This window comes from Mustela erminea, chromosome 1, assembly GCF_009829155.1.
Source record: "Mustela erminea isolate mMusErm1 chromosome 1, mMusErm1.Pri, whole genome shotgun sequence".
NCBI classification, from domain to species: domain Eukaryota; kingdom Metazoa; phylum Chordata; class Mammalia; order Carnivora; family Mustelidae; genus Mustela; species Mustela erminea.
Window position 1 is genome coordinate 74,499,931 of NC_045614.1, and position 72,089 is coordinate 74,572,019.

General features: G+C 39.7%; 2 long non-coding RNA genes across 2 annotated transcripts; one reads left to right on the forward strand and one right to left on the reverse strand.

The window, feature by feature from the left end:
- Positions 1-8,599: 8,599 nt before the first annotated feature.
- LOC116578261 lies at positions 8,600-35,633 on the forward strand. The gene is made up of 3 exons (XR_004280800.1): positions 8,600-9,549; positions 35,120-35,308; positions 35,405-35,633. It is a non-coding gene; the product is annotated as an uncharacterized LOC116578261 (long non-coding RNA).
- LOC116578333 lies at positions 32,052-50,869 on the reverse strand. The gene is made up of 4 exons (XR_004280834.1): positions 50,778-50,869; positions 42,008-42,063; positions 34,315-34,383; positions 32,052-32,125 (listed from the first exon to the last, which is right to left on the reverse strand). It is a non-coding gene; the product is annotated as an uncharacterized LOC116578333 (long non-coding RNA).
- Between the last annotated feature and the right edge of the window lie 21,220 nt (positions 50,870-72,089).

Sequence of the window (72,089 nt, forward strand, 5' to 3'; positions counted from 1 at the left end):
AATCTTTCTTACTGGCCACCAACTTATTCTATATTCTTATGACTGCTACTAGTCTATTTTAATTGGACTTCTTTGCTTGCTTGCTTTTTCCTCTTGAGCTATAAGAAAGGGAAGATTCAGAGCTTTGGCTGTACTGTGCTATTTTAATCTTAAATAACGGCTTCTATTTATTTTTTGTTATGCATTAATGTTCTCAGTACTTTTTCATATAATGGAGTCATATTTATGCAATACCTTTTGATGGAGTTTTGATCATCCTTTTGTTTCCTTCTTCTGCACCCCTTCACAAGTGTACAGCTCAGTCATGAATACTCTCTTGCCAAGAAAAGAAAAGGGGGTTAACCTTAGAATAAAGCACCAAGGATGGTACTATGCAGGGAGAGTTCTCAGAGAGGAAAAGCAAATAGCACCTGTCCAGATGGGAGGCGGAAAGAGATTTGGAAGGATGATATGAAGGAAAGATAAAGACTGAGACTCAGTAATAGGGTGCTCCCTCTCATGGGCTCCTGATACATTGAGAAGTAAACTGAGGACCAGATGGGCAGTGGCAGCGAGGATGGTCATGATGAGGAGTGAAGTGACTGCTGAATCCCTGTCAGTCTGTGTCATAAGAAAGAGCTGAAGTCGTACCAAGGCAGTGATGTATGGAAACCAAGTCTTTATGGTGCCAAGAGGCCAGCCCATGAGTTGTAGCATTTGGGAACGCTTCTGAGGTAGATACAAGGAAGGCAGGACCTAATGCGTAGAGAACAGGCACAAGTAGCCGCACTTCACCTGTGGGTCAATAGAAGCCATTGGGAAACACAGAACGGAGAAAGAAGGCTCCCTATGTGAACTTTCTCCCTGTCTAGGTGCCATCTTTGGAAGAAGATGGGAGATGAAGAGCTCTTTCGGAAAGACACACGCTAACGTTATTTTACCCCCGAACGAAACTGCTTACAATAGAAGAAACTTTATTACTTGTAATTGTAATGGAGTCATATTTATGCAATACCTTTTGATGGATTTGTTGTTACTTCTGCCATCAGTGGATATAAGAATGGCAAAAAAATTGTACTTGTTATAGAAATAGAGAATCTGAATTCCATGTACCTTCCAGGTTGTATTGTACTAAACTGTGACCCTTCTCTTCATGCATTATCTCATTTAAACATTCCAGAAACTATTAGTATTCTCATTTCAGAGCAGACTATACTGAAATTAAAGGAATCTCCATAATTTTGGCAATATAAAAAAGCTAGTAAGTTACAGATGTGAGATTCTGTTTGTCTTAATCATCTTGATTTGTAATATAGGGTACATACTGTTTCAGTGACGATTTGAGTGACATCAACATGGGCTTCTGTTCTGGAGTCGGTATATGAATTTGTCATTCGCACTCCCAAATATTCACAAAATAAATTAATTTTGAAAGTTTAAAGGGGCATATTGAACTGCCAGATCGTTTCCTTTGAAGTATGTCCACTTCAGGACTTAGTTACTAGTCCTGCCCGCAGACAAACAAGTCAGGTTAAAGATACTTTCTTCAGAATCCTTCTAACCCTTCAAAATGGCACAACACACCTCTTTTTCTATTTCTATAGTGTTTAGCTCCAGATAGTACCCTTACCTATCACTGCCCAAGAACTCAAGCCCAAGGAGGCAGAATTGGGGTCAAATCTGGTCTACTTCCATTTGCCAAACTTTGTCACAGACAATCCATCTTAAGATCCTGTGTGACCCCAGACCACAAATGTCTGATTGCCCAAACTCTAAACTCTAGATCCTGAGGACTGGGACAGCCTTGGCCTTGCTTAACTGTTTCATCTTGCCCTTAAGTCCTCATTTCTGGGTGTTTTTCATGCTCCATTTTATGCCATTCCTTTTGTTCTTTCTTGAATGTCAGTCATTTTACCCATAGGCAAAGGGTGTGATTTACTAGACCAAACCATGGTTGGTATTTGCTAACTGCTGCCTTTTAAATTTGGCGGAACTGAGTGGAGAAAGAATCTAATGTTTTCTGAACTGCACCCAAATATAAAAGAGAAATCCAAAATGTTTTGGGAAAATATACATTCCTATGTCTTAAAATATATCCATCTATCAATGGAAACTATGTAGGGATGCATCAGTATTGAGCTCTGACCTGGGTATTTAGCCAAAATGTGCTCATCAGCTTCAGCCTTACCATTGGCCTTTGAAAGATTCAGCCCAAAAATTCATGTGAAATTTCATATCTTTTCTGGTATCCTTAAACATGTTGTAGACCCATGTGATGAGAAGGTTACCATCATTTCTAAAGAGCATATAATCAGAGCAGAAAAAGAGGGAGAAATTGCATTCCGATTCACTGTTCTTATACGGATACTCACTTCCAAATATAAGTACATTTTTCAGATGTACGTTGAAGTGAAAAAGCTTCTCATGTTCTTTTTATGATAAACATAGCAGTCGTTTGCATATAAATGTACATTTATTCGTTCAGTCATAAAATGCTACAATAATTAGTAATGATTTTGGAAATTGTTAATGTCACATGCCAAATATTATTAAGAGCTTTTAAATAATTAATTGAATGGAAAATGATTGACAAAAATACTACCATCATGAGAGAGTGTATTAGCTAAATACCTTAGAAAGAATGTTATATTCGTTTTGAATCAAAACATATTTTTAAAGTTAAGTAGTAATGTGAGGCAGAAAAAGAAGGTCTAAATTACATCATGCTTCTAATCCTTACAGGATTATCTGGCAGATTAGTATTCTCAACATTAAACAAGATAGCTTTTGGTAATTGTGGTTTTTTTAAAAAATGAATTGTATTTAATTTTCACTTATTTAATTATATATAGGCCTTAAGTCTGTCAAGAAGTCCTATTGAGGAACCATTCCCATTTTGTGAGAATGAGTCAAAAGAAGAATGCCAAAAAAAAAGAAGAGGAAGAAGAAGAATGTCAACTTATTCAACTTTTTATAGAATGGAAAATCAGAAAAATGTCATGCAATTGTCATTGCCAACAGAACAAACACGAAGGGTCTGAATGATTCTGAATCACAAGCATTCAACTTTTTCGCACTCTCAGCTGTGTGTTTGGAAAGTAATTATAGCAATGTGTAAGAGAACAGATTTACTGGCTGTGAGCAGAAAGATAGTAGCTGTTTTCCTCGTTCTCGTTAAGCCATAGAAAAGCTCCATGACACACTAGAAATGTTGAAACTTCTTGTCTGCACTTCTACAAAATGTTCAAACAAGATGGAAGAGCAACTATGGAGTGTTTAAAACAAAAACTGCTTGAAATAAAGGAAGTCTTCATCCTGAATTTGCAAATAAGAAAAGCAAATTAACAGCAGAGGAGTGCTTAAGAGAACAGGTTGTGTATTGAAATCTAAAGAATAAAAACCAATTCATGTTTCTAGAGAGTGAAAGCATTTCTTATGTGTATCATACAAGAATAGAGAATAATCATTTCATTATTCTATCCTACAAAAGGTGTATGGATTGAAGGCAACTTTGTAGAGAACCAGAGGAGTTAGTCCAAAGAAATATGCCAAGATTTATGCCACTACCTACATGAAATTTAAGTAATTTCCAGCAAGGATTTCTTCCTTCTCACAAAGCTGTCCCTGATAATCATGTATGTATTGACCTGTTTAATTAGTTATTCAGGACAGGAACAAACATATTTCTGACTGAGTGATTGGATCCACCAATTATGTTAACTTATGAGGAAAGGGCATTGGGCAATTTTAGAGTATACAATGGTGTTATTTGCATAAACAAGTTATTACCATAAGAAAAATGTTTCTGTACTTGTTCAGAAATGCCCTATGTCTTTTTCTTTACCAGCACCGGTTTCAGAGGAACTTCACAAGACAACAGAGACTCCAAGAAAAGTCAGTTACCTGAAGCTTTCATTTTGAGTCTAAGGAAAAGGAATTCATCCTGAAAGGAAAATCCTGAGTTTTAGCAAACTTCGGTTGGTTAGAATGAAGCCCTTCCCTTCCAAAATGAGTAAGAGTGAAACAAACACAGAGAGGGGTGTCCACAGGGATATATGGTAAAACATGTCAGATTTTGAATTATTAGACATTTGGGTTTGCAAGCCTGATTCTGCTACTTCATGACTGTGTGACCTTAAAACTTTCAGGGTCTCAGTTTCCTCTCCTGTAAAATGGGAATAGTAATTGACTCTACTGTATAAGATCATTATTAGGATTAAATAAAGTAATCTTTGTAAAATGCTTGCCAGTTAGCTATTGCTGCATGACAAACATCCAGACACACATGGAAAAAGAAAAAGAAAAAACTAGTTCTTATTTCTCCTGAGACTATGGGTGAGCTTGACATTGCTGCTGCCTGTACCAAGCTTGGTTGATATTATGTGGTTCACCCACATACCTGTAGTCAGCTGGCAGCTGGCCGGTCTAGATGGCCTTGTTCACAAGCCAGGAGATTAACCAGATGTTGGCTAGCCAATGAAGTGATTCAGGCAACTGGGGCATGTATCTCTCATTTTCCAGGTACTTGGTTCAGTCTTTTCTCATAGCAGAGACAGAGGTTTCAGAGATAAAGTGAATATATTCAGGCCTTCTTGAGACTGAAGCATGGAAGTGGTACATTACTTATACCATATTCTACCATCAGAGCAAGTTGTATGACCAAACCCAATATCAACAGAGGAGGGACATCCTACATCCAAGAGAGGAATTGCAAAGTCATGTGGCAAAGGTCATGGAAACCATGGAAGCATAGACATGTGAATAATTGTGACTCTTTATACAATATCGTACAGTGGTTGGCACACCATAAGCATTCAGTAAGAGAGGACTCATATTTTCATTGTGGAGTAGATTAGAGCAGGTAAGGGAGAGAGGGAGGTAGTCCTAGTCCGCAGGTTAGAGGGTGGGGGTCAGGGGTGTGATGCTGGCTTAAGAAAAAGGTGCATTTGAGAAGCTACAGTGGTGTTCTGATCTTTGGAAACAATGTTGAGCTCTGAGGGTGTGCTGGACACCAGCTTCCCCCATATCTCTACCTGAGCAAGGTAATCAAATAGGATGTTTGTATCATTATTTTCAATTATAGGGCACTGGTCAAATATAAAGAAATGCTTAAATTCTGACTCTGTAGCTGTACAGAAAATGAATAATCCTATATTCCCCAAGGAGCCTTCTTTGTCACGATAGCAAAGTGATTCATCCACCCAAGGTCACTGGCAAATTGAAATCTGAGCCGGGACTTTGAGGGAGTTACTATCTCCAAGCTAAGTGTTTTGACAAGGTGGGATGAGCCAGGTTAATAGAAAAAGCCACTTATAAAGAGGATATTCTTTATCCACACACTTTGCTGGAAACCTTTACATGAAGATTGATAGCAAGTTGGAAAAATTGCAGGGGAAAAGAGAAAGGCATTGCTGAACGTAACAAGTATTGTCTGGTTTTAAAACACTGAACCGGCCAGAGGGCGCGGTAGTGGAATGGAGCACATAGGATAGTTATTTTAGGAAAAGGAAAACAAGGAGCCAAATTTGGGCTAGGAAAATTCATTACAAACATGACAGTCATTACAAATAAAGAGAAATATTGCATGCCTCTACCAGCCAAGCCCAAAGCTGGCATAGATCTAACATCTATTCACACGCACCTAAGGCGCATGCTCAGATTTTTTTTTTTTAATTCCAAACTGACCACCCCCACTCCTCTCTTTAGTATATCCCATGAAGACTTTCTTTATGGACCCTTATTCTCTTGGCCATAATTATATTTTATTTAAGGAGGCATAGAAGAGTCCAAGTTTTGAATATTGTCCTACACCTGTCTCTCCCACAACCTCCTCACCTCCATCTGGAAGGGGCCTCAAAAAACTAGATGTCCCTGCAAGACCACAACTCCTCACCTCACTTCTCTACCACATAGGGCCTCAGGATGTGTATGGGACTGCAGACTGCCAGAAATAATACAGATCGGACTCTTACACTAGTTCCCATCAAGCAGCAGATTTCTAGACTCCCTAGGGCATGTGGCATGCTCAGGCATAAATGCTAAAGGGCTGTGTAGGGTGGGGGAGCATCTCAGCTCCTAGCCTCCAGCATTGTTTACCTCCTTCCAGGTCCTACTTTCTCAGTAACCATCATACATGTTTTACTGTTTTATTTACTAAGTCATCTGTTTAATGTGTTAATTTTCTCTCCCTGGTAGAATGCAAGAGGATGGTTATGTCCACTTTGTGTTATCCTGCATTCCTAGTAGCTAAGATAATGTATGGCTCCTAGGAGACATTGATAAATATTTCTTAAATGAGTAAATGTCAGCATACGCCTGTGTAAATTTAGGGATTGGGTGAAAAAGATCCAGGAGACACAGTATTATATTAATATGGACATATTGTATAACTATGAACACTGGTAGAACAATAATGGGTTCTGGAGTCAGATAGAAGTGGGTTTCAATCCTGATAATGAAATGTGAGGAAAAATGATTTGTGTCATTTCTGGACAAGGCATATTGTAGATAGTAGGAGATGCTGTAATGCTCTTTTGCCCCGGCAAGGTGGTCAAAATGGACCCTCTACCACTTTGGTTCCTTGAATTACTACAGAAGGCAGTGACCCCTGCTGACCTATGGTAAACATGTAACGTAAAAAGGAAATAAATAAATGTCATGCTAAGCCATTGAGGTGTGGGAACTGTTTGTTACTGAAGCATAATCTGGCCTACTCTGACTCATACACTGTGTGGCTTAGGAGGTTCCTATGAAGATATTGATGTTATACAACAGAAATAATAAGGTTCCCACACAAACTGTAATTAAATTCGGTAACATATAAAGCACTTAGCATGGCCCTTTGATTCATAGTCGGTCTTCAGTAAAATTTAAAAAGATTATCACTAGGGCATCTGGGTGGCTCAGTGGGTTAGGGCCTCTGCCTTCGGCTCAGGTAGTGATCCCAGGACCCTGGGATCGAGCCCCGCGTTGGGCTTTCTGCTCGGCGGGGAGCCTGCTTCCTCCAATCTCTCTCTCTGCCTACTTGTGATTTCTGTCTGTCAAATAAATAAATAAATAAAAATCTTTAAAAAAAAAAAAAAGATTATAACTACATTCGGTAGAGATCAAAAATCTGCAACCTGTCACCAGGTTTTTCACCCTTCTGAAATCATTTTTCATTCAATATCCAAGGAAAATTTTTCCAGTTTTCATTCTATGGAACTTTATACAGAAAATGCAGAATGCAATGCTTCCCCCCTATTCTTCCAGGAAAACAGGGATGGGAAAGATTGGAGGATGGTTGTGTTCTTTTGGTTGCTGTTGTCAATGCTGCCTTCAAAGTAATTTCTACTTGTGCACTTGCTTTGTCCCCTCTGCCCACCCCCTCTTTGATTTACCAGCTGTCCCATCTCAACGACTTCCATTTCACTCCAACTCATGGATGATTCCTTCTCTTCTTTACTGGTTCAGTTGCTAAAATCAATGCCCTCAAATGGTTAAAGTATCTGTTACTCACAAAAGTAAGATACATCTCACTGCATCTATTGCAAATCCTGCAATAATATTAAGCACATGACAAGCATTCAGTAATTACTTGTTACTTACTTACTTGTGTGCTGCATTTATTTTTCCACTTCAATCAGGGCTTAGCCACTTTTTTCCTAAATCAAGGGCCAGATGTTAAATATCTTTGGCTTTGTGGCCCATACAGTCCCTGCCACAACCACTCAAACCCTGTTGTGATATGAAAGTGGCCATAGACATTTTGTAAACAAATGAACGTGGCTGTGTGTCAATAAAACTTTATTAAAAATAAAGACAGCTGCTGGATTCAATTCTCAGATTGTAGCTGACTGACTCCTGATTTAAGGCATCTCAATTGCCTTTGTCTTTCCAGAGAATGTGTATGTATAAGACATTCCCAGAGATATTTTCTAAAATTCCCCTCTATTTTTATGTAGTAACTTTAGTGCCCATCTGCAGTAACCTAGGTTCTGTGTAATTTTCTGATCTATGAGTCAAGTAACCAACAGTCCTGCTCTCTGAGGTGTTTTCATCCACTGGGAGGACCGAGATGGAAATACAGATAACAATTAAACTTGGTATGGGGCACCTGTGTGGCTCCTCGGTTAAGCAGCTGCCTTCAGCTCCGGTAGTGATCCCAGGGTCCTGAGAGCGAGCCCTGCTTTGCAGTTCCTGCTCCACGGAATCTGCTTCTCCCTCTGCCTCCCCCTCTCTTTATCTGACTCTCATGAATAAATAAATAAAAATCTTTTAAGAAATTCAAATATAATAAATTTTTTTTTTCTCAAAATGCCAGAACCTGGATATTGTCCTAGAGAGTGTATTCCACTCTTCAAACCTCCCGGGAAAAACTGGCATGCATCAGACTGCCGATCTCACAGAACATTCTCTGAGGCAGGAATTTGAGGAAGCCATCATTTCCATCTTAAGTAGAAACTGAAACTTTTTTTTTTCCTTTTAATTACTGGTTGTTTCTGACTTTAGAAAAACAGGAAGTGAAAGGAATCAAGAACTCTTTCCAAACAGAATTCCTTGCAATACTCAGGGGCTATGTTTAAATGACAAAACCCAGGGGTGAGAGTATTTATCCCAAATCACAACTGTGCCTGTGAGACTGAAGCAGCGAGGTGGCCAAGCCAGGAGAACCACGCTGCCATCCCATTATTACATGAGGAAAGGCTTTCACCTAAGACATCTAGGAACACAGAACACTCTCCAAAGTACTTGCTCCTCTATTTGCCATTTGTAGAAAGCACAGTAAGCACTTCAGAAGGGTGAAGAAAGTGCAGACCGTTCTTCACTCGTAGGGATATTCTGATTACCCCCAGAAAGTGTGGAGCGTGCTGAGAAGGGAGCAAGCACTGGAGTCCCGCCAGCTCCTGGCTCGGCTTCTAGATGGCTGTACCAGCTGTCTGAGTCAACCTCGGCAGAAGGGCCAGGTGTTCTTTTAAATTTGAAATTACAGGCAGAAGCGTAAGACCAGTTTTTGTCTTTGAAGAAGCATTTAGAGGACAGAAAAGTGGCAGCCATCGACCTAAATTGGATTGAGACTTCTCAGCCCAATCTCTGTGAGAAAAGCATTTCATTTTCTCTGCTCCGAGGGAGTGGGAGCTCCCGTGGTGGCCGCAGAACTCTGCCCTCTCTTCCTAACTGGAGAAGTTGTCGGCCGATCAAAGAGGACAAGTGCTCCAAGGAGACCGCTCTGCATCCCTGCCTGGAGGACATGCACGCCTCCCAGGGGAACTGTTTCCTCTGGACATTCTCAAGCGGCATGACAGCATCTTAAAAAATGTCTGGACTTGAAAGGCAAAAAGTCAACCTTCAGGTTTGTGTTAAGGAAGAAAGAAGACAGACTGGTCAAAATTATATCCACTAGACATGCTGTCAGGGAGCCGGCGTGCTTCTTGTAAGCCAACAAACATAAAAAACAAGATGTGATGGCATCCATCGGCTGCATTAAAAACAAGGACACTGCAAAAGGATTTAACAAAGGTGGCTCTGAATGGCTCTACTCTCCTTCCAATAGACTGTGCTGTCTTTTGAATGCATTCTTCAGAGGATCAGGTATTCTTAGTTTCTCATTTTTTTCCCTCTATTTTAATGGGCCTTAACCAGACACATTCTTGTGGCCCCAGTGAATGTACTATAGCTAAAATACTTCAGGGATTGGCAAAAAGCCTGCAACAAACACCTCCTGGAAGTGTCACTTCATCACGCACTTGCCTGGAGTAGCAATTCTGCTCCTATAAAGAGTTTCTGTAACCTTACTGCATTCACCTCCAACAAGAGATGAACAGCAGCCTGGCATTCAGAAAGGCTACTTCGTGACTCAGACCACAGACCTAGGAATGAAGTCACACAAGAAGTTTGCATTAGTCTTGGCCCTAGATTTCTCATTGTCCAAATCAGCACAGTGACCTTACCTACCCCCACCCCATTGCACATTCTTATCCTAGAATACTGCACACAAAGCCTTCTGTCCGTGGCCCAGGAGCCCCCTCGAGACCCACCTGCCATTTCTTTTTCTTCTTCTTCTTCTTTTTTTTTTTTCCCCCACCTGTCATTTCTATCCTCTTTATTATCCTCTATCCTCTTCATTATCTATGCTCTTGGTCAGGCTTTTGGAATCATTCTTACTTTCAGCCCATTTAAATTTGGATGTGACCTTTTAAAATATCCCTTGCTTTTGCTATCCATCAACAGGGTTGTAGAAATTAGTTCCTATGTGCTGGCAGAGACAGACCAATGGGTACAGAGTTTTCTAGTGCTTTGGAAAAGAGGTGGGGGCTATTTTCTACCACGGTAGTTCTTGGTAGTGTTCCCTTCCTCAAGAAGGACTAGGTTGCTGGTGTGGGTGATTACAACAGGGCAGAGCTGAACATGGGGTCCTGAGGCTTAAGAAGAGGGAGTAGAATCCTACCTGGGAGAGTTGGGGTTGGCGTGGCTGAGAGAACCATTTCAGGTCAAAAACTTGAGAAAACCAAAGAGGGTAGAGCCTTGGGGAGATCAAACAAATGTTCAGAGGAGGGGACACACTCTGGGACACACTCGGTGACCTGACACACTACAGCTTTATTGGCAGGGAAACCATAGGGCAGTGGTGCATAGGATTCCTTTGGGTTAAGAGTTGGAAAGTAGAGTTTGTGGCTATGGAGACAAAGAGCCAGGACAAACCTAGACAGCTCACAATTAGAGCCTGTTTCTATTCTCAGATACAAAATTAGCTAATTTGTCACTTATTTGCTTTTCTCCCAACCATGTGATGGCCAATTATCACCCATTTTGCATGACTGGGTAGTAATTTGAACATAAATTTAGGGAGGCCCAGGGAAAGGAGTTAAGAGTATTCTAATTACTGGAGCCAACTTGGCTCTCCCGAACATCTCCCTCTCCACTCGCAGGTTAGTCTCTGTCCCAAGATAATTTTGAAAAGTTTACTTTACCTCTCTTAGCCTCAGTTCCATCATCTGTAATATAAAGATCATCATGTCTTTCTTGCAAGGTCGTTTAAGGTTGCGTGATAGAATGAGTGGAAAGCACTGAGCCACGGTGATGGGTACAAAGTAAAAAATGTTCAATATTCCAGCTCCGGGGACTTTCTCCAGGTTCTGCCTCTTAACCTCACATCCTGAGCTGACAGCTCTGCTTGAACATCCAGGTTGAACTTTCTGTTGGCTTGAACTTAGTTTCTGTAACAGCCTAGACCTCATACATACTCTGTCCCTTTCTCATCTGTCCTAGGTCTGGCTTATCTTCAGCTTCCTGTTGTATTCATTCAGCTCTATATTTAGGACTCCTTGGACACAGTTTCACCCGTTTATGGTTTCCTCTCCCAGACGCTAGACAGCTGTGGCATCTTGGAGATGCACAATGGCCAGGTTAGTTATGGTCTGATATGACAGCATGACAGCCTTGGCTATGGATGACATTAAATGGACCAAAAAGAAAATGCTCACTGTACTGGGTTATGAGTAAGATGATGGTATGAAAGCTGGATGGTCAATTCCAAAAATACAGACCTCCTAGCAGAACTTCTTAGGAGGATCAGGGAATATAGGTACTATATACCAATTTTTCTAAAGCTATTTGGGATTTCTTTTTCTTTTTTTTAAGATTTACTTATCTATTTGAGAGAGCAGGGGGAGGGGCAGAGGGAGAGGGAGAGAGAACCCAAGCAGTCTGTCCACTGAGTGCACAGCCCAGTGTGGGGCATGATCTCATGACCCTGAGATTATGACCTGAGCAGAAACCAAGAGTCAGACATTTAATCAACTAAGCTACCCAGGTGCCCCAGGATTTCCATTATTACTTTCTTTTTAAAAAGTTTTTTTTATTTATTTGAGAGAGAGAGAATGATGAAGATTGAAAGAATGAGGGGGAGTGGGGCAGAGCGAGAGTCGACTCCCTGCAGAGCATCCCAAGTCCCTGGGATCATCACCTGAGCCGAAGGCAGACGCTTAACCAACTGAACCATCCAGTGGCCCCTGTTTGGAATTTCCTAATTTTTTAATAAACTAGGGATCTCAGAAAAGGGAAGAGGTTGAAGCCTCTCTTGGACACTAGAAGCACTGGGTTTATAAATCAGGTGGCAGATTTGTCCTTTTGCATTAAACATTTAGGCTAGCTCATAGACCATATCAGCACGGTGGTGGCAACAAGATCTCATTTTGGTTAATATTAATCAATATATGTTAAATCCAGGGATTCTTATTTTTAGGATAGCATATTGTGGTAGGATAAAAAAATGTGTCCCTGAGATATCAGGTTCTTATCCTTGATATCTGGAAAAGTTACTTTATATTAAGAAAGAGTCTCTGCAGCTGGAATTAAGTTAATGACCTTGAGATGGGGAGAGTATCCTGGATTATCTTGGTGGACTCTAAATGTAATCAAAATATCCATATGAGAGAGAGGGAGGGGGAGATTTTTACTGTAGGATGATATGAACTTATAAGGAAGAAGATGGCCACAAGCCAAGGAATGCTGGTGACCACCAGAAGCTGGAAGAGGCAAGAAACAAATCTCCTTGAATTCAGCCCAGAGATAGTGACTTTGGGCTTCTGATATCTAAAACCATGAAAGAATAAGTTTCTATTGTTTAAAGCCACTGAGTTTGTGTTCATTTTTTACAGCAACCATAGAAAACTAATATGAGTGCTACTTCCCTAATTATGACACATATAAGGCCTTGGGTTCAACATCCTTAACCCATACAAGATATTTCTGAACATATTATATATTCAAATGTCTTTCCCGCTCTATAAAACAACTGTGGGAAAAATGTTCCCATGTTGCCGAAGAAAATACATATTGACTTCTGCATAAGAGGAGATACCTCATGTTTCAAAAAAAATCCAATTATAAATAACATGTATGGGAGGTTATATAAACAATATAAAGTAAAGATGAAAATAAAAAGGAGGCATGGTCCCATCATTCAGAAATAGTCTCCATTTTCTGGAATGTGACATATATCCTTTCAAACATCTTTCTCCAGCTACATGTACACCCATATACACACAAGTTTCCATGCCCACTCACATTTATATAGTCATGCTACATTATGAAAATTAGACCAATACTATATTTTTTATACTTGTTTCTTCTACTGAATATTTTATGGCTTTCATTTCTAGTTAGTAAATATACATATATTATCATTATTTTTAATAGTTGTATAATATTCTAGTACATTGCTGTACCCTATTTTTTTTTCAGCAAATGATCATTTTCTTGGACATTTAGTTTCCAATTTTTATTTTGATGAGAATTATCTGCATAGATATATAAATATACATAATATTTATATTTATAAATATAAATTTGTATTTATATAATATATATGAATATATAAATATATAATTATAAATTATAATATGTAATATATTATAATGTATTAAATATATTAACATTATAGTTATACAATAGTAAATAGTATAGAAATTATTTAAATTTAAATATATATATCTGTATATATAAAAAGCACTTATTATAGAAGGAAAGCTCTATTTCTTTCTAGATGATCTTCATGCTATACTTCATAGGGAATAAAAATTTGAAACAAACGTTATACTAAACCTCAGCTCTATAATGAATACTGAACTCACTCTTGTATTTCATTACTTAAATAAAAAAGACACTTCAAATTTTACCCACTCCACTCTTCCCCAATCTATCCTTCTATCTCAGTGGATACCAATGCCATTTACCAGGTAACCTAAGCCCATATTCTGTTTTTTTCTTGACTTTTTCTTTACCTCCACATTCCATCCATCTCTAGATTCTACTTACCAGTAATGGATAACATATTCATAGCACTTACCATATGCCAACTCAGGTTCTATGCTTGTTACAAACACTAACTTACTTCTCATTATATTTCTAGAAATCACTACAATTATCTTCATTTTGCAGACAAGAGAACTGAAACACAGTGTCCCAAGTCACAAAGCTAGAAAGTGCTAGAGCTGGGATGCTGCCTTCAGGCAGTCTGGCTCTAGAATCCACGCTCTTAATTATTAGAGTTTTTCTTCTAACTAGTTTTTGAATCTCTCCCCTATTCTTCATTTTTTGTTGCCCAAGTCCTTACCAAAACTCATTCAGATTTCATCTTAATTGTGGTGGCCATTATATGAATCTATATATGTGATAAAAATTCATAAAACTACAGATATGCAAAAGTTGACAAAATTTGAGTAAAGTCTGTATCTAGTTAACAGTCTTGTGCAATGACAGTTTCCTGGTTTGATACTATATTATAGTTCAGTAAGTTGTTGCTATTAGGAAAAGCTGGGTTAAAGATACATCGGTTCTGTCTAATATTTTTGCTGCTAATAGTGAATATATCATTATTTCAAAGGGAAAAAAATAGTCTTTTAATTAAAGTAAAAAAAAAAATTAAGTCCTACTGTTTTTCCTCTCCATGTCCTGTTCTCTAATTCTTTTTTCACTGTGCCCAGAGAGATCTTTCTCATTTCTTCCTGTCATTTCCCTGCCTCTTCCACAGCTCTCTTAGTCCTGAAGGATGGAATCTACATTCCTAAAGTGATTATAGACCTGGCCCCAGGCTAGATCTAGAATTCCAACCTCCTGACCTCGCCCTGCATTTAATACTGCATTTCCAGACTTCTCTCAGCAGAAGTAACTGTTTCTTTCTGGAATGTGTACTGGAATCACTGCTCTGGGACTTGGCTCCTTTGCTTTTCCTCATGCCTGGAGACCATTCCCAAGACCCCCTCTGCTGATGCTGCCTCAACCATCAAGCCGAGTAGGAGCTCAGAATTGCCTTCTCCGGGACTTTTTTCACACCCCCTTTCTGCCCCACCTGAGTTGAGTTAGGTGCCTCCAGTTAGCACCTGCCTCCGTTTGGCATTTCCTAAGCTGGGTCACATCCACTAATTTCTCATCTGCCTCCTGAGGACTGAAAGAAATCTGCCTTACCCCTGGGTAGCTCAGTTGGTCAAGCAACTGACACTTCATGTTGGCTCATGTTGTGATCTCAGGATCATGTGATCAAGGCCGATGTCCGGCTCTGTGCTCAGTGGGAAGTCTGTTTGAGATTCTTTCCCTTCCCCTCTACCCTCCCCCTCTGCTTTCCTCCTGTTTGTGCTTATGTGAGCTCCCTTTCTCTCTCTCTTTAAGATAAAATCTTTTTAAAAAATTTACCTTACATTTAAAAAAAAAAAAAAACCCTACCATATACTGGGCCTTCAATGAGTGTGCTTCTTGAGTGAACGAAAAATAAATGAATCTCTTGGTTGACCACTTGCTATCTTGTCAAAGGTCTTCATTCACTTGAAACTAACCCAAATTCCTTTTATTTATTTTTTTTTATCACAAAACAATTAATGCACTTCTATGCTGCCATCCCCAGGGCCACATTTTAATTAGTCTTTTTAAACATTTTAAGTGGTATTTGGGAGAGTTCATAAATGTACAGAAATAATTTCAAAGGCTGTCAGCTTATGGGAATATAAAAAGTGCATAGTATTGCTTTGATTTTTATTGTTTCTTTTTTAAAAGATTTTATTTATTTATTTGACAGAGAGAGACAAAGCGAGAGAGGGAACACAAGCGGGGGGCGGGGGTGGGAAAGGGAGAAGCAAGTTTCCTGCTGAGCAGGGAGCCTGATGCGGGGCTCGATTTCAGAACCCCGGGATCATGACCTGAGCTGAAGGCAGACTCTTAATGACTGAGCCACCCAGGCACTCTGATTTTGAATATTTCTATAGGGAACTACACTGGGTTCCCATTTATTCTCTCGTCCCAGGCCGGATCACTTTACGCCATTCCCCCTCTTATCAAGGCTGCTTTTTATGCCAAACAAAGCATACATATAGTTGAATTTCTTTAAATCCCAATGTAAGTTTAACACTTTAAACATTAGGAGTTTTCAGTTTATTTTGTCATGTTTACATTCTACAGAAACTTAACGCAACTCCAACCTTCAGAATGTTTTTTTGTTTTTTTTTTAACCTTTCACGTATCATATGGCACGGATATGTCCAGGAAAAAAGAACTCACCAATCTGAGGTTTGTCTTCTTTTTGATACACAGGGTATAACTTTTTGGTTGGATGTGACCAGAAGTCAGTTACAATTATTAGTCGATGGTCTGAGATAGAGTATACGGAGGGAGTTATAATGGCAATTTCAGCCAGATCCATTTCGTTCTCAGCAAGTGTCTCCAACTAGTTTGATCAAGTGGCCTCTTTCAGAATGTCCCAAGCAGAGTTAGGTCACCAGCTTCCTTTCCTTTGAAGCCCAGCTGGAGTCCAGGGAAATTTTGGACACACATTCCAGATATCTCACCGTGCAATAACTTTGGTTATTGTGGTTGAAAATACTCTCTCCAGAACGAGGATCATTCGTGAGGGAATTCTGACATGGTTTTGTGACATTTGTTCAAAATAGAAAAGAATGAATTCTTCAAAGAGTTAGAAAAAGAACTCGAGGCCAAGAGTATGAGTTTGAGACTTAGAACCTACCTAGCTGTCCTGAGTCAGCTCTCTGCAATCTGGAAACGCTTTCCGGTGTTGTCAGCATGTTTGAAAGAGAAGTTGATGCTTTCTAAGCTGGTGTGCTCTTAAAAAGGCAGGTCTGATGCTAGGTCTCCTGAAAAGTCTCTGTATAGATTTAGTCACATACTCCTCTGAACTCCTATAGCGCTGCTAATAAGAACAAACCCTGTTCCATGCAGACGCTCTTCTAAGCACATTTTATACTTTATTTAATCACTAAAGCAACCATTTGAGGTAGATACCATATTAACATCAACAGCATTTTTTAGGTGACGACACTGAGACCCAGAGAGGGTAGATAACTTGTCTGAGGTCACACAGCTAGGAAGTGACCGAATAGCACTAAACTCAGGCAGTGTCGCTCCAGAACACCAGTTCTTAGCCGCCATGTTATGTCACTTCCCATACCATTCGTGCCTCTGCCAGAGCGCTGACCCAGCTAGAATAAGGATCATGGCTGTGTCTCCTTTGCTGACTGCAAAGCCTTTACCTTATTCATTCCTATACAAATGCCAAGAAAGTACTGCCCGTTGTTGGCCACATAAATAGTTGTTGAATTTGTAAAGGTCCCTTCTGCTGACTCAATCCTTTGGATTATACTTAAACACAGGTACAAGAACAGAAATAAGGAAAAGGCAAACTTGGATACTGCTTTATTGTATGCAATAGGGAACAGCATATTCAAAGAACCTGTGGCAGGAAGGAACATGGGGAGTAAGAAGAAAGGAGCAAAAGGTGGTTTCAGATAATCCTGGAATCTCATTGGCTTTGTCCTCTCTGTCCGTAGTGTTCATGGGTAATGTGGGATTGACTATAATTGACAGGTTTCCAGTTCAACGTGTTCTTTGGAATAAATTTCATTGTATTCCCATCAGGATGATGAAATCATGTTCCCAGTGATTCCCAGTTTCTGTTCCCCAAAAGACGCCATTCTATATAATCAGGCAATGGACACTTGATCTTTCAAACTCTGGGTTTTTTGTTTATTTGTTTTTTGACTTTTTTCCCAAAACATTCTGAACTGAAAACTCTGAAAATTAAGGAATCTTGGATATGTAGTGCTTATACTAGTGTTTGAGTCCAAGCTCTGACAGCTGCCATCACTGAGCTACCAAACAGAGAGAGTTGCTGAGAGGGAAAGAGTGACAGTCATTTCTTTTGGAAATTCAAAAAGCTGAACTTCCCTTCCAGGAATGGGGAGAGCTACTTTATGCTCTATGTTACTACAGCACTTCGAGAATTCCCATGGAATTTCTTAGGAGGAGGAACAGATCTTGTTCTTTCCTTAGCTTTTAAAAATAGGTCAGGACCTCAGAACTGAAGTACATGTTTATCTTGGTGTCCCAATTTATCCTTTTCTATTTTACAGTCTTCCTGTTTGTGTGTGTCTCTCTCGGGGAGCCATGTGGAAAACAAACGTCCAGTGAGCAGTTTTTCCTCAGAAATAAAAATGTAAAGGCAATAGGCATTCCTTAGTAAGCCTACCGTCAGGGGAGAGGGGATAAGGAGGCAACTTTCAAACAGGTTTTTCCAGAAACCTAGATAAACTGTGAAAATAATTGGAGTTGTCTCTCGAGGGAGGCCATAACATGTCATGATTTTGAAGTGAATAAAGGATTAAGAGACTCTGCAGAGCACACTTATTTCCCAAGCATGTTACTGCGCAATGCCATGTTTTCCATGTAGATGGCTTTGTTCTGCAGGGAGAGGGGTGAATGGATGGCAGTGCTGTGGGGGCTGGATGCCTGGCAGGTTTCCTAGAGACCACTGAGGTAATTAAAAGGCCCAGCAACTAGAAAATAAACAAACAAACAAAAACAACAGAAGACTTTGATATGGATGTGGTTGCCAGTGTATGACTTGGAAATTGGGTTGCTTTTTTTTGGTCTATTCTTTAGTACTGGGAAGCAAGGGTATTTAATTTTGGCTGGAATTATGTTCAAAGCAAACTTCATTCAAAAGCCTTCAACTTTTATTTTATTTTGTGTTTTATCTTATTTTATTTTGCTGGTGGTGACTTGGAAGACTAGTGTTGGATTTCCGAAATGATTAAGATCTTGATCAGGATTTACTAAGATGAGGTGAACGTGTCTTAAAGGTGACTGAGCTCTGGTGCAGGATGTTATCTAAAGGGCTCATACTGTATACTTTACCTGTGGGTCTCATTAATTATTCCCGTTCTGCAAAATCATACCACATCGTCCCCACCTGACATGGTCATGGGTCATCGTTATTTCAAATCTTTATCTGGCATTGTCTTTTCAAATTTTAAAATTTTGAAATAATTTCTGACTAACAACATCATTTCAATAATAGGGCAAGAATTACTGTTTATTTTCTGCTCATGTTTCTGCAAATGTTAAGCTTTATTACATTTGTTATTTATTTTTTTTCTTTTTCTTTGAATAAGACACTCGATGTTGATCTCTCATACCATTTTAATATTAGCTTTCTAACTTGCTGCTAAAGATCTGAGTTACCATTTAATTTTTGTAGTCTAAAATGCCATGCCAAGAATGAGGTAATTTATCCATTTTCGGAGAACTAAATGGAATGCAATCATCACTTGCTTATCCAACAAATGTAAATTAAACACCAGGGTCAACAAAAGAATGGCAGGAGGCAGTCTGATGAGAAACAAAGGTAGGAAAAGAATGAGCCTAATTCCTGCTTCTTTGTATCTGAGTTTCAGAGACATCTTATTTCAAAGGACAAGGCTGAGTGTATCTGTGATATGAAGATCCATGGGTGCCCCTTAGCCCAGGGAAAGGAGAAGCAGTAGGACGCAGGCAATTAAAGAGACTGAATATAAATTTGGTGTGTGTAGGTGAAATCAATACTGATGCAGAGGAACAAATAGAGTTTTGATTAATGCAATTATTTTTTGAAATCCATGTGCAAAATCACTACTTGGGAAGCTAGGACTGAAATATAAAGTACCAACCCCACATCCTCTCACCTCTACAATGGGTGTGCTCTGCTCTCTTCACACAAGCAGTGTGTGTGTGCATGCGTGTGTGTGTGTGTGTATGAGAGAGAGAGAGAGAGAGAGAGAGAAAGAGAGAGAAACAAACTTCTTTAAGTCATGGAAAAAATGAGGATATGATTAAATACATTTTTATTTATTTTTATGATATATATATGTATATATTTTAAATATTTTATTTATTTGACACAGAGAGAGAGAGAGATCACAAGTAGGCAGAGCAGCACACAGAGAAAGAAATGAGGGGGAAGCAGGCTCTCTGCTCAGCCTAGCAGGGAGCCTGCTAGGCTGAGCAGAGAGCCCAAAGTGGGGCTCGATCCCAGGACCCTGGGATCATGACCTGAGCTGAAGGCAAGAGGCTTAACCCACTGAGCCACCCAGGCGCCCCGTATGATATATATTTTTAAACAAAAGCAGTTATAACACTGGCTCGGTTGTGTAAGCCAAGTGGACACCTCTGTGGGCATAGACTATATCCTTTCCTAGAAATGAGTCTATTTTGCATTTTTATGATCCATTGGTATCTAGGTCGCTTCATGAATAAGGACAATTTGTTATATACCTTTTGGTATTGTCAGAGATCAGCCAAGAGCTCCAATTCATTCAATTGTCATTGTTATTTGTTCATAGTTAAATATTTAAGAAAATGTTTTAACTTAATTTGACATGTTGATATATTGCCAGCAATTGTTATGGTGGCCCAGAACAAGACAATCTTTGTTTTTTTACTCAGATCAAGATAAGCGTCCTTCCCTTAAACAAGGCTCCCAATGAAATCCTACCCTAAAAACAAAACAAAACAAAAAAACCAAAACCCTAAATAATACAGCAGCAAAATGATTTATGGAGCACCTACTATATACCAAAAAGTGTTCTAGACACAATGTAGACCTCCTTTTATTTAGTCCTTACAACAAATTACTAAGGAAGACACTATCCTTTCAATATTGTAGTCAAAGGGATCCAGACTAGGGTTACTTAGGTGACTCAGTCCTTAAGTGTCTGCCTTCAGCTCAGGTCATGACCCCAGGGTCCTGGGATCAAGTCCCACTTTTGGTTCCCTGTTCAGCAGCGAGCCTTCTTCTCCCTCTCCCACTCCCCCTGCTTGTGTTTCCTCTCTTGTTGTGTTTCTCTCTGTCAAATAAATAAATAAAATCTTTAAAAAAAAAGAAAAATAATAATTAAAAAAATAAAGTGATACAGGTTCAGAGAGGAGTGTAAAAGGTCTCTGAACTCTTGGGGGATAAACTTGGGATTTATCCTGCAGTTTTCTCTCATGTCAAAGCCTGAGTCTTTGTTCATTCTGTTAAAGTGCCTGTCATGCTAATTAAAAGAAAATAAATGTGTAAAGACTGTACCAGGGTACAACAGGGATCTTTCCCATCAATCTCTGTCCACTTGTTTCGTATCTTGCTAAAACTGGGAGCCAGGCCACAGCTTCTGGTTGTATGGTTTGTGCACTGCACAAAGTTGCCCACACAAGGGGGAGAGTGGGAGGTGACCCACAGCCCTTTCTTGGCCCCTGTCTGGATCCTTCCTTGTCCACTCACACACAGCACTTCTTCTAATATGAATCAGTCAACTAGAATGAACACTGCCTCTCACACAGCTCACCCATCTCCTGTGCTTAATTTTTAGACCTCTATTAGAGTGTCTCTTGGCAACTCATTTGGATGCTTTTAACTATCTTTTTTGCAGTTTCAGACTAGCTTAACTCAGAATAAGCCCAGTGATATGATATTATTCTCTGTCACCAGCTAATCAGAAGTTTTCTGTAATATGCTGTTTGCTCACTCTGTTTTTCTTTTCCTCATCTTGAAAGGAAACCCAGCTGTGTAGTATGTGGACGCATTAAGTGAATCTCTGTGGTCATATGTAATTTTTCTAGGGCAAGACATGATTTACCTTTTTTCTTCATTTCAAAGAAGTACCTGGTCACTGTATTATTTGAAATATGTATGGAATGACTCTTTCACTATATGCAAATAAAATAATGATGACTCACAATCAACTTTTCTGACCTGGGTATGAGAAACAATGTCAACAAGCAAGATTTTAGAACTTGTTCTGAAAGATCTTGTATCCCTATAGATTTCAGTAAGATTTAACCAAATGTGAAAACTAGGAACAATTGTAAAGTGGTTCCTCCACAGTCATAAAAATGAGTGATTTATTTCTTTCAGTGATAGAGCATTTAAATAAGTACATGATAAGGGAATTAAAACTCACATTCGAACATGAGGAGCAAAGAAGAAAGTAAGAGGCCTTTCAGGAGCACAGAATATTGAGGCCCAGAGCTGGCATGGAAACACAAAATTAGAATCTGCTTTTGTGGGGCGCCTGGGTGGCTCAGTGGGTTAAGCCACTGCCTTCGGCTCAGGTCATGATCTCGGGGTCCTGGGATTGAGTCCCGCATCGGGCTCTCTGCTCAGCGGGGAGCCTGCTTCCTCCTCCCTCTCTCTCTCTGCCTGCCTCTCCATCTACTTGTGATTTCTCTCTGTCAAATAAATAAATAAAATCTTTAAAAAAAAAAAAAAAAGAATCTGCTTTTGTGGTCTCCTTCTCCTCTTCTCACCTGAGTCTCTCATTTGCTCAATTGGTAAATACTTACCCAGTATCTGCTATGTTCAATGAAGGAACTGAACTTTCTTCGAGCAATGAAGAAAAAAGACAGTACCAAACATCACGAAGTACACAGACGACTGGGAGGAGACGTCAAATAATTTTAAAAAATAATTAATTGCTGGGATGCTGCCAATAAGGAAAGTAGGGGATGAATGGTAGATAGGAAATTGTAGCTTGAGGTCAGTCTTCAACACAGCAGAGTTCTCCTCTCCTCTTATCTACTCACAGGGCTCGGGGGATCTCACCCATTATGTTTCAGAAGCAGTAGGAAAATGTCATTTGTGAACATGGAATACTGTATATGAAAACTCTAAGGCTGAAGTGTATTTAGAGTCATCGGAATATACACACACATGCACACACACTCTTCACTTCTGTAAACTATTTAAAATAAAGACAGATCTCTCTCTCAAATAGATAAAAAAAAATCTTAAAAAAAAAGAAAAAGAGAGAGAGAGGGCGTCGGGGTGGCTTAGTCAGCTAAGGGTCTGCCTTCAGCTCAAGTCACCATCTCAGGGTCTTGGATCAAGTCCCACATCTGGCTCCCTACTCAGTGGGGAGTCTGCTTCTCCCCCTCACTCTCTTTCTGTGCTCTCTCTCATTATCTCCCTCTCGAATAAATAAATAAAATTCTTTAAAAATAAAATAAAAAACAGATAAGAACGTAGGCTAAAAATGCTAAGCATAAGTAAGAGACTGAGAGTGCTCTCAGAGGCACCATTGCTGACAGTAAGGAATCCAGGGCTCAGAGCTGCCCGGAGAGACTCCACGTACAGGCAGGACTATCATTTGCCTGGATGTAGTTATTTCTCGGACCACTTCCTCTCTGTGGGTTCCTGAACACCTTATTCATCTTACTCACAGAATAGCCCAAAAAAGCCATTGAATTTGTTGGCTCATCTTTGGCAGGCTCCATCTTTGGAGCTTTTGCCTTTTCGGTTCCTATTTCCTTGACTTCGTTCTCTGGGCAACTAGAACTGGGAAAAGGACACAAAAAGTATTTAAGGAATCCACATGTTCCTGTTTTTCTGCTCTTTCTTCTTGGTCCCCGCTAGTCTTGAGAAAAAATTGTCCATTACTATGGAGCAATGATAAAGGTTAAGTTTAGAAATTTAAAACTAAAACGCTGGCTCTTTGAAAATTCTCACTTGGTCTAGGAAGTCTGGAGGAAATAATATTTAAGCACAAATGTATGAGCAGGTGGGAAATAGCCAGGAAAGGAGAGCAAGGAGAGAGCACTGTAGGGAGGAAGAATAGATACAGGAACACATTTTGTATGAAGTAGCAGGAAGCATGGCGCATTCATCAGAGCAACTGAAGGAGAATGTGGCTGGGGCGTGTCTGGGGGCGTGTCTGGGGCGTGTCTGGGGCGTGTCTGGGGCATGTCTGGGGCGTGGTGAGAGTGACTAAGTTCCCAGAGACAGAGGGAGGCTAAAATCGACAGCTCCTTCAGGGCAAACTTTAACAATTTAGAATGTATTCTAGAATAACAGAAAGCTCTTCAAAAGATTTACTGAAAAGTCATCTGTCGGAGGCAGGCCCCTGGCCAGGGCAGCCTCCGCCATTAAAAGATGGCGCCTGGCTAGTTGCCAGGTTAGGATTGCCTCGTGAGACTAAGCGGAACGCCCAAAGAGGAAGTAAACAGCATTGGTTGCTAGCGAAGTTGTTCGTTTAGGTGCACAGCCTGATTCGCTCCCTCCTGTACCCTGCTCGCTGATTGGTCATGTAAGCGTATATAAGTGTGTAGACTTGCGGAAATAGAGAGAAGATGCATCCGAACTGGGGCGTCTTGTCGTCCTTGTGCGCCGAGGGCGATAAATGGCGCCGGCACCCGGGAACTAAATAAAGGAATCTTGCAAGGTAATCCGCAGGAAAGCGGGGAGTAAAGGTCCGCAGGTAAGCGGGGACATTAGCCACGTCCAAAAGTGGGAATTCCGTGGTAAAGCGGGGAGTAAAAATAGAAAAACCTTGCAAGGGAGAAGTCCGCAGGTATGCGGGGTAAAACCACGACAAAGGTGGTGGGAAACTCGTACAAGACCGCAACAAGAAGCGGGGCGGCCATAAAGCCGGGATTTTCTTTTTTTTTTTTTTTTTTTTAAAGATTTTATTTATTTATTTGACAGAGAGAAATCACAAGTAGATGGAGAGGCAGGCAGAGAGAGAGAGAGGGAAGCAGGCTCCCTGCTGAGCAGAGAGCCCGATGCGGGCCTCGATCCCAGGACCCTGAGATCATGACCCGAGCCGAAGGCAGCGGCTTAACCCACTGAGCCACCCAGGCGCCCAAGCCGGGATTTTCTTAACGAAACCGCAGGTAAGCGGGGAAGGGACCACGATCAAAGTGGTTGGAATCTTGTACAAGTCCGCAATAAGAAGCGGGGCGGCCTTAGAGCCGGGATTTATCGAGTCCCCAATAAGAAGCGGGGCGGCCTTAAAGCCGGGATTTAGCGGCGAGTCTTTAACGTCCGCATCTGTTGTCTGTGTGTTCATAATGGGATCTGAAGTATCTAAAGTGCGGTTGGAAGGGTCTTTAGAAGACCTGCTGAAAGCCAATGGAACTCCACTAAAAGCAAAAACTGCTCGGGCCTTTTTGAATACAGTGGAAAAGGCGGCTCCATGGTTCCTAGATGAAGGCTTGCTAAACATACCTCAATGGGACCACTTAGGGGAGGATTTGAAGAAACAGGATGCTTTAACTCTTCGCCTCAAATTTAACATAACAAAAGCATAGGCACGGGACATAGTAGTCTCCTGCAGAAATTGCGTGATCTTACTACCTGCACCGTCCTTGGGGGTTAATCCTAAGGGTTTGTTACCTAATCATATATGGCATATGGATGTCACATATGTTTCAGAATTTGGAAAGTTAAGATATGTTCATGTCTCTGTAGATACCTGCTCTGTAGATACCTGCTCTGGAATAATTTTCACCTCAGTGCATATGGGGGAAAAATCCAGAGGAGTTATCGCCCATTGCCTACAGGCTTTCGCGGCATGGGGAAAGCCACGCCAATTAAAGACAGATAATGGTCCAGCCTACACCTCACAACCCTTTAAAGCCTTCCTACAACAACTTGACATCCACTTGATACATGGAATACCCTATAACCCACAAGGACAGGGTGTTGTGGAGCGTGCGCGTCTTACAATAAAAAATGCACTTTATAAACAAAAAGGGGGAATAGGGGACACCTTCAGGTCCCCTAAAGATAAGCTTAACACCATTCTCTTTATTTTGAATTTTTTAACGTTGGACAAAACGGGTAAATCAGCTGCAGACAGACATGCAAGTGATGCTGCTGCTTCCCCTAAGCCTTTAGTACTTTGGAGGGACATCCTCACAGGAAAGTGGAATGGACCAGATCCAGTGTTAGTATGGAGTAGGGGGTCTGTATGTGTTTTTCCACAGGAAAAGGAGGCTCCAATTTGGATCCCAGAGCGGCTGGTGCATGCAGCCTTGCCTCAAGACACCAGTCATGATGCTGAAGATGCTGATGATAACTCTGGGGATGCTACACCTCCTGTGGCAGACTCAAGCCAGAGAGCTGTGAGCAGTGGTTAAAGCATGGCTATATCCTTTACCAGTGACTAACTCTTCTCTCATATTCCCTCCTCTCCCTTTGATGCATGGCAGGTCTGTAACTTGCTAGGAGCATGTACTGATATCTCAGCAGTGTCCATGTTAAATGGTGGCAAATTCCTCAACTGTTCTTATAAACAAAATGACTCTAGTACCTTTGAGACAACAGTTAATGTGTCTTGCCCCAATAATATTACTTATCAGCCCACTCCCATATGCGTCTGGCCACCATTCCTTTTCCTCGTAACAAATGCTAGCGAGCTGAATGATACATTGAATTGCACTAAGAATTTGCTATCTTGAATGTCACGGCCTTCAAGCTGGCTGTGATTATGCGTATTCCTACCCATGTTCCTATCCCAGTTTCCATTCCAGAGGACAAGTTACCAGTGGTGCTATCCAGAAAGAAGAGAGATTTTGGTATCACAGCCGCCGTTGTGACAGCATTGGCTATATCTACAGCAGCTGCCACGGCAGCAGCAGTCTCGCTTGCTGCAACTATACCCACTATGGAAGCTGTGAACACCCTTGCAGAAGGAACGGCGGCTGCCCTTCAAACACAGACTCAGATCAATGCACATCTGCAAGCAGGAATCCTGATAGTCAACCAGAGAGTGGATTTGGTTCAAGAACAAGTGGACATATGGGGGGCCCTATTGGGACTGGGATGTATAGTACCCTTCCCGGCAATTTGTGTAACTCCCATAGCCTATACTAATATGAGTGACTTATAGAATGTCTCCCGACAGCTCTCCCAATACTTGCGGGGGAATTAGTCCGCAGAATTCCAAAACTATACTCAGCACCTGCTACTAGGCATAACAAGGATAAATAACACCAGAGTTGAGCTTGCAACCCTCCCAGAGATAATCAAAACATTGCAAGATGTGTTAACCTTTACGAAACAATGGGCTAGCGTAATTGGTCTGATGATAATCCTTGTAGTAGGCTTGATTCTGCTAGTAAGGAAACTGCAAATTTGGAGGCGACAGCAACATAAGCAACAGCAAGCCATGGTGCAGGCCTTGTTAGCCATCGAGGCTGGAACATCCCCCCAAGTGTGGCCAAGTATGCTGGATCAGTAGTCAATGACGGGTAAAATTGGTGGGGGAAATATACCAACCTAAGACAGGATGCAGATCATTGATATCTGCCGTCTGATGACGGGTAAGGATATTCCCCGCCACTGACAACCTAAGACAGGCACGATCCCTGCCATAAAAGAAAAAAGGGGGAGATGTTGGAGGCAGGCTCCTGGCCAGGGCAGCCTCCGCCATTAAAAGATGGCGCCTGGCAAGTTGCCAGGTTAGGATTGCCTCGTGAGACTAAGCGGAACACCCAAAGAGGAAGTAAACAGCATTGGTTTCTAGCGAAGTTCGTTTAGGTGCACAGCCTGATTCACTCCCTCCTGTACCCTGCTCGCTGATTGGTCATGTAAGCGTATATAAGTGTGTAGACTTGCGGAAATAGAAGATGCATCGAACTGGGGCGTCTTGTCGTCCTTGTGCGCCGAGGGCGATAGTCATCAGAAGAAAAGGAGCTCAAGCCAACTGGAGTTTGATCAGCAATGCAAGTTAGCAAATTCACGCCTTCCATTACCATACAAAAGAAATGTTGACATCCAAATTAGTGTTCTAGCACCTTCGACACTTGACCTTCTCCACACACAATACACATAAGCCTTAGGTATCCTCAGACTGCCTATGTCTCTTCCGTATTCACCCACAGGTCATAACATTTGTGGAAGAGGGTTTTCAACCGGATGACAAAAGGACAAGAAAGAGCAGCTCGGGTTTCAAAGCCATGAATAATTGGGCAAGAGACACAGTAATTTCAGCCAAAATAATGCTGTGCTTATTTTTTGTGGGACAAAATATAAAATTCAATTAGAATTTCAAAATAAGCACCTATTTAGGGAAAAGTCTTCAACATCATTACAAATCTATTTTAGAAAGGTAAATGTAAATTGTCATTTAGATTTAAGTGCTTTTCCATCAAAGTATATAATGAGCTTGGCTGAGGTGATTTCAGAACATCAGTGTGAACATAATTAATAAATGGAAATGCATGAAAAATGATCATGAGAAGAACAGAATTAAATAATGGAAATTCATAATGCAGAGTGTGTTGCAAGGGCTTAACATCCATAATATTCCTCCTTTTCAAGGCAACAGTTATCGAATGTGAAAACGATTTAACATAACCTTGTAACTTTAGGCCAGAAAAATTGATAAAATGTCACTTATTTGCACATTTTAGACAGAAGTGAATGTTAACACTCTGACTGCCTATACTCAGAAATGATTTTTTGCCCAGGATCTAGAACATCTAGAGCACAACCAATGCTCAAGTTGAGTATGGACTCCTAATGTGGTAAGTCTATAAATATTTTCAATGACATAAGTTAAAAAGTACTTCTTAAGAAAGTGCTATTAACACAGGTCTGTGCCTAGACCTTTGCCAGGTGTTCTGAGGACACAAAAGATGCAGAAAATGCCATCCTTGTTTTCTCTGAGGTTAGAGTCTATTTAAACACAGTGTCTGGGGAAAATGGCCAGAGAGTGGGATGGGGGTGGTGGGTAGTTATAAAATCATAAGCCTTGATAAGGAAAACTTTACACCACAGATCAAAGTTATATTGATATGAGGACCTGCATTTACTTAGCACTTTATCATTCTTTCATTTAGCAATTAGTTATTTAGCACTGATTGTTCTTGGATTTGTTACTTTGTAGCTCACTTACCACCCTGACTAAAGTTCAATGTCATACATTCAAGAAGGAGCAGAATAGAGTTAAAACTTATTTCTACCCACCTCCAAATTCCGGGGTTTTTCCTTACTTAGAGAGTGGTCATTTGTTTCTTTATCTGGCCCAAACAACAATTCCTTTCTTTTATTTTTTTTTTGGGGGGCGGGTAGGGGGAGTAGCTGCTTCTCCTCCATGGTTGGGATTCTGTAGGGGGTTTCCAATTCCCAAGCTGCAGACCCCTGGTCATATGTGTAAGTGTGTAACCTAGTCATTGGAACTATATCCAGGTGCCATCCTATTGTTTCAGATATGGATATGCAACTGAACCAAAACAATAAGGGTTCTTTCTTAAATAGTTTGTCTTTAAGAAGGCAGAGGAGACCCTTATTTCCCTTGCCAGGTGGGTTGTAATATACAGCACTGAAGCTGCTTGTGGCCATGGGTTCAGACCTGGGAAAAGATGATGCAGAGAAGAAATTAACATTCCCTGGGAAACAGACAAGAGGTGGAAGTGACCGCACAGGTGGGAGTCGGGGTGGAGGGCTAGTAGGAGGGAAGGCATAGGGCAACCCAATTGTGTGTGTATCCATTAGAGCTGGTTCTTCTTATTCCTTCCGATGACTTCATGAAATGAACACATTCCCTATATTTGCTTAAACTGACTAATGTTATATATCCTGGTTCATATATCTTTGGCATTCAACTTGTAAAAAGGACAGTATTTGGATCCCACACTGGGTTAGAATCCTGAGGTAATTGCTTACTAGCTGACTCAACATTTAGAGTCTCAGTTTTCTTAACTGCAAAAGGGGTTAAAATGTTTCTATCCTGTGTTTTTGAAAATATGCACCATGTAAGGTACATGGTATGCTTGCTAAAGTGCTCACTGATTAAACAAATAGTTTAATGAAGGACCTTTTTTCTCTAAAACGTGCAGTATCTTTTTTACTGTGTCCCTTTCCATCACTCTTTCCAACTGGCATTCTTGAGAAACATCTGCTTAGCTAGAAGTTACAGAGTGACTTTAAAAGTTTCTGTGCCAATGGTGACTGTGCAGCTTTCCTTAATTCAGCCTACAAGCAGCAGAGCTCAGCTTCGTACATGAGCACACACTACGGTATTTCCCCCTTGCCATCTTTCCTATTTGCCCTATTCCCCACTACCTATGAAAATTTTACAGGAAACTCAACAGGGAAGCCAACTGAATATAAAACACATTTCTAATGATGTGAATCAACTACCATAGAACTATAAAGTTGGAAAAAATCATAGAGAAATGACAGTGAACCAATATTCAGTCATTTTACAATAGAAGAAAAAAGGGGAGAAAATACTGAGCTGAAACTTTACATATGCTTCCTCGTTCAACTCTTCACCATGAGAAATAAACATTATTGCCTGATTTGCTAGGTGTGGACACTGAGGGTCAGAGAAGGGAAGTCATCTGCCTGAGATCACAGTGGTGGTATGTCATACTCCAGAGACCAGCCCTTTACCAGGCTGTGTTTTGGGTTTTTTTTTTTTTTTTCCCGATAACAGAAGAGCTGATGAGTAGAAGTAAACCAGCCTTAGTGATAAGTCTTAGGGAAAAGTGTTTTTGCTCACAAAGGGGCTTCTTGGGGAGTAGGACTTTTCAGGATAAAAATAAAATCTGAAATTTCATTTGGAAGAAATTTCTTAGCTAAAGAGTTGAATTCTATTTTGCTCTTATCATGCTTCCCCTCTGTTTTAAGGCCATTTGTAAAAATGATAATAATAATAATAATTCCATGTAAGTTTAAGGAATATCACTCTCTCCGTATTGCTTTGAAACACTACAAAAGGAGGCTGAATCTTTCAAAATGGCCAAGTGAAATGTTGCCACAAGGAAAAGGTGATGTCTCCTAGAAAGGGGACATTTTTTGTTTTGTTCTGTTTCACTGTCTCTGAGCCATGAACTCCTTTCCACATGTGGGTTGTTCTTTTTATTTTTATTATTTTAGGACCTGATGTTCTACTGTTAAGCCAGCCTTCTTTGAAAAAAAATTCTGCATACAAGGAACTGGAGTGGAGAACTAGAACTTGGTCTTTTAGTTTTTTCCCTCTCTCTTCCTTCTCTCTCTGTCTTCTTTTACCAACTACTCCCTTCCATACACACACACATACTTTTCTATAAATTATAACTAACAACAAATTTGATTATGCAAATCCTCCAAAGTATTTATATGTGTTCCTTAGAATCTGTTTCAGCTCCTTCTTGTGGGGACAGGCAATTTTCCATACATAGACCTGTAACTGAGATGTTAGGCCCATATCCCAGTCCAAGATTTCATCTTTGTTTGCAAATTGAAATGCCCTGTCCATGTATTTAATCTTGTTAACAGCAATCATCATCACCACCATTTTAGATACCTTTAGAATGTAGAATTTTCTTCATGTAATTTTGAGACAGATTTTTTTTTTTTTTAATTGGCATAGTGTTTTTAAAACTTCGGCTCTGGAGTCTGACTTTTCTGGGTTTGAATTCTAGCTTTCCCACTTCCAAATGTGAGTCCTTGGGCTAATTGTTTAATTGCCTTATTTGTCAATTTCCTCATCTGTAAATCAGGAAAGAGTAATACAGTTCTCAGAGAACTGTGGATGGAACATACCTAGCAAAATGGATAGAACATAGAATGTGCTATAGAGATTTAGCTATTCTCCCTCATTACCTTCTTCTTCATCATCATTTTAATGTAGGATATTGATACAAGTTATATCAAATAAAAGAATAATATACACAAATCATTGTAAGGAGGGCTCCCAATACGAACCTTTAAGTAATTTAAAACAGTCATAGGGATCTGTGTCATTATATAAAGCTGCAAATTGGCACCCAGTACTTCTTCTGACTCAGTTGATGTTGCAATGAGAATGTTTTGATAGAGACATTGGTTACCCGGTGTGCACAATCACTTTCAGAAATAGAGCATGTCAGACAATGACTGAGCCAAAGAACATGTTGGATGTTTGAACAGGACATACCCACACTGTAAGTTCAAATGTTAGTCACCACTTCTTTGGCTGTTGCAGATAGAAGGATTGAAACTTCTTTCTAGAGCACAGTGGGTTGTGAGCCAGACTAAGAAGCCATGATCTTGACACAACTGCTGAATGACCAGTATCCTCGGTAATTGCTACATTCCAGCACTGTGTGTTGTCCTGAAGGGCAGTGGAACACAAGGCAGTGTCCCGGCTCTCAAGAACATTATGACCATGACTGGGTGGGAGGAAAGATGTGTTTAGAAAGGTTCTGCTGCAGTAATGATGAGTAGCGAACCATCCAAAATCAATGACTCAGGCTAAAAAGTACATACAAGGGAGATAAAGGAGATTATAACCCAGGGTTTCCCAAACATTTTTCATTAATGTCCACTTAAGGAGCCTTTTCAGATATTTTCTTCTAATGCATTCCAAAAATGAAAATTTCATACCACAGATAAATGATATGCCTGTTTAGGTACTCTATGCATATCTGTGCTTTATATATAAAAATAGTAGGAGTCTTTTTGAAAACTTTTGAAAATTTGAAAACAAATTTTCACCCTGTCGTGGTCAATCCCCCCATTAAGAATGTAGGGTCTAACCTACCTTGGAAAGTTCACAAGAAATGTCAAGAGACTATAATACTTGGGTTCCATCTTGGTGGTGGGTAGCAGAAGGTTCTCAAACAAAGACAAAGGAAAAATATTCCAGTAAGTGGGAATAGCAATGGTACTAATGGCTCAAAGAACTTTCTGTATTTTGGAAATGCTAGCATGGTTGGAATGTTACGCTGAAGTCTGGGTGTGGTGTGACAGAAAGCTTAGTGGTAGGCACATAATGATTCAAAGCTATGAAATAAAATCAACATTTCAGTTTTTTCTTGACCTTTCTTGCCTGCTTACACTCTAATCGTGGATACAGCTTGGTTCCCGAGGGCAACTGTCCTTCACTCTAGCTTTTAAAATACTCCCACAATTGAAGGGGAGGGCTCCTAGCAGCAATGAGGCTAGCAACTGGGGCTTGAAACCTGCTGTTCTCCTTCCGAATGGGTCTGTTGGGAAATCAAGGGAAATGAATCATTGAAAACAGCTGTGTGGGTTGACCATGCTTTGGCAGGTGGCCATTGTTTGCCAGTAAAAGTAGCGGTAGAAATCAACCTGTACTGAATGTTATTCACACACTTGGCTCAACCCATGTTGAATTTCTTAAAAGCTGATTTAAAGATTCTTCCTGAATTTCACTATTAACAAGCAAGCCGTATCCTTATACCACAGAGGCATATTCAGATTGCCTGTTAATTTGCAGAATTTATGTCAACTTTTCAATCTTCTTCTTCTATCTTTGCAGATTTAGCAATTAAGAAAATCATTCCAGGAAGTAAAGCACGCATTCTCTTTTGCCCAACTTTTGTATGTTCATATTTTCGAATCCAAAGATTTGGTCACAGAAATGCAACAAATGTGAGTGAACCTCCCTAGGGGGTGGGATGGTGGGGATAAGACAGTAAATTTGAAACGTGGACTGTTCCGAAAAAATCTGGACATAAGCTGGGACTTGGTAAAAATGATCATGTTACAAAACATTGAAATAATTCCCTGACCTACACCTAATTACTTTACTTCAATTTCCACTGAGACATTTTAACCTCTGTGAACAGCAAAAATCCTTCCACTGAGTATTTGTAAAATTGAATTCTGAAGCCTGTCTTTAGGTTAGGTTCCTATAATCTAACGCGGATTAGATTTGTGGCATGCTCTGATTTGTCTATATTTCTGTAACATATGGAGAAACAGGAAGCCCAGGATTGCTAAATACAGACCGTCATGCAGATACAATGTAATTGTGTTCAGATGTGATATTATTCCTTCTTCTGGGTCTTATTAGAGGCACTCTAATTAATTAAACGATGACAGATGTCATGGCTGAATTCTTTTATCCCTTATAGTTAAGACTTTATTTTTGGAATATGGTACCATCTGAGAGGAAATAATCCATTAATACCAGGTTAAACAGAGGCAAATAATGAAAATAAAATTAAACAGGAAGAACTGAGGTTCAGAGGTAAAACGTTCAGGGAAATGTAGGAGTTCCCCTGTGTCAGCGTCCCCATTCTGGATGGGCGCTCCAGCTTTCCGAACAGGCACCTCCTCCTGGAGCCATCATCATGAAGCATTATTTAGATCTTAGCACTGTAGCCAACTTCCCCTTCACTATCAATACTCTTCTGACAGTGGGAAACTTCCTCTAGTTCAAGTGGGTAACTTTGAGTCTTCTTCAGCAGTTGAATTGAACTAAGGATGTCAAATGCACTAGAGAAAGAATCACAGGGTCATAGAATCTGGAGGAGGTTGGAAGGACAGGCCAATCCATGTCCTTATTCTTTCCCTCAGGAAAGATGGATCCACACAGCGACTACATTTTTAAATCAAGACTAACTTCAATTCTATTGAATTCTGAAAATTAAAAGATCTGCTCTGTATACTACCATATAGATTTCTTTCTCCCCTTGGCTTCTTTTTGTCAAGAACAGAGGTGGATTTATGAGGAAACTAATGAAGCTTAAACTTCAAGATTTTTTTCAGAATGATGGGAAAGGTTTCAGAAAGTCCAGGTCTTCAGTTGTGTTTTTGTAACATGACACTAAAAGTGCTCTGTTTTAACTAAAACTAGACCACGGTCTCTTTCTATTCTGACAGCATCTCCTACATTATCCCTTGTATCAAGTGGAAGCAGATTGGGGTTCCAACTGAAAGGATGTTTAGTAACTCATATTTATAAAATCTGCTGACATAGTTATATATTTATTGATAGTTGTACCATTGTAGAAATGGCTTCTAGAAATACTCCCAGTTCAATTGTGCTGACTTACCCAGAGCTGTGCCACACAGCAGCCCAGGTTCCAGAGGTTGTGCTATGAAGTGAGGGTATCTCATGACATCTAGCACAAGAAATATGTAGGTCATAGGACAGAAACAGGGTTTTAAATGTCCAGTGCTAGAAACAAGTCTATATAAAGAAAAATCTTGGGGAACCTGGGTGGCTCAGTCAGTTAGGAGTCAGCCTTTGACTCAGGTCATGATCCCGGGGTCTTGGGTTCCACTCCCGTATCCAGCTCTCTGCTCAGTGGGGAGCCTGCTTCTCCCTCTCCCTCTGCCTGCCTCTCTGCCCACATGGGCTCTCTCTTTCTCTCTCTCTCTCTGTGTCGAATAAATAAATAAAATATTTTTTAAAAATCTTCCAATTCTTACAGCTCAGGCAAGAAAGAAACTTCATACATATTTTCTCAAATTTGATGTCACAAATCTCATGACTTTGCCAATAAAATGTTGTATAAAGCTGAGAAAAACTTTTCTAAATACCAAAAATGAAAAATAAATCTTGATCAGCCATGCCAGATGAAAGACTACAGTATTTTTATATTCTATCTATAAAAAGGTATGTACTAAAATTGTTGTCATAAAAAGAAATGATCAAAGATTTTACTGTCAAAAATGTAAGGAAAAAGTATTACACAGTGTCAAGCAGTGAATTAGTAAAAATACTTAATTTTTCTAGATTTTGTCATTACTGCAATTGCCCATCTTATTAGATTTATAGGTTGTTGTAATTTATTTTCTTATTCTAAATAATTACTTTTGTTCCTAATTTGTGTTTGTGATTTTGTGTTCTTTTAGTTTAAAAGGGCCTCCAAATTGTACAAGCTTCAGCACCTGTGGAGGTTTGGACCCGTGGAAGAAGTTGGGTATGACCAACAGCATCCCAAATAACCCCTGAAAAGTCCTAGTTCTCCAGTATTGACGTTCCTATGAATTTCTTTCTCTTGAATGTGGCTTGATCTTGGAGACCAACTTCTAACAAATAAGGTAGGACAGAAGTGATGGGATGTCACTTTGGAAATTACATTATAAGAAGAAATCAAGACTATATTTTTTCTATTGGGTGACTCCCTCTCTCTGAAGGAAGCAGCTGACATGCGATCAGCCCTATGGAGAGAGCCAAGAACTGATGTGTCTGGCCAATGGACAGATTGGACCTGAGGTCTGCCAACAGCAGCCGCGTAAGTATGCTTGGAATGGAATTCCTCCCCCTCTGTGAGCCTTGAGACACAGCCTGAGAAACACCTTCATCATCCAGCCTTGTGTAAGACCTGAGCCACAGGCCTCCGGCTAAACCACACCCAGATTCCTGAGCCACCCAAATTGTGAGATAATAAATGCTGTTTGGAGTAGCTAAGTTTTTGAGCAATTTGTTATGTATTTGTTATGATTAATATATTGGGGAAAGATAAAGATAATTTAATCAACTTGTTAAATCCTTCTTCTCAGAGAACATGGAAGGAATATTGTCTTGTTTAATGAAATATCATTTCCCTGTTTCTCTTTATGTTCTGATACAGGGCTCGGGGATACTCATGAATTAGCACAATATTTACAATGCTTGCCCTTAGTAGTTGATGAGCAATTTATAATATTAAAGAATTTGCCTTGTTCTTAACTCTGTTATGTATATGGGTTTAGGTGAAACATATGAAACATGATAAATTCATTTTCATCATAAACCAGACAGATATTGAATGTTAGAATTAGGAAATTTTACATTCTAAAAAACATTTTAAAAGATTTTTTTCTGTATTCAATAATATTTTTTAAAATTCAACTTTAAATAAATTTCAGTGTAAAATCAATGTTCATGATTTCTGATTGTATTTTGCTTATCAAAGTAGTATATATTTTAATATTTTTGAATAAAATATCTTTTTAAAAGCACTTGCATAATTTTATTTTTAAAAGTTTTACATTTATTTTACTTTTTTGATGAAATAATATTTAAATTTGTTTATTTGGCGGCACCTAGGTGGCTCAGTGGATTAAAGCCTCTACCTTCGGCTCAGGTCATGGTCCCAGGGTCCTGGGATCAAGCCCTTCATCGGGCTCTCTGCTCAGCGGATCCTGTTTCCCCCCTCTCTCTCTGCCTGCCTCTCTGTTTACTTGTGATCTCTGTCTGTCAAATAAATAAATAAAATCTTTTAAAAAATGTTTTTTAATTGGAGTACAATTACATTTAATTTTTGATCCTATAGATGCTTAAAACAAAATTGTGTTGGGGCGCATGGATGGCTCAGTCAGTTTAGACTCTGACTCATGATTTTGGCTCAGGTTATGATCTCATGGATGGTAGGATGGAGCCCTACTTTTAGCTCTGGTCTTAGTCTTAGTCTTAGTGGGGAGTCTACTTCAGATTCTCTCTTTCCCTCTGCCTCTACCACTTCTGCTTGAACGAGCACTCTCTTTTTCCTTCAATCTCTCTCTCAAATAAATAAATCTTTAAAAAATTACGTCAAAATTTGATTACTTACAAAGAGCTTTTGCCAAGATAAAGAAAATTATGACAAATTTGATGGAATAAACATATCAAATATTATGAATTACATATATCTTGATTTTATCATTCATTTAAACATGGTTAGCCGATCAGTAAAACACACAAAAACACATATCAATAATTAAATCCAATCATGCATGATATTATCTGTCATATAAAAACCATAACTTTATACATAACTTTCAAATTTGTCATTACAAAGATGTGTTTCAGAGTAAGAGGATGGAATATACCTTAATTAAATTTGTTATTTTGATTTATAATTTTGGAATATTTAGCTATAATAGCATGTGGATATCATTGGTACTCTTGCAAATATTAGGGATAGGCCCTTTCTGACAACTCTATTTAATATTTCAATGTCATCCCTATCCTCCATGTATACTCCTTCACCTTCCTAGATTTACTTTTCTTTAAAGCCCTTATCAATATTTCACATACCATACATTTTGCTATACATTTTACTCTTTATTTATTGTAGCTTTTTTTTTTTTTTTTTTTGATAAGAGGAGGTTTTTTGTTGTTGTTGTTGTTGTTGTTGTTGTTGTTTTCAGTCCTATATCCTCAGGACATAGAACAATGTCTGGAACATACGTGGTACTCAGTGAATTCACATATTCATTCATTCTTCAATCAAGAAAGTGTTTATTGGATATCCCTTATGCTTCAGACACTGCTGAATTCTATCAATTAGCACTTGAGAAGTAAAGATAAAAAAAGACATGAGAAGTTGTACTGTGCTTTTAATCAGAGAAGTAAATGAATGAGGTTATCTCATCCCAGGGCTACACAGTTTTCTTCAAAGGCATAGAGTATAAGCCACCAATCACTCCCATTTCCCACTAGGGGATCCCGTTCAACCACTGGTTTCAATTTTAAAATCACAACGTTATTTCTTTGTCACCTGTTTTAGAATACAAGAAGTGACTCATAAATTATTTAATCCCTCTTGGCAGCAAGGTTGTTTCTGGGTTCACATAGTTAATTGTTGCCTCAGGAATCATCCCAGAGTATAGATGGATGTGAACCAGCCTTAAGTGGTAAGTCTCACTTTTAGGCTACAAAGGCTTTTATGTGGCCAAATTCTTTTTCCCCCTACAAAGGGAATTCACACACACACACACCGCAGACATCAAAGGCTATCTGCAATTAAGCAACATCTTATTGTAAGGCTACTCATGTACTTTTGTGAAACAAAATAAAAACTGAGCTTGGTTCTGAAGCTAAGTACAATTTGGTCATTATCTCCTGTCTTTATAGCAATACAAGTAGTGTTGCTTTTAAAAACAGCAAGCAAACTTAGAATCCAGAGTTTTATTTTCTGCTTTGCCACTGTTAGCTATGTGACCTTGAGAAAGTCACTAGAGGTTATGCATGCCCCATAAATGGTAAAGAAATTTCAAGAGCTTTTAAAATTGATATTATATATTTACAAATTAATCAGTTGTACTTTTAATTGAATATGTCATATATTTAACAGATTTATAATTCAATATATTTATAATTTATATTCAGTATATTTATTTTACAAATGTATTTTCTATCTTATGCACAGAAAGGCAAGAGGGAAGATACAAGGAAAGCCAAGTCTGTGTAAAAAATGAGAATTGCTTGTTTAATCCATATTGATTGATAGTAAATCAAATAGATGAGAGGAAAAAGCCAATCTAATTCTGTATTTAATTGTCCATTCAGTTTAGTCAAATATCATTTGACCCCCACGTATGGACACATTGAAGACCATCTGCCACGAAGTCTGTTCAATTCCCTGATTGCCAGTAGTGTGGGCAAGAGCCTTTGCCTAAGGACAGAAATATGTGCGAAGAAGGGATTTGAGAGTCTGATGGTTAATCAAAGGCCCAGATGGATGTGCAAGGGTTTTCAACTTAGATTGTTTATAACAGCAAGAAATGGGAAATAAACTAACCACCTATTAAAAGGAATCAGTTAAATACAATGTAATACTGAGATATATCCATATAGGGGGATCATTGAGACGATGTGATGGAAATGAAAGTGTTTAGATGGAAAAATGCTTAGGATATATTAGGTATTTAAAAATTAACGTGAACAGGGGGATAGCTGATGCGATTCTGTCTTCATAGTAAAAATATTATATAAGAATATACGCAAATGTATTTCCTTTCTCTCTTCTTCTATCTCATTCTCTTTATCTACTTCCTCCTTTTTGCATGTGCGCGCACACACGCACACATATCTACAGAGATAGACAGAAATCTTTACAGCATTTATCATTGGGTGGTGGAACTATGGATGATTTTAACCTTTTTTCCTTATGCTTATACTGATACAATTTTTAAATAATGAATATTATTATTTGTACACTAATATTTAAATGATAAACAAATAATAAAAGCAGTCAATCATTCTGCCCCCAGGCCTTGAAATTTGAGAAATCTTTAGAGTTTTCCAGATCAAGACTTGCAATCCTAACAGAGAAGAGCTGATTCAGCCTTTCTTGCCATTAAGGCATGACCACTTAGGGATTCTCCTGACAATCTGGTTATTGGAGAATTTTAATACTAGCTATATAATAATTATTCCTTAGTTTGACATCTTGTTGAATGATTCAAAACACCATTCATGCCTCATTCCTTGATTCAACCATCTAATAAATATTTATTAGACACAAAGCATGTATTTTATATCATTTTATTATTATTTGTATTAATTATATAGTAATATTAACTATCCATTATTTGATGATTATCATATGATCATTATGTATTGAACTTATTAAACACAAGCCTTATTAAACACTTATTAAACAGAAGCCTGTTCCTATGCTGAGCAATAGGGCTATAAGAGGTGAAAAAAAAAAAGAGAGAAACAACTAGGCACAACTAGGCACAGTCCTTTCATCCATGGGAAGCTAAGAACGTCATTCTCCATTTTGAAAAAGATTAAACTACAGCACAGAAAGTTTAGGTGGGTGACCTGCTACATTGCTCAGCATTGACAAGACCACAGATCTTCTAAATCTTATGCCAGGGCATTTTCCTGTATGCCACATTTGAATAAAACATACCTAACCAAGATAAAACCCAAACAGTCAATTTTCTCCTTCTGTAAATTGGAACAAAATTAGGAAAATAGGAACAATAATTGTCATGCCAAAGTTTGCTGTCTAGTACACTATCAACAGTAGCCAGACTATGGAGAGAGCCCAAATGTTCATCAACTGAGGAATGGATACAGAAGTTCGCCACCCTAAACTAATTACTGTTAACAAAGTGGCATGCTAGAACCTTTTCTATACCTCTATATGGACAGTGTGTTTTTGTAAAAAACCAAGCAACCGATTAAATAATGAAAGGCATACAACAAAATATATATGAATTCACCTTGTTTCCATTAATTGTGAGACTGTTTTTATCATAAACAATCCACTTAATTTTTAAAACTCAATGAATTATTAATAGTTCAAAAATAATGACATTCCTCATAAACAAGTTTCATATATAAATTATGAAATGTATCATTTCATTACTCATATTTTTATAATTAAGGTGAAACATAAATATTACTCACAAGCAATACAATATCTTCACCATAACTGGACTTCTATTTGGCATCTAGTTTTCTCTCTACACTCTTCATGTTGACAAGGTTATAAGATCTTCATTCTTTTTAGGAATCAACTAATTTTGTAATAAAGAAGTCATATAGTTTAAAGAATTAAAATAGACCACCATCTTCTCTCTTCTTCTTCATCCCTTTTAGTGTTTCCTCAATGCTATTGACCTCACATCAAATAATAAAAGCCAAAGGTAGGTGCATGATAATTTGAGAAAAGTGACAAAAATATAACCCTTACTACCAAGGAGTATATAACATGCATATTTACTTTTAAATGGCATCCGTATATAATATGTGTTTTTATGCAAGTTTTCTTTAAAAAAAGAGCTTCGCCTTGATGTTCTAAGACATACGGTAAACAGAGTGCACACGCGCGTGTACACACACACACACACACACACACACAAACACACAGAAACATGGAGGCCAGATTTCAGTTGAAGGTCACTTGTACCTTTAATAATAGGTACACCTGACTTAAACTATCTCTGGTTCCCTGGGTTAAGGAGGTACAGAGTCCTCACCGCATCGTTACTGTGGGCTCTGCCGGTAGAGTTTATAATCTCAGCCCCACGACAACCTCCCATGACCTTGGACCTTGTATACTCTCTCTGACCCGCTTCCACAACCACTTGATTTCAATCCCAGTTCATTTTTTTTTTTAATCTCTAAAAGGAATTCAAACACATCAAACTATGCATGAGCATGACAGACTTTTCCGGGGAAGGACAGCATAGCTCAGAACGCCAAAGTAGGGCTTTGCTTTTCAGCAACAAAAGCAGCTTTTCAAGGAGCAAGTAAGCATCATTCCTCCATAGTGGCATTTCACTGGCCACACCAAGTCCCAGCCCCTCTCCATCTGTTTGGCTCCCATCTTTCCTTCTCAGATTTCTTCCCCAGCCCCTCCCTCTGCACTGCTCTGGCGTTCACATTCTATCTGCTATCACACAGAGCGTCGCCTTCCTCATCCCACTCCTGTGGTCTTGGTATCTGGCCATATCCGCATCACACCCGGTCTCCTGTTTCACTCAGCCTTATCCAAGTATGTCCCAGATGAAGAGACTTCTCTCCCCAAAGACTACTGTTGTGCAAAAATTTAAAAAAGAAGTAAAAGAAGGAAAGAAAAACATTTCTCTCTCTGCATAGATTTTGTCCCCTTTTCATTCTGAGCTACATATTTCTGAAATCCAGGTGTGTGTGTGTATGTGTGTGTATAGTAATAGTGAACTATTTTGACAAAAGAATATGGGTCTGGGCCTAGAAGGTAGTGGTAATGACTCAAATAACATTTTTCAAAAAAAAAAGTAAATTTGCTTTTGTCTTCCCTGCCTCAAATGGCCTATGAGCTTTGTAGCAGGGGCAGGTTGATTTCTCTGTCCCAGGAGGATAGTTACTTCTTACTTCAGAGGGTTATTAATGGGAGTCTTGTCGATTGCTGTCAATTGCAGACCATTGGGACAGGTCTGCTGTGGCCGCTGCATCTATACATACACGTTCAAACACTGTGCCTTGATGAAAATATGGGATAACTCGGACTATGGTTCGAGTTCCAGCTGCCTAATAACACAGGTCTGACTCACCTTAATGCGTCCATTTCAGAGAAGAAAGGGGAATGAACTTCAAGACAGTGAGGCTTCTGTAAAACAATCAGAAATTAATCATGCAGAAACTCATTTTTAAAATGTCAGAATAGATGGTGCAATCCTGTTGGAGGTCGTCTAGAGGACGTGACTGCTGGCTGTCCCACGGGCTGGATCCAGGCAATGGGAGACCCCTCCTCTGTCCTTGAAATGTACATTCTGCCCACCGTTTCCATGGTGGGAGCTGTTTCAAGGACATGGCCTTGAGAGAACAGTAGGGTTGGAGACTACCTTCAAGGTACCTGCGACAGAGCACACGTAATGTGGTTAAAGCCTCTGCGTACATTTTCAAGGTCCTGGCAGCGGGTAGGGACATTTACGCATCTTGTGGTCACTCAAGATAAGTGTCATATGTAAGTTTCCTGACTTGTTCCACATGCTGCCTACCAATCTGGAGCCACCAGCCTTTCTTCTGTCTCTCCCTGCCCTTTGTGAACGGCTGCCAGTTTGTGAACCAGCAAATCCAAATGTGCGCAGAGCTGCTGCAAAGAGATTTTGAATCTTTATTGTCAGGAAATGGTTACCAGATAATTTGTGATGCTGACTATAGCACAGAAAACTACTGACGATATGGTCAGTGGAGTAAAGAGGTGGAAAGCCAAGAGGTGAATACTTTAAGAAATACTTAAAATGGTGAAAAAGCAATTTGCTGTACTCCTGAGCTAAGGTGGGCCTCCTATGGCAAGTGCGATCTGTGCTGTAGCCACATTGCCTCAGACTGGCCAGTTGTTCATGACATAGCTCATCAACGTCCGCAGCTTTGTGCCTGAGGGCTTATTTTCTCCAAACCACAGAAGACTGCTCTGTCCAGAAGCTTAAGTAGCAAGCGAGAAACGTCAGAAAATGCACAATTCCTAGGACCCGTGTTCAACCCATAACTCTCCGGAGTGAATTCCAAGGTATGTGTTCTCCAGGCCCAGTGTTTTCTCATGGCATTCAGCGCCTGCTGCCCAAGTGACGGGTGACTCCCTGCTCTCCTTCACTTCCCCAAGCGCTGACTAGTGCTCCCTGCAACTCCCAGATAACTACTTACACTGAATTCTTGCCTTATGTCTGCTTCTAGGGAACCAAATTCTGGCACCCAAAATCAGGCCTGGAAATTTTCTGGTCTCTGTACATATCGTTAAGATTCCTTGTTGATGATCTTGGCTACTATAAGTGATTTGTCATTAGTCTTTGCAATTCCCATGTGCACTACCACACAGCCATGTTATGAAGAAGTGAAGTGGAAATTAGCTGCTGATGTCATTTTTTGTCACATTATTTGTACATGGCGTTTGGGTCTATGAACATTGTTGAGAGACTTCAGTGTTTAAACATATTCATTTTTGGTTATTTATTTCAGTGTCTATGGATTTATAACTCTGGCAAGTGATTTGTGTTTATTTTTAATGGCACGTGTCCATCTTAAAGCTAAAATTTTAAAATGTTGACACATCCACATTGTGTAGAAAATGATCATTAACTTGTAACCAAGGTATGATCTCATATTATTTCTTTGCCCTTTTATTGACAAAAATACCTCCGTTTTTATTATTTCCTCCAAGAACAAATCATACATTTGGTTGGGATAAAAAAATAATATATAATAATAAAATAATAGTGATTTTTTTTTAAACTAAGAAGCTGTTAAGTTTATGGTGCTCTTATAATCAATGATGTCTTAAAATTCAGGAAATGCATGCATATGTTGTGTTAGCAATATGGGCTCATGATAAAATTTCCTAAAATAAAACCCCAAAAGTATAAAGAAAAAAAGTCATAATCTCAACACTCAAATGTAAACAGTATTCTTATATTTTATTTATTTATTTTTAAAGATTTTATTTATCTGAGAGAGAGAGAGCATGGCAGAGACAGAGGGAGAAGTAGGCTCCCCACTAAGAGCAGAGCCTGACATGGTAGTGCACATGGACATGGGGTCCAATCCTAGGACCCTGGGATCATGACGAGCTGAAGGCAGCTGCTTCACTGGCTGAGCCACCCAGGTGTCCCAACAGTATTAGCATTTTAAAATATATTTCCAAACATCTCCGTTTCTGTGTTTATACTCTCATATCTTCATATACTTGTGTATAAATAAGATCATATCATAGTATTTTATTAAATACTCCATTACATAATAATGTTTCATGAATGTTTTTCCACTTGTTCAAAACGCCAATGTCTTCCTTGACAAGAACAGATGCTATGCAGAGGTTGACTCGATGACCAGTGTATGGTAGTGACTGAGAGTACGTTCTGCTTTGAAGTAACCATCTTTGCCAACAGCATTTGAAATGCCCATCACTGTATTAAGTACTTTTAGTTGCTACTTTTTTGGAGAAGATTTTCCAAGCATGGACATGTAAATAATTCCCAAATTAACTCTCTAATGCTTCAATCCTGATGAGGAGAGCAGGACTGTAGAGAGGTAAAACAAACCTATTCTGAACTTTGGGGCAAGAAAGACAGGCTCAGGCAAGTCCTGCAATGTGGAGGACTTAGACAGGAGGCACGAAAAACACAAAGGTGGGACCATTCTTCCTCTAACTGACTGTGTGAGTTTGGGGAAATTTCTCAAATTTTCTGTGCATTACAGTTTTATCTGCTGCACCTAGAGAAGACTGACTACTTAGGACCCTTTTGCTAGTCGAGATTTTATAAATTGATCAGTCTTTGAGTTCTGGCACACTGTAGTAGACATGTATATTTCTGTCTGACCTTCTTCTGTTGACAGAACCCATCCCTTCCTTTTGGGGAACCACACCTTCCCCCATTGTCCACCAGGAAACTTGTGTGCAGCTGACCCCACCTCTGGCTCCAGGGCTGGGGTATCAACCAGGCTTGGCCAGTCAGGACACCAAATCCCTTGAATCACAATGATTGGTTCAGAGGTTAACATATGATTCAAGTCAGCCAATGAGCACACTCCTTGGGACAGTCTTCACTTGGGTTGCAAATCTGGTAGAAGCTAAGTCTGAAGCTGCCTATTTGTGATCTTCTTTATTTCTTGGGGAGCTTTTGAAGAAAAAAAAAAAAAAGCAATATGGAAATTACCCAAGAAAATAGATGCTCTCTGTACTTATTTCTGAAGGGTTTCAACAAAGGAGGTGTCTAAGGGTTCCAAGAGCGACAGTGGCTCATGAGCTACACGGTGGCAGTTATACAAAGTGGTAAATAGACTTCAGGGAAGCAGGACCCTGGGCAGAAACTTTCCAGCTTCTGTGATGATTCCTATATTCAAGCCTGTCATGGAAGCAGAGATCCACCACTGAGGCTTGGATAAGGAGGATGTCAGTGCATTTGGGAACTGGCTATTAGAAGTCCAGCTCCTGCTGTCCAGACTCTATAGAAACCTCCCAGATTCTAGTGAGAGCTGGAGAGAAAGGAAAGGCTCTAAAGTGCCTGCATGTATATGTGTTCTCCATTTCAGTAAAAGCTTGATGTTAGACTTTAATTAAACTTTAAAAACTAGGAAAAATACAGAAATGTGATGTGTCTTGCACACCCTAATTGTTTAACTAGAACTCTGCCAGCTGGAGGGCATGCTCCTTTCTCTCTTTTCTCTACATTGCTTTGTTGACTCTGTACTGCCTGACACATTGTCCTGCATAAAGTCAGTCTCAGGCAGGGTGTGTGTGTGTGTGTGTTTGTGTGTGTGTGTGTTTAAAGGAGAAGAGCTTTGTTAGGAGCAAACTGCTATGGGGGTGTGGGGTGAGGCAGAGGGATGGGTGTGACAAAACCAAGGTTTCTGCTTGATAGGGGAAAGGAGATGCTTGGCCTCTTTCTTAAAACATTTGTAGTATGCAGGCATAGATGGTGGAAGAAAACATTGTGTGTCAGGAATCACAACACTCCAAGGTTCCAACAGCCTGGGGGAAGGAAGTATCTCTATAAGCCAGGGTGAACAGAGCTTGAAAGGAGTGGTGGGAAATGGGTTGGTTTTAAGGGATCTTGAAAGGTGTGCTAAGATGATGTACTTTATTCAGTAAGTAGCTGGAGTCCACGCATGTTTCCTAAGGAGGGAGCCATTTGAATAACCTTTGGTTTACAATATCTCTGATCATGCCATTCAGGATAATGGTTCTTAAAGAGTGATCCCAGACCAGTGGTACTGACATCACCTGGGAACTCGTCTGAAATGCAGGTTCCTGGGCCACACCCAGACTTACCATCTGGGTATTTCAAAGTCCCTCAGGTGGTGATGATTCACACCCAAGAAGTAGTGTATGAAGGGGAAAGCGGCTTTCCTATGAGTCACCTGATGAAACATGAATTTATTGCCTTTTAGATGTTTTAAGCCAAAGGTAAGTCAGCTCATAGGGTATATAACAGGCTTCCCACCCCATAAGCAGAGAAAGTAGAATTTATTTCTTCATGTAAGGAACATATTAAAGTATGGCATTTTTCTCCCTCTTTACTAAATACCACACGAACTATACAAAACACACCCCAACCTCAACTATTTTCTGGAGAAATAAAATAAGAGACAGCAGCCTGGGGCTACAATGTAGACACAGTTTCCTCTCCTCCCCAGATTCTCCTGATTTCTAGCTAGCTAACAGGGTTTCACTGTATTAGCCCCTCCCTGCTCTAGAGGCAGGCGGATACCTTCGAGATACTGTTCATTCATGTGGATGTCACACTCAAAGAGACACCAGCTTTGGATTTCTTCAGAGCTGGTTTCAAAGCTATTTCTCAAGACCTTCTCAAAATGTTCTTGATTTAATGCCCAGGAAATACTGGCAAGGATGAGAGGGCACATTCAGGAATGTTGGGACTGCCAGCAGGCAGGCAGGCTTAGCAGAAGACCCTTCTGTGAGTCCTGCCAAGCCTTAACCATGCTCTCTGGTGCACAGTGCTGCTGCTTTAGAGCCAGGAACTGAAGTCCTCCGACACTGTGTTGTGGGAGTAGGACCGAGGAAAAGAGAGACTTGATTTCCTTGGTAAGAGTCAAACAGTGCTGTGGTCTCTGATCACCGTTTTTTCCATCTCAATGTCTTGTGCACATTTTGTTTCACAGAGGTCTTGTGAATGCACTCAGAAACTCCTGGAGTTTGGAGGGAAATCCTAGGCCAGGACAGACTCTCCTTACTTTCTTCCCTGATAGATGCTCCTCTGGTCCCTTGAACACTTCCAAAGATAGGCCTCCTATTATTTTGAACACTGTAAAGTATCAGAGTGTGAACATGTCCATGGTGGTAGACCACCAAAGCAGGACAGCCAAGGAGTTACCCAAGGACCAGTCTTGAGGCACAAGGGATCATCCATTTTACCCTATGAAAGTGATAAGAGGCAGCCAGAATGATGGGGAACATTTCTTTAAAGAGCATTGGTGTTGCTATGCTGGAAGTCTCACCTTCCTCTGTAAAATGACATAAAATATTAGTGTCATTGTAGGGAAAGATTCTTGGCAGAGCCAGTTATATTATGTGTTTAGAACAAGGTTTCAGAACCTCAGCACTAATGACATTTTGGGCTAGGTCATTCTCTGTTTTTCGGGCCTATGTGTGCATTGTTGACTGTCTGGCAGTGTCCCCGGCCTCTCCTGTAGATGCAATAGCCCCTGAATGTCAATGGTGATGATCAAAAACATCTCTGGGCATTGCCAATGTCCCCTGGAGGACAAAATTGCCCTTGGTTGAGAACCACTGAACTAGACTCCATTGTCTTTGAAAGTTATTGTGCTCATGTATGTGGGGTGTGTGTGTGTGTGTGTGTGTGTGTGTGTGTGTGTGTGTGTGTGTTAAAACAGCTACCTGCTTACAGACCAGGAAAATGAGGAGACATATCTTGACTTCATGATTCATGATTGAAAGACTTTGAAAAGCTGGTTTTTGGGTTGGAGCGTCAAAGCTCACTTTGCTTTCTCTTCTGCAGTGCCCTCTTTGCCTCAAGCCCAATTCCTATGTGTTATTCCAGCCTTCACTCAGACATTCAGAACCACACTCTGGGAGGCACGGGAGCTGTGTAATCTATAGATGATACTGGTGGGAGTTAAGGACAGAAGAAGAGACATTGTAGGGCCAGGCTTTCTGATGACAGGCAATGATTTTCTCTAATGTGGGGGCTGAGTGTCACATTAGGGAAGTTTTTAACAGGAGACATTCTATGAGACAAAGTTGAAGGTTGGGCCTCCATTCAAGGGCCAGTTGTGGTAACTGGGGGCCTGGTGAAGAATTTAATTTTACTTTTTGCTGAATTATTTCTCCTTGAGTTATAGAAACTGTCAAATCCAAAGTTAACAGTAAACATTCTCAATAGTTCAGTTCTCTTAGGTCTAGTACTCTTATATGGTCTGTATGGTGGTGCTGCGGGAAATTAAAGAATGAGGCAGAAAGGGTTATGCTGGTGAACAGGCCATCATCTATCAACTTCATACCCTACTTTCTTCCATGGCACTGGAGCTGAGACCTTATTTCTGCTTTTCCAGCTAGTTCCTTGTTAGCCTCTGACAACAGGGGTCCTAGAGGAATTCAGGACAGATGCAAGGCTGGAGAAGGGAAGAAGAGCTTCCTTCTTTCTCTTTGCTGTCTCCTCTGTGTCACTGGGCAATGACTCACCATCAGCAATGGTTGGCTTACATAGTAGCATTTGGGTTCCCTCTGCAAGTTTCCCCTTTTTCCCTGAACCAGCACGTGGTGGAAACACTCCGCCCTTACCAAAGATATGAGTACCCGCTGGCTGGTGCTGCTACCTTGGAGAACTGTCTTCTGAGTCTGTAGGGGACTTCCTCCAAGCTCTGAAGGCCTTGGGGCTGGAGGCAGTGCCCCTCTTCAGAGCTCTGAACCCCAAGCTTCCAATAACCTAATTCCCTTGCTTTATCCCCCTAATCCTTGGGGAGGGGCAGGGCAGGCAGCTGCTTCCTATGGTCACTGTATCTGCATGGCCCAGTTTCCCTTTTTGACTTTTTAGTCCTCTGTACAAATTTAACCAACTCCTTATATTACATTCTCTTTATTAAAGTGACTGGTATGGTTTCTATTTTGTGGGCTGGACCTCAACAGAGATAAGGGAACAGGGATTTGTCTACATCATCTCTCTGATGGGACCAGCATGGTGACGGCAGTTCTGCCTTGGACCATACAGTAATTCAGAGTGTTTCCGGCAAGCCCAGCAGCAGAGCCTGCAAGGGCTTCAGAGATAGGCTGACAGTGACAGGAAGGAGCACGCGATGCCCAGAAACGCCTGCCAAGTGGACAGAGCGGGAGCACCCATGAAAAAATCCCCCTTCCATCCCAAACCTACAAGCAATTATAGGCTAGCTTCTCAAAACAAAATAGAATCTAACAGGGTAGGGAGGAAAATGTGAGTACATCACATATACGGAGAGACAATATCTCATGAAACTTTGGTTCAGTTTTGTATATATGCATGCATGTGCATACTGGTAGGTAATATAAAGCAACTTTCCTACTGTGGGTTTGGGGGGAAAAAAAGAGCAGAAGGGAGGCTGACATTTAGGATTCATGTAAAATCATGAGACTTCTGTGCTTTTTTTAATTCCAAGATGACTGACATGGGCAAATGTCTGTACCAACATTCAGTCTTTTTTTTAAATCATTTTTTTTAAAGATTTTTATTTATTTGAGAGAGAGAGAGAGCATACAAGCAGGGAGAAGCAGCCTTCCCTGCAGAGCAGGGAACCCGACACGGGACTCCATCCCAGGAATTCAAGATCATGACCTGAGCCGAAGGCAGCCACTTAATCAACTGAGCCACCCAGGTACCCCCAACATTCATTCTTAAGGGCTCTTTATACACTGAAAAGACTCTCAGTAGGTAATCCCAGGGCTCCTCCAAACCTGGGAAATGGGGGTCCCAGGAAGGCCTGAGGACCTGTGGCCAGTCTGTGGTCCCAGGACCCTGCCTCCATTTCCTGAGGCTGTTGTACCAACCCTGGCTTTCCTGAGCTCTTCCCATCCTTGCTCTGCACTGGAACCATCCCGTGCTCACCCCACCCCTGTTCACTAAAATGAGTGCACAGTCAGAGCCCCCCCGCCCCCGTAGTAACTGAAACTAAGTTACATCAGCTTTTCAATTTAGAAAAAATGTCCTTTGAAATGCTTTAGGCCCGATGCTAAGTATCATAAAATTTCACCCCCTCCAGTGTTTTCTGGACTTTTGGGATTAGTGTTCTCTTTCTTTTTTTTTTTTTTTTAAAGATTTTATTTATTTATTTGTCAGAGAGAGAGCGAGTGAGAGTGAGCACAGGCAGACAGAGTGGAAGGCAGAGTCAGAGGGAGAAGCAGGCTCCCTGCGGAGCAAGGAGCCCGATGTGGGACTCGATCCCAGGACGCTGGGATCATGACCTGAGCCGAAGGCAGCTGCTTAACCAACTGAGCCACCCAGGCGTCCCTAGTGTTCTCTTTCTTAAACTCGCTCTAGCTGCGCTCACCACCCACCCACACACATGCACACACATATGCAATTATGCACTCCTTCGGTTACAGCCCCAGGGGACAGGGGACAGTCTCAGGGGACAAATATCTGAGGTTACAATGTAGGTGACCCCTCGGATATCAGCACCAGCCGGACAGCATCCCCTCACCTCAGGAGTCTGGGTTTTGTCTAAACCGAAGTGGCCATGTTTAGGCAAAAAACTGAGACAGAGGTCTCAGAATAAAAGGGCCTAGAGGAACCTAAAAATGGAGCATGGGCTATTCTAGAATTTTCGTTAAAGGAATAGTATGACAATAGTATGACAAAAAGACCAGTGCAAACTTACCTACTTCTCAGTAGGTAATCCTGGCTTCGGCTGTAGTGGGATAGCCCCACCCGCCAGCCCCCAGCAGGCTCTTCCCCGGGCCACCTGCCCTACTTCAGCAGCCTCTGGCCCTGTGATTGTTCTGTGCATTCCTTGGAGAGCTTCTGTTCCTCCTTCGCATTCCGTCACACACTTCACTGTGGGGCTGGGTTGCGCTATGGTGCTGAGCTTTGAGAAGCTCTTCAGGCTAAGGATAAGAAAAGAAATAGTTACCTTAAGTGTAATTAATGTGGGGCGCCAGGGTGGCTCAGTGGGTTAAAGCCTCTGCCTTCGGCTCAGGTCATGATCCCGGGGTCCTGGAATCAAGCCCCACATCCGGCTCTCTGCTGGGCAGGGAGCCTGCTTCCTTCTCTCTCTCTGCCTGTCTCTCTGCCTACTTGTGATCTCTCTCTGTCAAATAAATAAATAAAATCTTTAAAAAAAAAAAAAGTGTAATTAATGAAGGGCCCAGGAGATTCCACTCACAAAAGAATGTGGAGTGGGGGGGGGGGGAGATTTGCCTGTGAATTCACTTTGTTCTTCGAGCCTTTCTAACCCTTCAGCAACTTTTAAAATTCCAATTCTGTGTTGAAACTTGGACGAGATACATAGAGATTACCTGATCTAACATTACAGGCAAGGAGAGTAAGAACCAAGGCATTTAAATGACTTATCTGGGCTCATTTTAACTGGTTATCAGCAAAGCTATTTGACATAGCATTGATTTCCAATAGATAATTTGTCTTAGGAACATCAAATATAATCCATTGTTAGGCAGCACACCACATGGCAGGAGGGCTGCAATTTCACAAGCGGCGACGTGGCGTTGAACATTTAATTTAAGTTTGCATCAACTGGAAAGCCCCTAATGGAATATCTGGCTTCGGCTTCAAATGGCCTACCCCCACCATTCACCACATTAATGAAAAGGGGCATTGTTACCCAAACAGGTAGAGACGCACAGCATCATTTCCTCGCTGAGGTGGTGGGCAAAGGGGCAATTGCGGATGAAGTTGTATTAGTATTAAAAACGGTATTTTCAAGAAGTGAAGATGAAGTTATAGAGCTTAAGTCCATATGATAGCTCATGAAATGGCATGATCTCTGCTGCCTCTTTGGTATTTAACATATGATGTCAATGTCACATGTGTGATTATATTGCTCAGTTGGAGAAAGGAGATGCCACACTTATAAATCACTAACACAGGGCTTCTCAAACTTCAGTGTCTCCTGGAGATCTTGTTAAAAATGCAGGTTTGGATTCAGGAGGTCCAGGTAGGGCCTGAGATTCTGTTAGTGAAAAGTGCCCAGTTGATGGGGACGCTGCTGCTCCACGGCCCCACACTTTGAGTAATGCATATCTAGAAGGATCATAGAGGAAGGTGGAAAGATTGCAGGCCCTAGAGACAAAACTATAGGCACCTTGTTTCTACCACTCATATCTGAGCAGCAGTTGTATAAGGAATAAAATGAAATAATAATAATGATACTTATTCCAGGCAACTGAGAAAATAACATGTGCAAGTGGTTTTGAAAAAAGCCAGGCTGTGTAATAGTGCTGCCTGCCCTGTATCCTGCCTAGCAGGATACCTTCCTGCTAGGTGCTCTGATCTGAAGTCTTAAAGGAAAATATGGTTACTAGGTTGAGAAAAGGTCCTCAGAAGAGCGCAGAGTGGATCTTTCTCCATCTGCCCTTATAATCAGATTTCCAGCAGCTTGGTGGAGAGACTGTGTCTTGCAGGAGGAAGCAGCTAATGTGTCGGCAAGTACAAGAACACTTTAACTCTCATGCGTCGTGTTCGGTCTTGTTGAGATTTAATTCAACTGGTGACATTCATAGGCTGTGCTATGAGAACAGCCGGGCAGTCAGGGCTCAGCGCGCTGTTTACTTTATTATGGACCCAGGACTCTGACGGGCTTTCCAGAGTTCGGTGGGTCTTGAAAAGCTGCCACCACGGGCTGTGCAAACACACAGTATGCCCAGGTGGACCTCTGTTTGCTTCATGGGAATCTCACAGCTGAGCAAACGCAAGGGCTCTGTTTCCCTTCTGTGGCAAACCAAGCAGGAAAGTGAATTCCTCCGGGCTAACCCACAAGATGCCTCTCTTAGGTAAATAGCAGATTTGTGAAAAGCTGTCTGTCCGCTCCTGACCTATTTACGTCCCAGATAGCTTTCCAAGTGCATTTTCAGCTGTCAGTGAAATGCTAAGTTAAAGGATAGATTTAGACAGTGGTCCCATTAATACCCCTTCTTCCTCCCCACTCACCTCCTACCCCTGACTAAACACTGGGATATCATCTGAATGGAGACAGTAAGATCACTTCCATTTATAATCTGTCCTATTTAAATGGAGTGGGAATGATTTCATAGTAATAGCTTTCAACAACCCATATAACTAATGAAAATGATGCCATACTTTATTCTGAGTGCCTAGGTAACGATTTTTTACTCACTAGAAAATATCTTAGTGATGAGAGCTCATATTCAGTGTTTATTTTATAGAACTACATTAAGACTGAAAGGGAGAATAATAATATCCCTTAAATTAATAAAGAGATTACATCTAGCAAGGGCTCTACACATATTTTCTCTTAGACCTTATCAGGGAAGTGGGTATCCATAGAATTTTTCAAACCTTATCTCCACCTCTTTCTAGTTGTATGATCTTGGGCAATTAACTTCATCTGTGAAATAGGGGTAACACTAGGTCACATAGTCATGGTGAAGCTTAAATAAGATTTTGCACGTGTCCAGGGTTTACCACAGAACTGGGTATTTTAGTAAATGTTCAAAAGTGCTAATCATTCTTATCCTAATTGTGCTAACCTACTGACATCACAGTATTACCTATAACTTAACAGTATACAATTTCTGGGTCCAGGATAATGCAGAAGTGATTTTCAGCATCTTACAGGTGTCTGGATTCAGTCAATATTGATGCTCATAATCTCACCAGGTACCATTACTGCCCAGTATAATCAAATTTCCCAACATAGAACCCATGTATGAATTATAGGTATGAATTCTCAGGGCAACCCTAAGATGTGTTACCTTCACGTGTAGATGAGGAAACCAAGCTTTAGAGAAGCACTTGGTAAAGTATAGAATTGGGATTTGAACCCCTGGATGTCTAACCTTTGTTTCCCATGATCTGATATGCCACGTATAACCAACATGTGTGCTAAAGTCCGGGTGTCTCATACCTGCTTAGACTCACTCATACCCAACAAGTGTACACTGCTGGAGTGTTCAGGGACTTTTTAAGGGAGACACCTTTTTTTTTTTTTTTTAAACAGCAGACTTTGGGGGAAATTTTTAAAATAAACAGTTGAATTTGGGATTCTTGCAACACTTGCATATATGCAAATAATTCCTTCTTTCTAAAAGGGAGGTTTCTAATAGTTACTAATAGTCTCTGAGATATGCCTTGATTTATTAAAAAAAAAAAAAAAAAAAAAAAAAACAGGCAGGTTTCGTTTTGCAGGAATGTCTTCTCCAAACACTTATCTGTGAGTCTTACCTTCATAGTACTTGCCTTCATATGAGGGCAAGTACTCATGTACCCATCGTGTCATCTCAGAACTCTCCCATGGCCCCTGCATCAGGTGACCTCAACCTGTTATGTCCAAGTCCCTTCAAGGCAGTGCAAGCCCTTCTGTCGTCATAAATTACATTAAACACAGATGCCCCTGGAAAAGCAGCACAATGACATGTCAGAGAGGCAGCATTTGTGAAATGAAATGAACCATGGCTTTTGAGTTCAATAGACCTGAGTATGCAATCTGGATAAGCATGGGCAAGTTTCTTTCAACTTTTCTAAGACTTTAAAGTAAGTCTGATAATCATTATCTCATGGACCATTGCAATGATTGAATGAAATAACATTTCTGAAGCACTTAACTCAGTACTTGGATTATACTAAATGTGGTAATGGTGGCTATTGTGATTGCTTGTTACTTTCCAGAGAGTAATTTGGAATGAAACATAAGGACTCTGGATACCTGTGAGATGCATGGCATGCTTTGAGATAGAAAGTGGACAGAAGGATAACCATAGGGAGAGGTAGGCTTCTGAAAATAGTTTACCTTCCTCCTAGGACTTCTCAAGTTAGTCCTGCTCCGTATGATCCTCAAATTTGATGGAGACATTTTCAGAGTATGCAGACCTGATCTCCCTTTAAAGCATCTCTAAATGACCAAGAAATATCAGCCCATTTAATGAATGGAAGTTCATCTTGCTCAGCTTCTGAATTGACATTTTATAGAAGTATTTGAAATAAGAAAACTTATTTTAAACCTAGATTATCTTAAAAGAAAATCAAATACATGGGCCCAGGAAAGATGACAGGAATGGACAAGAATTCCTTAGAACTTGAAAGAATGACTGTGCTTTTCTTGCCGGCAGCCAGTAGAACCCAGTACTTAGTAAAGGCATACTAGGTGAGTGATTAAACTGGTCAGTGAGTCAAGGTTTATTCAACAGTCAGTGATGTGGGATACTAAATTTTGGATTGTTCTCAAGCTTACTGTATATATAGGAAAATACCTCTCACCTCTACTTTTTTTAGTAAAAAAAAAAAAATTTTTTTTTCAAAGCATGGTTAAAAAGCAAGTACTCCTTGAAGAACAGTACACTAGATCATTCTTGGTTATTGACTTAGTTGTTTTTCTGCAAGTATCTGCTAATATCCTGTTGGGACTCAGAAGAGGTTCATTTCTGAATGGAAGGTAGGAGGAAACCAAGTTAGAGAACACATCTCCCTAATTTCAAGAGTTTGCAGTGGTGGGTACCAGGAGGGGCAAGGAAGAGAGGAGAAAGCCTCAGTAATCACTGTGTTAAGGAAGACACCAAGGAAGACTCCGTAAGAATCACCTAGAAATTGTAAAAACACAAGTTCCTAGGCACTACACTCAGAACTTCTGATTCAGTCAGTCAGGGATGCTGAATGCTGAATGCTCCTTTGTGATACTGATGCTATTTTCTGAGGACCACACTTCAAGTGGCACTGACAAAGATATAGGGGAGGTGTGGGGGGAGTGCTCATGGTGGGGAGAAGGAGGGATTCCAAACATTAAGGAGTATGTCTAGAGCCAGCCTTTAGTAGAGCATGGGGACAGATTTATACATCCTCCATACTTAGGGATGGGAACCATGTTCTCCAGGTTTCTACAGATGCTGTATCCTCCACCAGGAATGCTCTGAGGTCATTAATCATATGATAAATCCCAATCATCTTTTAAAGATCTATCCCTCCATAGTCTCTATGAAATGTTTCCTGACCCACCAAGACTTATCATGGCCACCTTTCAGCATGCTTTCCCAGCACTCTAATTGGACCTCTATTAACACTGCTCTGTAATCTCTTATTTGCACTGATCTGACCTCAAAACCATGTGCTCAGCAAACTGGAGTATATATAAGAGTGTAAAGATTTTATTCATTTATTTGTGAGAGAGAGAGAGAGAGAACATGAGTGGGGACAAAGGCAGAGGGAGAGGGACAAGTAGACCCTCCACTGACTGCAGAGCCCAACTTGGGGCTCCATTCGAGGACCTAAGATGGAGGTGAAGTCAGGTGCTTGACTGACGGAGCCATTCAGACAGCCCCATATCATATTACATTTACCTTTGTATCCACTGGACCTAGTATCATGTCTTTTATATAGTTAACATGCAGTAAATCTTTGAGGAATCAGTGGAAACAAATTAGTGACTAACTTGGGGTTACTTCAAAGGATGAATCTTCTCTACTTTACTGTAAAACTCCTCAAGCAGTCACCTGTACTTGGGCTTCTACCTTCCTCCCATTTTCTATTGAGCTAACTTCAGAAAAGACTTCATCCACATCTCTCCATCAAATTAGCCCTTGAAAGGTCACCAGTGACGTCCACATTGCTTAATCCCTGACCCTTTGGGAATTCTCAACTTCCTCAACAAACCAACAGCATTGAAAGTCTGATTTCATTGGCTTCCAACTGAATTTTTCCTTGAATCATCTCCTTCCTCTCTGACCTTTTTGTGTTTTCTTTTTGCTGATTATTCCTTATCTCCTTGACCCCTTAATGTTGGACTGTTCCAGGGATTAGTCTTTAGACTTTTTTTTTTCTTTTTTCTTTTCTGTCTATTTCATTCTCTTGGTAGTAGCATCCAGTCTAATTGCCTGAATGCAATCTCTATGGTGATGACCTCAAGTATACCACCAGCTTCAGCTTCTCCACTCAATGCCAGATATATTTCTCCACCCAAATGACTAATAGACATTTAACATTTAACTAATTTAAAATCCAACCCTCCTGATCTCCACAAGCCCTATCCCTGCTCCTCCCATGGATTTTTTATATCAATAAAGGTCAGCCTATTTTTCTAGCTGGTCTGCTTAAAACTTCAGAGTAGTCTTTGCTTTTTTATTACATGGGACCTTGAGGAAATCCCTCCTTTACCTTTGAAATATAATCAAAATATGTCCAATTCTTACTAACTTCATTGTGTCTACACCAGTCTATCTATCACCTCTCACTTGGAATATTACAACAGCTTTGTGATTGAGCCCTTGCCTTGCCATCTATGGTATATACTCAACAAAGCAGCACAAGTTTTAAACACTTGACTTTTTATCAATCCTTTGCTCAAAACACTTCAATGGTTTTATATCTCATGGAAAAAGTTGTAGTTCTTAATAATGGCCTATCTCTGACCAGTACTTCTACCACTTCCAGTCTTGCTCACTCTACTCTGTACCCCCCGCCCCAGCCTTCTCACTGTTCTTCACATGAGTGAATGCTTGCCATAAGGCTTTCACTTTCTGCCTCTTCTGTCTGGAATCCTCTTTGCCTGGATGTTCTCACTTCTTCTAGGTTTCTGCTCAAATATCACCTTATCAGAGGGTCTTAACAAGTCACTCACATGAACACTCTATCTCTGTACATTGCTTAATTCTTCTGCATAGTACCTGATGTAGTCTATAATTTTTTAAAGATTTATTTTGTTATTTTAGAGAGAGAGAGAAGGAGGGGCAGAGAGAAAGAATCTTCAAGGAGACTCCCCACTGAGTGCAAAACCTGATGGGGGGCTTCATCCCACGACCTATGAGATCATGATCCAAGTCAACCATGAGTTGGATACTCAACTGACCAAGTATCCAAGCACCCCTGATGCAGTCTATGTTTAATTTTATTTGTTGGTTTGTTTTCTATCTCCCTCCACTAGAATAGAACTTTGCAAAGGCAGGAACTTTATCTATTTCACTCACTATTCTCTCTCTAGTGCCTAAAATAACACCAGGTATATGAATAAGTGAATGGATGAGTAAAATGAGGGCATGCGGCTAGAGACCCATGGAACTTATTTCTTATTGCTGGCACTATGATTGGTTTGAACATTCACTAGCACCTTGAGTCTTAGTGGCAACCATGACTGGATCTTACCCATGGAGGGGTGTGTTTTACTGTTTAGTTTTATTGTGATTCACATTCTAAAAACGACAAAGCGAGGAACAGAGGAATCTACCACCCTGATTCACCACGTGGAAGGCAGCTTGCTGAGACTCACTGGATGTGATATGAGCAAAAGGTACCATGTGCTGTGTTAAGCCACTAACAAGTGGGGAGCCCTTGTTATAATGGCTGGCCTTTCTTAACCTTGAAAAATCCTATTAAAGCTAGAATGTATTTAGATAAAAATTAACCTAAAAGGAAAATACTAGGCTCAGAAAGATTATGTATGTGATTTCCCTAAGAAAGCGTTGCCAGATAAAATACAGGATGCCCAGTTAAGTTTTGGTTTCAGATAAACAGTGAATAATTTTTAGTATAATATTGGGGGGGGATGTATGTATACTAAAAAAGCATTCAATGTTTATCTTAAATTAAAATTTAACTGGGCATCCTGTATTTTCATTTGCTTAATGTGGCAACCTTAGTCTAAAGGGATGTTGTAACAGAGACTTGAAACTAATTTTAATTACCAACCCAATTTCCTTTCCACCAGTCTACCCAGAAAATTACCGGTACAGATGTCAGGAGGTGAAAACTTTCAAATTTTTATTTCCTATCTCCCATTTACAAAAATATCTAACACATTCAGAAACCTTGAGAAGCCATTCTTCTAGCTCTTTCTCCCCAGAGAGAACTGTGGTTTGAATTTAGGATATGGCCTATGGCTATGTCTAATTCTGTGTTCCATACAGCTCAGCTCTAGTATGAATATCCAACAACTTTTCATTACCAGCAGAAGTAATTATAACTAGATAATCCCAGTGATAATAAGATAGGGTCAGCTTAAAGGTTAGTTCTGAAATTTAAAAGTGCTATAAAAAATTCATTTGTTCTTGATGCTCATTTCCCACCAGAAATCACACTCAGTGGAGCTTTGGTAATCATTTCCATGGCAACTAGTTACCATCTTCATCATGGAATGAAGTCTGTGAAATCCCCAAGAACAGATCCAGTATTTAAGTATGCCTTGCTGTCAAGCAAACAAACAAAAGCGAAACAAATACTGGCAAAATATATAAATCTGAAATTGGATGACTTTCAAAATGTTTTTTATTTTTATGAGGCCACAATCATTAGGACTAATGAATTGCTTTGTGAATCTCAAAGATCTCAAGTTTTCTTTTATAGTAACCTGCACTCAATAATGATGATTTTATTTATGTATTTGTTTAAAGATTTTATTTATTTCACAGAGAGAAAGAGAGAGAGAGCAAGCTGAAGAAGCAGCAGGCAGAGGGAGAGGGAGAAGCAGGCTCCCCACTGAGCAGAGAGCCTGAAGTGGAGTTCAATCCCAGGACCCTGGGATCATGATCTGAGCTGAAGGTAGACCCTTAACCTGTGCCACCCAGGTGCCCCAATAATGAAGATTTTAATTCATCAAAAGTAGAAGAGTGTAAAAATGCATAAATTATCTTATAGTCAGAGGAGTAGAAGTTTGAAATGACCAAATAGTTGCTAGAAAATATATTTTTTTATTGCAGAACTTTCCTTGTATACATTTAAAATGTAAATGTTTCACTTGAATTGTCAAGGATTTTTAAAGTACTGGGGTGTGCTTTAAATCAGGTGTTGGCAAACTGTAGTTTACCTGCCAAATGTTGTTTACTGCCTTTAAAAATTTTTTTTTCAAAATATAACCTGGGACATTTATTCATGCGTCCTTTATAGTTACTTTTTCTCGACAAAGGCAGAGCTGAACAGTTATGACAGAGACTACAGGGCCTAAAAGATCTAAGATATTTACTATCTGACCCTTTACAGAAAAAAAAATTGCCTTCCTCAGATTCCGCAGGATCTGTTGTGGGACACTCTGCTCTTTAAAGATTTCACTTCAACATTAAAACCTGTGTTTTTTTTAAGGATATGTGAGAAGATATGACAAAATGTGCCCCCCCCCCCCCCCCCCCGCCAAAGTTGTTCTAGACCTACGGAAGTTGCTGCATGACACCATCCAGTCCTGTTATGAACTCCTGAGCTCAAGTGCAGAACGGAGTTTTCTCACGAAGATTCTGAAAAAAACTGGTTATTTCTGAAATTTAAGATGTGGGAGTCACCAAGAGAGGCTGGAAAGAGGCAGAGATGGTGAATGGGGGAACAGAACACACAGGACTGTTGTGAATCTGCATGCAATGGTTCACCACTTACATCGAATCTGCTGACATCCCATTAGCCAAAGCAAGTTTCACGGTTGAGCCTAAAGTCCAAACAGTAGAGAAGTAAAATTGCATTGCGAAGGCACCATAAGAAGAGTGGAGAAGAAATGAGGCCAGTGATGGAATCTTCCAGTGTAACCCAACCTGTCTGCTAATGAGTTCCATAGATAAATCTTTTGCTCAGCTCTCTCATTTCGAACTCTTACAGCTGGATATGTCCCCTCCTGCTCACCTACCTCCCCATATCCCCAACTAAGGGTAGTTTGTGGGAAATACTCTACCCGTTCACTGGGAGATAAGTATTGCCATCTAACTTTTCCTAACTGGAGGGGGGTAGACCCTCTTTGATCCTAAAGCATGAATTCATTGACTCAGTGCCAACAAAATTGCCAAAGTTCAGTGTTAGGTTTAAAATTTTCCTGACTTTATTATTTTTTAAGCAATGAACCTAAAAGCTTTAGAGATTTTGACTTTTACTCCACCTTTGCCAAAGCTTTAAGAATTCAAAAAGTAATCCCATGCCTCTCTTACACATAGACTCCTGTATCATCAAATTTTCAGGATTGGTACATCCGTGGAGGCTCCTATTAAAAAAAAAAAAATCAGATTTGAAAAAGGAGTCTCTTCACATGGGCTATTCTACATATTGGTGAAAATCTCACACTATGTGTGGAAATGGGAAGGGGAGGGGAAAAGAAAGGAGGAGAGGGGAGTGGTGGAGGAGAACCTTTATTGAGCTTGGGTGAAAATGCTAATTTTTACATGCTTCCCAAGCAGTGACAGTCTTACAGTCATAATTTACTGTGGAATTCCTGCTGGCCTGGCCATGTGCCAAATGACTATAAAATTATGTCGTTATCTTATCAGTGTATCTCTGCTTTGCGCCGTCCCTTTCCATCAGCTGCTATGCTGCATTGATTCTCATTTGGAATCAAACCAAAGGCAATCATCTGTCTGTTGGGTTTGTCCAAGTTTTTGCCCTTTCTTGAGCTGAGAGCTCTGTGGTCTAAATTGTAAGAATCCTGCCCGCCCTGCCAGGAGGCATGACACAGCCCACCAGTCTCTGCGTAGAACAAAGGGCAGGAAGCTGCTTGAGCGGCCCTGGCAAAATGAACCTGAACGCTGAGAAGCCAGGCTCGAGGATTCCTCTGCCCGCTGTCAAGGAAAATGAGCCTTTTGTTGTCATTTTAAATTACTCATGTAGTTCAAGTTCAATAAGCTTTTCACTGTCCCTGTATAACCACAGTATTCCACGATTTTATTGGCCCTGCAGCTGAAATTTAATCAATTTAAGTCTCTCAGTTCTTGAATGGCCCTCTGGCAAAAATACTGCTGTTCAAGGGAGCAGCAGGTAAGGACCTTGCTGAATGCTAACATGAGATTTCCTTGAGGTTGAAACAGAATTAACTTCTTTTTTTAAAAGATTTTTATTTATTTATTTGACAGACAGAGATCACAAGTAGGCAGAGAGGCAGGCAGAGAGAGAAAGAGGAGGAAGCAGGCTCCTCGCTGAGCAGAGAGCCCAATGTGGGGCTCGTTCCCATGACTGTGGGATCATGACCTGACCTGAAGGCAGAGGCTCTAACCCACTGAGCCACCCAGGCGCCCCCAGAATTACCCCCCCCCAACCACCTCTGTTATCCCAGTCTTTGGCATTCAACTGCCGAGCCTGACTAACTCCATATTAGGGGCAAAAGTTTGGTTCCCCTAGTTCTTCACTGATTCATTCAAAGCCACTCTCTTGGGGTGCTTGGGTGGCACAGTCGGTTGAGTATTTGACTACTGATTTTGGCTCAGGTCATGATCTTAGGGTAGTGAGACTGAGCCCCACGGTGGACTCCACACTCGGTACAGAATCTGCTTGGGATTCTCTCTCCTTCTCTCTCTGCCCCTCCCACTTGTGCTGTCTCTCTCTTGCTCTCAAAGAATAAATAGAACCTTAAAAAACAAACAAATAAAAAACAAAGCCACTCTCCTATGGGTGATGAGAGATTAAATGAATGTGGTGTTGTGGACCATGTCCCTGGGGAGCTCAGATTCTCCTAGGGGAGGTCAAATGCGTACACATAGAAAGAAAACCAACATTCCGGAAGCTGTCCAAGTAAAAACAAATAAATACTCTGGAAAGTAACTTTTGGAAGGTTGGATTGCTTCATGTTTTTCACATACTTTGTATTCTGTAACAATGTTTTTAAATGTAATATTATAGGAAAGCACTAGATACAAAATAGATAAAAATAGCTTTTCTTAAGAGATCTTCAACCTTGCCCTTCAAAGTGTGAATTATTGAGACACATTCCTTCAGAATCAGGTACCACTTTGTTACCCTGTATGAGTTATAACCCACAAATGTGATTACGTTATGAGGTTTTTTTTTTTTTTTTAAGATTTTATTCATTTATTTGACAGATCACAAGTAGGCAGAGAGTCAGGCAGAGAGAGAGGGAAGCAGATTCCCTGCTAAACAGAGAGCCCTATGCGGGGCTCAATCCCTAGACCCTGAGATCATGATCTGACCTGAAGTCAGAGGCTTATCTCACTGAGCCACCCAGGGACCCCTAAGTTATGAGTTTTAAGAAGGCCAGCATTTTCATTTAACCTGTACTCCTAGAGCAGGGATACGGCATATAGGAGGCAAATGAACTACAAGACACACACTGCCTTCAGGAACAGACATTATTTACTGACCTCAAAACTTTTTAAATCTGAGCCTAAATTTGGTTTGCAAATCCTCATCCCAGTGCTCCAGGCATCTGTAACAATCTACTATGTTGGCAAAGGAGAATAAATTGACTCACCTTTCCTGTCCAATCATTGAACATAGCTCTGGAAAATGGTAGGTGCCCAGCAATGTTAGGTGAAGTGATTTTTGCATAATACACCTTTTATTCATAGAACAGTAAGTAAAACAGAGCCAAAGATTTACAAATGATCTAAGTTGATAAGAAATAAACACAAGGCATTTTTATTTCTCTACACTTTCTCTGCCCCTGAGACCTTCCATATCCTTCAGATCATTCCCCCTAATGCTGACAATTGGAATCATCTGGCTGCATTGAAGGAACACGGCACACAGATGCTTCTTCACATAAATGCTCCCAACTTCCCTTAAGAGACCTTTTTTGCATAATTGGAAGTGTGCACAAACTTTTTTTCAAGGTTCAATCCAAAATCCTGTCAAAATATCAAAGCAATGGGTGTCTATATGCTTTTGGATACAAACAGCAGTTGGACATTCATATTACTGTTTGGTTGGAAAAGCTGGTTAAGAACTCAGACCGAACCAACACCAATCTATTGAGCAAGAATTAAGGGCTAGGCAATTTGCAAGTTCTTACTGAATGAATGAAAGAAAGTATAAATTGTCCCAAGTTGCATCATATCTGTTCCTTTCTTAAAAAGAACTCATAATTAAATAATGGAAAATATGATTAAACATCTAATGTCAGTAAAGTACTTTTTTAGCTCTTTTCTCTTCACTCATGCTACTCTCTTTCTTGGCTTGGTTGTCCTTTCTCACCTCCTTAACCCACCGAGCATCATGGTTTTCATTTATTGAAGGCTAATTTAATGTTATCTTCTTGATGGATTCTTTTAAACCCATGCCTACTAGCAGAATTTGATGTCAGCTCATCTGTTCCCTTAGTACGTTGTTCATATTTCAATTACTATAAGGATACCGTTAATTATGATAATAGCTTATGTTCCCTTTCCCCAGTCAGATCCTTCAGGGTAGGAGCTACATTTTTCTCCATTTTTTTTTTTATTCCTAGCAATGTAAGTTGACACATATTATGGCATAGTATGGGTTTCCCAGAAATCAAAGCCTATGGCAATGACTTATGTGCATTTTTAGTAAAAAGTAAAATCTCAAGAAGCAGGAGAGAAAGGCATAGTGGAACACTGAAAAGAGAAAAGAATTTGTTACAGGGTAGTTTACTACCTGCCATCAAATGTGAATGATTGCTTGTTCTCACAAGACAGTCTTTTGGGAGTCATCTGAATGATAGTTTTTAAGAGAATCTTTCCTTGAGGAAAGGATAGAAAAAATTATATATTTTTTGTCTTCCATTGATGCGTTTTGCCCCATATGGCCCAAAGTGCTCCCTGTTCTGTATTTTGCAAATGTGGAAGCCAACTAAGTTCCTACAGTATTTAATGCCCAGTCATCCATAGGGAAAACTCAGTGCAGGAAGAGATAGGACTAAACATGGGTATAAGATGGGGCACTGGCAGGTCCATACCTCCTAGAGTGTTTCTGACCCCACACAGAATTGGTCTACTCAGCAGTGACTGGATCAAGGGACAAGGACCTAGAGGATCTGAAAGGTCTTATAGGTTATGTGTGACTCATAACATGCAAGTGATAGTATTTACAATTTGAATATAAGGTAATCTATAGTGATAGTCATAATGGAGGTATATATTATGTGTCATGGGAGCAATTAGCACTGCCAAGGGAGCCCATGGCAGGACATTTCAGGCAGAAGAAATTTCATAAGAAAAATAATGTGAAAAACACATGGAGCATTCAGGAAGTGGAGAGAAACTCAATGAACTTGGATTATAGCTTGATTATAAGAAGGAAGGAGGTTAGAAAGCTTATAAAAGTCTTTGATTTAATTCATTTGGCAAATATTTAACTGGGTACCTATTATGTTACAGACACTTCTCTAGGCACTGGAAAAACAGTAATGGACAAATCCTAGGCTAAAGGGTTTGTACTTAATTCAGGAGAGAGGAGAAAGCCAGAGAAACCTTTCTTTCAAGCTAGGAAATAAAAACCTACGTACTATAAGGCACAAAGAAGAAATGGCACTGCCCTTCTCTGTGCTTCATCTGAGAAGGAATAGGAATCATGTTACACTGAAAATTCTATGCAGAGAGATACTTATTTTCAAATCAAATGTTAATCTGGACATGGCTTTTCCTGCCAGAGACCATATATAACCCTTCGACTCTCTACTGCTTGGTACTAAGTGCTCTTTACTGCAGGTAATGAACACCAGGCGGAGAACTCCACTTAGACATCAAGTTGCACAAACAATAATGGGACAATGCTTGAAATAACGATGAACAGTTAAAAAGATCACCTGCCTTTGACAAAGAGTACTAAAGATATAATCTTCCATAAAGCACACTGATGAATAAAAAACATATGTATTTAAAATAAATTTTGAGCAAATACAAATCCAAACACTAAGATTGTTTCATACATTCAATAATGACCTTCAAACCAAGAGCTAAGGAATTGTGGACCAGATAGAATGAGATGAAAACAGTATAGATTACAGAAAAAGCAAAACAGCACATACAGAAGAAAGAAACTACACTGGACCATGATACCTAAAGAACTCTTAGAGCTCGACAATTAAAAGAACAATTGACCCCATTTAAAGGTGGGGAGAAGATTTTAATAGACATTTCTCCATGGAAAATATGTGAATGGCTAATACATACAGAGAAAAACGGTCAGCATCCTTAATCATTAGGGAAATGCAAATCAAAATCACAGTGGGATGATTATAATGGTCATAACGACAAAAATGGATAGCTGCAAGTGTTGGTGAGAATGTGAAGAAACTGGCAAGCTTATACATTGCTGGTGAGAAAGTAAAGTGATGAAGTCACTTTGGCAAACAGTTTGGCGGTCCCTCAAAAAATTGAATGCAGCATTAACATAAGCTTCCATATTTCCAGTCTTAGGTATGTGTCCAAGAGAACTGAAATCATACATCCACAGAAAAACCCAGACACAAATGTTCATGGCAGCATTAACCATAGTAGCCAAAGAGTGGAAGCCAGAAAAGCCAAAAAGTGGTAAATGATAATGTGAATATCCATGCAACAGACATAAAAAGGAAAGATGCTTCAATTCACACTACAGCATGGATGAAACTTGACAACTCACTAAGTGAACAAAGCCAGATACCAAAGGACATATATTGTATGATCATGTATACACATATTATATATGTATAAATATATGTATACATATATACATGCATATGTATACATATGCATGTATACGTACACATATATGTATACACATATGTATATGCATGTGTATATACATATGTGTGTATATGTACGTACGTATGTGTATATACATTTTATATATGTACATATACAAATAAATATACATATATGTATATATGGATATTCCCTTTCGTATGTGTATATGAAAATGGTGATCCTAGTAGTGGGAAGTAGAGTGTGCACACACTGGAATGTATGGCCGGAGCGGGGATGGGAAGAGCAGCAGCAGCATTGAAGACGGGGCGTTCTGTCCACCTATAAGTTCGAAAACTCTTGCCTCCATATGTTTTTATCTTTAAGGCATATTATCCATAATGGTTTCTTTTTCCAAATCAGTAAACTTACAAGAATGAGCATGAGTGTTATCAAAAATCATGTCTGGAAAAGAACCTAAGGCTGTATTCAGTGGTCGCCATCATTGCCCCATTTCTTCTTACCACTCTGACATAGAATTCTGTAGATACCCACGTGTGGACCGTGCACTGCTCAAACCCAAGAACTGTTATTCACACTTAAGGCATCGTAAATTCATATACTTAGTAATAAAGTTTCCTGGTACATGGCAGGAAAGTACTCATTAAAAATAAAATTAGTATACAGTTGATCCTTGAACAATGAGGGAGTTTAGGAGTACTGACCCCTCTCCCTCAATAGTTGAAAATCCATATATAACTTTTGACTCCCCCAAAACGTAACTACTAATAGCCTACTGCTGACTGGAAGTCATATAGAGAACACAAATAGTAAATTAACATGTATTTTGTATATAATATTGCTATATACTGCATTATTAAAATAAAGTATATATTTTATATATTATATATAAAATATCATATATATAAAGTAAAAAGAGAAAAGAAAATATTAAGAAAATCACAACAAAGGGAAAACACATTTACAGTACTGTCCTATAGCAAATAATAATAATAATAATAATAAATCATGTGGAAGTGACTCCACAGTTCAAACCCATGTTATTCAATGGTCAGTGTATTATGACAATATTTTCAACAGAATAGGATAAAGTATCTGGAGATTGGGACACCTTCTTCTGATTTCCACAAGATGGGATATGGGATGGCAGAAGTTCTGTCAGTTCCCCCATCTGATTTTGTCACTTGGAAATATCCCTTTCTTTCTTTTGAATCTGGTTAAGTATTTATTCTAGAACTTCTGGGTTAAAGATGAGTTTAGAGTCCTTGTGTCAGCTTAGGGTCCCATCTTCACTGGGAGTCTACTGCAGTTCTTTCAATTTCTTTAATATCATAATGCAATTGTGAATTCCTAAGTGAAGACACGGCATGCCAGGTTTTTAAAATGTAAGTGTAAATGAATTAAAGGAACTTATGTTTTTTCCAAGAGTACATTGAGGGTAAGGTGCCTGGAATGGTTTGAATTAAGTGTCTCTTAAAATTTACAGATGACAACACCATGAACCAGAGCAAAGGTAGGCCTACTCTGCCTACTATCAAGATAAAGGCTTAGGAATTATGTGTTGAGAGTCACATTGGACATATAAACAAAAGGACTTAGGGAGGAAGTTTTTGGAATCAAGCTTCTCAGCAAAGAGGGGATCTAACTTACAGCAGAGAAGAATTCCATGCACTCTGGTTGCACGCTTCAGATCAGCTGGGATGAGAACAGCAAAGATTACTCCAGAATAACCTACTTCTATAATATTTACAACGAAATAAGAATTAACATATCCTTGGACTTCTTAAATTTTATCTGCATCCGTATTACGAGGGCAAGGTAGCAGAAGCTTGAGTCCTCTTTCTGTTTTGTGTTCATTTTCAACATCGATCGTGAATATAATCAACTCTCAGTGAAGAGTGATAAATTTTAAGGGTCTGATGATTGAAAGGCTGATACTGGGGAGTGAGTTTTGAGTTCACAGATGTAGACTCATAAACAATGTGAGGCTATTTCTAATAGTACTTGGTGATAATTTTGCTCAGAGATATTGAGTTTGCTAGGAAGATTTATTCATTTTAAATGGTGAAATAAATGGATACATTTCCCAGAACTCTTTAGATATTAACAGTGAGAATGCTTTGGTAGTTTTAAATTATTTCATACTTGACAGCGCCAAAGCCACTTCCTGAACATGATATCAGATCATTGCTGACCCTTGGGTCCATCCATTTGTACGAAAATTATCAAATTTTACAACTTAAATAAACTTGAGAATGTGTTCCATTCACTTTTTCTAATGAATTCCTTCCTAAACAGAAATACGCTAAGTCAGTTAGCTGTAGCTACTTTAAAATGAGTAGTGGTTATTAGGAAAAATCTTTTTGAATTTTTTTTCTGCTACCTTAATTCATTCATCAAATATTTGCTGGGTGCTTACTAACGTCAGCCTCTGTTTTTGTTTGCTTGTATTGTGTTTTACTTAAAATTAATGACTGAGAAGGTGAAATGTTTACACCATCAAGCTGTCTTAAAATTTTCCTTCTTTTTCATGAGGCCACTCTTACACTATTTTTTTCCTTTTTCTTTTTCTTTCTTTTTTTTTTTTTAAAGACATACACTGTTTTTTCCTGATGACTTCACTATACAAACAAACAATTTTAGTCTTGTGGATTTTGTTTCGTTCTGGTTTGTTTTTTGGTCAAGCAATGCCATTAATTGAATTAGAACACCAAATGAAAGGCAAGATGAGATTAAAAATCTAAATGAATAAATATTATACTGAGATAACTACAAACACAATCCTTCCTATCAATATTCCTGTGACTTATGCATACATTTGTGATAATAGATCTGATAAGGAAAACTGAAGATTCATAAATTCTCCATCTAATGCAGCCCTATACTTAGGGGTTCAGAGGGATAGGGGAGGTTTGGACACTTCAAGGAATAGCAGGTGTGAAAAGGACACCAGCCGCCTTAACCTTCCCTCCACCATGCACTTCCAGGGGGACTGGATGGAACCCGCTCCAGGTGCCCTCATCCACCTCAGAGCAAGACCAAGTTAAAACACATCCCATGATAAACTACTACACTAATCACTTAGAACAGCAGGTCTTAATGGGGACCCTGGATTGAATTCAGGGGTGCTTGTTAACTTGGTTGGAAGTAAATCATATTTTAATTTTTACTCTAACCTCAAACTGATATTTAGTATTTCCTTTAATTATGAATGCTGGTAAGAAGCCACAGTAGTTTCAGCAGTATCTATGACCTTGTCACAGATATTTTTATATCACATTGTAGTTGTTGCAGATATCCCCAAGTTTGGCTGACACTTATCACTACTTCGTAATTACGGGAGTGTTAGCCCTCCCTCGAGATCATATCCTTCAATGCCTGAGTGTAAAAGTTATCGATATTACTCTATCTCACATTTCCTTCCCTCCCAGCTTTATTGAAGTATAACTGACAAAATTATAAGTTATTTACAGGGTAAAACATGATGATGTGACATATGTATATATTGTGAAATTAATTAACTAAAGAAATGAACACATTTACTTTTGTGTGTGAGAACATTTAAATTCAACTCTCAGGAAATTCAATCACACAACACTAGCTTATTAACCATAGCCTCCATGTTATACATTAGATCCTCATGCCTTGTTCATCTTATAACTGATCATTTATACCCATTTATCAAATTGTCCCTTTTTCCCCCACCCCTCACCTGCTGGTAACCATTGTTCTCTGTTTCTATGACTTTTTCTAAAGGAGTCTTTATGTCAGTGATACTGTGCAGCACTTGACTTTGTCTTATTCTAGTTAACGTAATGCTCTCTGAGTTTGTATCTCTTTTTTTTATTTTTTATTTTTTCAGTGTTCCAAGATTCATTGTTTATGCACCACACCCAGTGCTCCACGCAATACATGCCCTCCTCAATAAGATAGGACTCTAGTTTCACTTTTTGCATGTGGCTGTCCAGTTCTCTCAACACCATTTATTAGACACTATTCTTTCCCCATTGGATATTCTTGGCTCCTTTGTCATAAATTAATTGACTGGATTTATTTCTGGGTGCTCTCTTCTGTTCCATTGATTCGGTGTGTCTGTTTTTATGCCAATACCATACTGTTTTGATTACTATAGGTTTGTAATGTAGTTTGAAATTAAACGTGTGATGCTTTCATCTTGTTTTTCTTTCTCAAGACCGAATTACCTAGTTGGAGCCTTACCTGTCTCCATAAAATTTTAGGATTATTTTATTTCTGTGAAAAAAAACCATTTTGATAGGGATTGCATTGAACCTGTAGATTGTTTGCATGATGTGGACATTTTAACAATATTAATTCTTCCAACCCATGAGCACAGAATACCTTTCCATTTATTTGTATCTTCTTCAATTTCTTTCCTCAGTGTTTTAGTCCTCATTGAACAGATCTTTCACTCCCTTGCATATTTTAATCTTTTTGTTGCTATTATAAATGGGATTGTCTTCTTAATTTCTACTTCTGATAATCGTTGTTGATATATATATAGAAACGCAAGTGATTTTTATCTATTTATTGTGTATCCTTCAACTTAATTGGAATCATTTATTAGTTCTGACCATTTTTTGGTGGTCTTCAGGGTTTTCTGTATCTAGTATCATGTTATTTGCAAATAGGAGCAATTTTGTTTCTTCCTTTCTGATTTGGATATCTTTTATTTATCTTTCTTGCTTAATTACTCTGACTGGGACTTCCAGTGCTGCTTTGAATAAAAGTGGTAAGAGTGGGCAATTGTTTTGTTCCTGATCTTACAGGAAAAAATTCCAGTGTTTCCCCTCTGGGTATGTCAGCTGTGGGCTTGCCATATATGGCCTTTAATATGTTGAGGTACATTTCCTCTCTAACCAGTTTGTTGAGAGTTTTTCTTATGCAAACGTGTTCAATTTTGTCAAATGCTTTTGCTGCCTCTACTAAAATGATCATATGATTTTTATCCTTCATGTATCACATTTATTGATTTGCATGTATAAAGCCATCCTAGAATATAATTATCTCTAGAATAAATTCCACTCGTTATGGTATAGGATCCTTTTAATGTGCTGTTGAGTTCAGTTTGCTACGATTTTGCTGAGGGCTTTTGGCACTTGTTTGTAATTTTCTCTTTTTGAAGTGTTCTTATCTGAGTTTGGTACCACAGTAATGCTGACCTTGTAAAGTGAGTTCGAGAGTGTTCCCTCACTTTCTCAGAAGAACTTAAGAAAGATTGCTATTAGTTCTTTTTAAAATGGTAGAATTCAGGTCTCATTTCCTTTTATTACCATTTTAATAATGACATCTCAGGATCGTTGGCTTTCTTTATCATATGGGTTTTATCTTTATTATTTATATTATTAAAAAACTGTTCTTTAGAAGGATTCATAGGTTTTATCAGAGTGCTGAAAAAGTTCATGCATACTTAAAATAATTAAATAGACAAATAAATAAACAAGTAAACAAACAAATAAAAGTCTCTGCCTTAGAGTAAGACAGAAACAAAAACCCTATGGTTAGAAGTCTGAAAGGAAAAGACTGCCTGGCTACCTTTACTCCAGCCTGCTTTTGGAAAGCTCCCATGTGGCTCTCTAATGGACCACGCAAGAATCACCTGGACAGGCCTGTTAAAATGCTGATGCTAAGTCAGCAGCCCTGGGGTGACGTCCACG